Genomic DNA, 72,089 nt, shown 5'->3' with positions numbered 1-72,089 from the left:
GAAGGAATCGTTTCCGACCCTATAAAGTATATATATTCTTGATCAGCATCAATAGCCGAGTCGATTGAGCCCTGTCCGTCTGTCCGTCTGTCCGTCCGTCCGTCTGTCCGTCTGTCGGTCCCCTTCAGCGCCTAGTGCTCAAAGACTATAAGAGCTAGAGCAACGATGTTTTGGATCCAGACTTCTGTGATATGTCACTGCTACAAAAATATTTCAAAACTTTGCCCCGCCCACTTCCGCTCCCACAAAGGGCGAAAATCTGTGGCATCCACATTTTTAAAGATACGATAAAACCAAAAACGCAGAATCGTAGAGAATGACCATATCTTTTAGACTGCAGAATCTGAATTGGATCGTATTATTATTATAGCCAGCATCAAGAAAACAATTTCATTTTTTCTCGCCCTGTCTCTCTCTAACACACACGTAGCATAGGCGGCTTTGCTTAGAGTAAAACATTAGCGCCTAGATCTCAGAGACTCTAAAAGCTAGAGCAACCAAATTTGGTATCTACACTCCTAATATATCGGACCGAGACGAGTTTGTCTCAAAATTTCACCCCACCCCCTTCCGCCCACACAAAGGACGAAAATCTTTTGCATCAACAATATTGCAGATTCGAGAAAACTAAAAACGCGGAATCATAGAGAACGACCATATCTATCAGGTTGCTGAATTTGGATCAGATCAGGTCATTTTTATAGCCAAAAGGAACATACCAATTTGCACTGGCTACGCAGCGCCCGACGTCACGCTCAAACTGATTTTCTGTCTCTCTCGCACACACTCTTTGTCGTGTCGTTTAATATTAGCGCCATCTGCCGGAGGAGAACCATACTGACTTAGTATCGGGTATAACTGTAGAGTTGCGGTGTCCGCAACGTTCCCCCTCGTTTACAATTGTATTCACTGCCCTTCGGGCAAGACATTCCCCTCAGTCTGCGCACAGCCGCACCAGAAGGGCAATAAAAACTTCGCTTATCAGCTACGGTATAATGAATGCGAATAGTTCATCTGACTCTCGGCTTAGAAATAAGCGGACTGATCATGAGAGAATGCTTCTAATATCAGGCAAATTACCTTCTGAGATTCGTTCTGAGTACCGTTCAGAGGTTGAACGCTCTACATGCACAGAAACCACAACAACAGTAACATAGTGCCACCAACAACACCACCTACACCATGGCAACTGCTACAATAAGCAGTATCTGCCCTGCACTAAGCTTTGATAGCCAAGAAAACTCCATATCCACATGCCCCGACGACACTGAGGCAAAAACACTTCGCACTGCTGCCGAACGATTTCTGGATGCTCAAAAACGGAGAACGGGCAAAAGAAAAAACGATCAGACTTTGTCATCCTATCCTAAATCTAAACGAGGGAGCGGCGGCCGGGACCTGGGCGTGCCCCCCACTACAAGCCAACAGGCAAACACCAACAACAGATTTGCCATTCTTGACACGAACATCCCAAGTGATAAAAATAATGAGGAAGTTCGGATGAATGTAGATGCAGACGCTGGAAATGACCAAATGGATGAACACCTTTATGAAGCAGTTAATACAGACCAGTGTCTTCAAGGAGAATAGACGAGCTCTGGTAATCAGCTTAAAGGCCCTCCAAAACCACCGCAAATAGTTGTCAATATTAGCAACTTAAATGACTTATTTGATGTCATAAAGGACGTTGCAAATTTGAAGAACGTTGTCGTCAAAGCTAACCAGGGGGTCAGAATCCTCCCCAAAGACAGTGATACCTATAGAGCAATTGTGGATTGTTTCGATGCCATTGGAATAGAATTCCACACATACCAATTGCAGACTGAAAAGCCTCATAGAATTGTTGTAAGAGACCTACATCATAGCACCCTAAACAATGATATTACCGCCGGATTTAAAATGTTGGGCTTCGAGGTCCTTCACATCCATAATCCAAGCTCAAGGACTAACACGGACGAAAAACTTTATATTTTTTTCATTAATATTAAGCCTTGTGCAAAAATTAACGAAATTTACCAAGTCAAGACCCTTTGCCGCCAAAAAATAAGGATTGAAAGGATGCGAAAATCCACAGAGATTGCTCAATGTCGTCGATGCCAGGATTTCGGCCACACAGCCAAATATCCGCAGACATCCCAACTGTGCCAGATGCGGTGAAAATCACCAAACCTCACAATGCACACGCCCCCTAGATGCACAGCCAACCTGCATTCACTGCTCTGGAAGCCATATGGCCAGTTATAAAGGATGCCAATGGTATCAGGAGTTTCTACGCCGATCAATGGGCTCCGCAAAGAAGGCAATTAATACGCACAGGACGGGTCATGTCCCCTTAAATAATCAAGTGGCATATGCTTACTCTACCACACTTCCTGGAGACCAGCAACAGTTTCCTACCTTGCAGTCTAGTCACAAAAAGGGGGCTAATAGACCAATAATACAGCAGCACCAGCGAAATATTGTTCAGCACCAACCTTTGGTAGGCACTAGAAGTAATACAGGAGCCTCCTATGCTGCCGTAGCAAATGGTAATTCAAATGCAATACCTGCTACACCTGCTCAGCGTCGTTTTCATAGTCTACAAGCGCATCAGCCACAAGGATTGAATAACCAGCAACAGAATTCATATGAAGTTCAGGCACTGCTACAACACCAGCAGACACAATTTCAACAATGGCAACAACAGCTCCAACAGCAGCAGCAGCAGCAGTTTCTTATGTGGCTACAGCAACAGCAGCAAGAACAGCAGCAGCATAATAGTCAAGCCAATCAACGCCTTGAAAAACTCGAAAAAATGGTTTTTGAATTGGCCAACACGATTAAGCAATGGGCTGGATCTAATCTTCAGCTCCAGAACAACGTTTCAGCATCTCAACGAACCCACTAAAGGTTCTCATCTGGAATGCTAACGGCATTTCACGGAAAGCAAAAGAGGTTGAGCTCTTCGCGCACAAGAATAGCGTTGACATTCTTCTTTTGACGGAGATCAGAATTAAAAGAGGGGCAGCTGTTAAAATACATGGATATGCCTTCTATCCAGCCTTCAAGCCATCGCGGAATAATAATAGCGTTGGTGGAGTTGCGGTTTTAGTTAAGACTTCGCTTCGTCATTTTCCACAAAGGGTCATTGAGACACGCAGCATGCAAATGTCAGCAGTAAAAGTAGCCACAGGACTGGGCGATGTGGAGTTCAGCGCCATTTACTGCCCTCCCAGAGTCAGGATTGAGGAAAGACATTACATCGATGCACTCCGTGCTTGCGGGCAAAGGTATTTGGTTGGTGGTGACTGGAATGCCCGACACTGGCTGTGGGGAGACACTTACAATTCCCCTAGGGGGCGAGAGCTAGCGGAAGCCATCTCTGCTACTGGCGCTAAGATCCTTGCAACTGGATCACCAACCAGGTACCCATATGTACTCAATCACACGCCGTCCTGCATAGACTTCGCAGTACATCATGGTATTCCGGATTCTCGAGCAACAATAAGTCATCAGCATTAAAACAGATGGCATTATAGAAAATCCAAGCCCTCATCTAGTCACCAAGCACACTGATCTGCTCGCATTTAGGCAACATTTGGAGAGGTCGATTCAACTGAACGTCTCGCTAAACTCTGAGGAAGATATCGAGATGGCTGTAGATAACATCACAGAGAGGATACACATGGCTGCTGCTGCCTCAACGCCCTCGCATCCTCCGACAAGCGCCGCCTATGGAATAGTTCTTACAAGAGAGGCCAGAGAGCTTTTGTCACAAAAAAGGAGACTTCGAAGACGCGCAATCCGATCTCAAGACCCATGGGACCGAATTCTATGGAACCGGGCTGCCAAGCAACTTCGAAACACCCTGAGAGAACTTCGAAGCAACTTCTTTGAACAAAAGCTTGCTTCCATGGATTACACCGTGGATGCTGGATATTCACTTTGGAAGACCACTAAGTCTCTTAAGAGACAACCGTTCAGACAGATTCCCATCCGGTGTCCCAACGGTGAACTTGCTAGAAACGAAGAAGAGCAGGCCAATTCGTTTGCACATCATTTAGGGGACAGGTTCACCCATTACCAACTCGCCACGGAGGCGCAGTAGAAAGAGACAAAAGATAGTCTGCAAACACCTCTACAAATGGCCTTACCCATTAAACCAGCCAGGGCTGAGGAGATTGTTGAAGTCATCAAGTCCCTACCGAGGAAGAAGGCTCCTGGCATTGACAGAGTGTGCAATTCCACACTGAAAGCATTGCCTACTCGGGCGATACTCTACATAGTGCTCATTTTTAACGCCATGTTAAGGATGCAGTTTTTCCCTAAGCAGTGGAAGATAGCAACAATCCTGATGATCCATAAGCCTGGAAAACTGGAGGACGACCCTGAGTCGTATCGGCCAATAAGTCTCTTGTCTTCCTTATCGAAGGTCTGGGAAAGGCTTCTTGCCAATCGTCTTGGTGGCATCATCAAGGAATGCGGTATCTTGCCGGATCACCAGTTTGGCTTTCGGGAGGGACACGGCACAGTGGAGCAAGTCCACAGATTGGCAGGACACATCCTACAGGCCTATGATGATCTAGAATACTGCAATGCAGTCTTTATTGATATGCAGCAAGCCTTCGAAAGAGTTTGGCATATCGGCCTACTGAGCAAAATTAAAAAACTGTTCCCAGCACCATACTACGGTGTCCTACGATCATACTTGGAAGGACGTCAGTTTATGGTCAGGTTCAGGAACACACATTGAACACCTTGCCAAATGAGAGCTGGAGTTCCACAGGGCAGCGTCCTTGGCCCGCTGCTTTACTCTATCTATACTGCAGATCTACCCTCCCCAAGCGAGCAACATATGGAGGCCCCCCGTAAGGCTCTGCTTGCTACCTATGCGGACGATATAGCACTGCTCTACAGCTCCAAGTGCCGCCTTGAGGCAGCAGATGGTCTCCAAGAGTACCTCTACTCCTTGGCAGCTTGGTGCAAAAGATGGAATTTAAAAGTCAACCCACTGAAGACCACCAATCCATGCTTCACCCTGAAAGCGCTCATAGACCACACCCCACCCATAAAGCTTGAAGGCGTAACTTTGGACCAACCAAAGCAAGCAAAGTATCTCGGTATCACCCTTGATAAGCGTCTTACTTTTGGTCCACACTTGAAAGCTACGGCTCGTAAATGTGGGCAAAGAATGCAGCAATTGCGGTGGCTGATTAACAGAAGAAGCACCATGTCACTGAGAGCCAAAAGAGCAGTTTATGTACACTGTGTAGCCCCGATCTGGCTCTACGGTGTGCATATTTGGGGTATAGCTGCCAAATCGAACTATAAACGGATACAGGTCTTGCAGAATCGCGCCATGAGGCAAATAACGAACTGCCCTTGGTACGTGCGCGGCTCCACCCTACATCGGGATTTGAATCTGCATACAGTAGAGGAGCAGATTGGAAGGCACACCAGCAGATACAGTGACAGGCTAATTAGACACCATAGTATGCTCGCCAGACGATTACTACCTGCCAGGCCTTTGAGGCGGTTGAAGAGATTGGGTTTTGCCAAAACTATTGGCCAACTCTAAGTTTCCCTCCCAATATTATAATATTACTTTTTTTTTATACCCGATACTCAAAATGATTATTGGGGTATATTAGATTTGTGGTAAAAGTGTATGTGTGTAACGTCCAGAAGGAATCGTTTCCGACCCCATAAAGTATATATATTCTTGATCAGCATCAATAGCCGAGTCGATTGAGCCATGTCTGTCTGTCCGTCCGTCCGTCTGTCCGTCTGTCCGTCCCCTTCAGCGCCTAATGCTCAAAGACTATAAGAGCTAGAGCAACGATGTTTTGGATCCAGACTTCTGTGATATGTCACTGCTCCAAAAATATTTCAAAACTTCGCCCCGTCCACTTCTGCCCCACAAAGAACGAAAATCTGTGGCATCCACATTTTTAAAGATACGATAAAACCAAAAACGCAGAATCGTAGAAGATGGTTATATGTTCTAGAATGTAAAATCTCAACCAAATCGTATAATTATTACAGCCAGAATCACGAAAACAATTTCACTCTTTCTCGCTCTGTCTCACTCTAACACACAGGTTTCATGGTCGGTTTTGCCAATTGCAAAATATGAGTTCAAGGATTTTAGAACCCATAAGAGCTAGAGCAACCAAATTTGGTATCCACACTCCTGTGATATCGGACCTTGACCGTTTTGTGTCAAAATTTCGCCACACCCCCTTCCGCCCCCGCAAAGGACGAAAATCTGAGGCAACCACAAATCTCAGAGACTATTAAGGCTAGAGTAACCAAATTTGGTACACACACTCCTTTAAGATGTCACTATAAAACGTATATCTCAGAATTTCGCCCCACCCCCATCCGCCCCCACAAAGGACGAAAATCTGTTGCATCCACAATATTGCAGATTCGAGAAAACTAAATAGAATCATAGAGAATGACTATATCTATCCGGTTGCTGAATTTAGATCAGATCAGATAGATTTTTGTAGCCAAAAGGAACAAATCAATTTGCATTGGCTATGCAGCGCCCGACGTCACGCTCAGACTGATTTTCTGTCTCTCTCGCACGCATTCTTTGTCGTGTCGTTTAATATTAGCGGCGTCTGCCGGAGGAGAGCCATACTGACTTAGTATCGGGTATAACTGTAGAGTTGCGGTGTCCGCAGCAACTCACAACGTTCCCCCTCGTTTTATCTACTCTTTTTAAGTAGGGCAGACCTACTTCGGAGGCTGATCTAAAAAATGGTCCTCCTCAATGTTATTTATCCGCATTGCTTTATTAGCCGGTTGTTCCGACATTTCGTTTGGCTTTCGTTTCTGCGCCTGATTTTCGTTAGACTGATTATTCGTTACTACGTTTGCCCTAAAATGCTGAGCTTGGTTATAATTGTTATTATTTCTCCTATAATAACCGTTAGTATTCTCCCGATAATTTCTATTATTATTATTTCCCCTGAATTGATTGCTGTTCTGTCGGTTCTGGATTTGTATCGATTCGTCTACATCCATTGGTTCTGCGGCCTGATTTTGTTGTCTATTACCCAAGGAGTAGGGTTGTCCCCATGACATGTTATTCCTCTGAAGATCCCTTTTTTGGTCGAATGGTGAACTATTAGTCCTTGGTTGTCTTTGGTTGAATCTTAATGTATTGTAGTTATTATTCCCTGAATTTCTGGGGCCACTGAATTGGTAGGCAAATTGGGCCCGAATGTTATTTGATTGCAATTCCTGTACCTTTGCCAAGGCATTCGGTAAATCTGGGGGATTCAATGAAAATAGGATTTCTGCAATGCCGCCGTTTAGGCCAGTGACAAAAATGCGTAAGGCATTGTCTCTAATTTTTTTATTTGATTCTTTGTTGATTTCACTGTCCTTTCCGTGAGTGATTATTGTCTTATTTATTAGCAAGGTCATTTTCTTGTTAACCTCGTTATAGAAATCTATTATTGAAAGGTTCCCTTGTCGGAGAACGCTTAACTCCTGTTCTATTATGTAAATTGGTCTCTTGTCACTGTAAACAAAGTCAAGTCGTGAAAGTATGGCATCAAAATTTAAAACTGTCCCGTGGTTGGTCAGTGCGTCATGTGCTGGTCCTGTTATTTTGTTTCTCAAAATTGTTAAGGCAATATAATATTGCTTACTTCCTTTCTTATATAACTTCACTGCAGTTTCTGCAGCTTCCCTCCATCCTCCGTATTGGTTTAATCCACCATTGAAAATTGGTAGGGATTCTATTACCTTTAATGTGGTGTGATCTTTTATTGTCTCGTCTATTGTTTCTGCCTGATAATCTGATACCTGATCGGATTTAGTTTCTATTTGTTGTTTTAAATTTACAATTGGCTCCTGTACTTGTGAAATTTGAAGTGCTATCAATTGTTTGACCAGATCTGCAGTGAGATCGGTCCTTGTTTGTGAGGTAATCATTTTTAGTTTTTCAAAATCTAAAGTTAGTTGATCCACCTTAAATTTTTCGTATATGTTTGTTTTTATAATCTAATATAACCTAATTGAACTTATATATTTATTACTACAACTTTTGCTCACGAACTATCCGGTAGGGGTCGTCCTTCTTAGTTTGGCTGACAGATCTTCGAACGGGTCTTCCTAATTGATTTGGCTGACAGGTCTTCGAACGGGTCTTCCTTCTTAAATTTCTTTGTTGTTGAACTGGGTCTTCTGGAGTCTTCCTTCTTTGATTTAGCTGATAGTTTCACTTTCTTTGTGTTTTGTTTTGGTTGGTTTTGTTTAAAAACTTTGGTTTTTTTTTGGTTTTTTTGTAATTTTGAAATGTCTTGATTAGCTTTTATTGCATTTATTTTTGCACACCCTAAGCTCCGGTTTGTTTCCTTTTTATCTCACTTTTTCTTATCTAATATCTCACAGTCACTCCGCGTTTTTATATCTGAAGGATTTATTCCATTAATTAATTGTCCTTCGGGTTTCGGCACGACGCAACACCTATATTATTCGGTGCTTTTTATACAACGTGGCCCCACGTTGGGCGCCAATTAAATAACTGCGGTAGCGGATTGCGTTTTTAAAAAGTTTTATTTTACTTCTAACTTCACAGATATAGATTTAAGTAGAGGGTCACAAAGGATTCCGGACAAAGGGTTTGCGCGATCTTAATTTTTAGCTCGACTTTGCGGTGTCGCTTCTGGATCAAGACTGACTTGAACTTTCTGATCTTTGCATCGTTGATCCCTTTCGGGAATAGTTTTTCTATAAACATTTCAATTGATTTCGCCATCCCGAGTATTGGATTTCGTCATCCAAAGAGAGAACTGTAAAATGCCTAAAGTGCAGGATCTGCAGAAAGCCGGAAGTGAGATTGTTTATGAGAAGCCGGGTGTGGGCAAACATTGGTTTTCCATTTAGGCGAGTGTCAAAGTTTGGGATTGCGGCGGGAGCACTTGAGATTGTACATCTTAGAAATCAATTAGGCGGAGGCCCAAGATTGAAATTGTTTTCGTTTTGGAAAGCCAAAGATTGTTTACAACTCGTATAAGAGCTCAATAGAATTGGGTACGTTAACTTGCACGTCTAGAGACTCGCTTACCCCTGAACTCCCACGCTTATATTCGTCGAAAGCCTCCTCTTCCCCGTGGGTGCGGCGTAGATGCAGGATCTCCTCTGTGTCACTGATCGCGTTGGCGTGGATCTGGTCCGCCACGTGTCTTACTTTTCGTACGCCACTCGAATTTTGTCCGCAAACACGTGCGACTCCTACGGTTGCTTCACAACGACCTTTTCTTTAATCCACGTTCTCCTTCTCCCAGCTCAGAGCCGGCGTTCTGCTGGCTCTGCCGATCCAGCGTCAGCGTGGGCGGCCAGCGTCGTCGTTCTCGCCGCGGCAGAGGGCTGGCGCCGTCGTTCGGCGTCTACGCTGCACCGGTGCCTTTCGTCTCTCTGTCTCGCTGCTGGTGCGTCCTTACTTCGCTTTAGTTTTCCGCGTCTCTCTTCTGCCGTTGATGCCGTGGGCTTACTGTTCCAGCGCTTCGTTGCTGCGTTGACGCTGGCGGCTTATCTTTTCGGCGCTTCTCTTCTTCGGCCGTCGCTGAATTGATGCTGTTGGCTACCGTTTCGGCTCTTGGTGTATTTCTCTCTCTCTTTGGCTTCCGCTGCGTTGTTGTTGTCGGGTTTAGTTTTCTCGGTGTATTCACGCCGTTGCTGCGTTGATGCCGTTGGTTTTCGGTCCTCGATGTATTCCTCTTTCGTTTTGGCTGCTGCTGCATCGTTGTTGTTGCGTTTTGTTTTCTCGGTCCTCGGTGTATTCCTCTCTCGTTTTGGCTGCTGCTGTGTCGTTGTTGTTGGGTTTCGGTTCTGAAAAACCAGTGGCGTCCGCCGTGATCGCGAAAGCAAGTGCCGTCATGGACCTCCAGTCGCCGGACTCCCAGTCGGTAGGCGTGATCGCGTAAGAATACGGCGATGTTGGATATGAGGTCCCGGGGCAATTGTCGACCTGGCGCGTTGGTCCGCCATTCGGGAGGAGCCTCTGCCCATTCCGGTCGTCCCGCACCACGTTTTATACCCGATACTCAAAATGAGTATTGGGGTATATTATATTTGTGGTAAAAGTGGATGTGTGTAACGTCCAGAAGGAATCGTTTCCGACCCTATAAAGTATATATATTCTTGATCAGCATCAATAGCCGAGTCAATTGAGCCATGTCTGTCTGTCCGTCTGTTCGTCCGTCCGTCTGTCCGTCTGTCCGTCCCCTTCAGCGCCTAATGCTCAAAGACTATAAGAGCTAGAGCAACGATGTTTTGGATCCAGACTTCTGTGATATGTCACTGCTACAAAAATATTTCAAAACTTTGCCCCGCCCACCCCCACCCCCACACAAAGGACGAAAATCTGTTGCATCGACAATATTGCAGATTGGAGAAAACTAAAAACGCAGAATCATAGATAATGACCATATCTATCAGATTGCTGAATCTGGATCAGATCAGATCATTTTTATAGCCATAAGGAACAAATCAATTTGCAGTGGATACGCAGCGCCCGACGTCACGCTCAGACTGATTTTCTGTCTCTCTCGCACGCACTCTTTGTCGTGTCGTTTAATATTAGCGGCGTCTGCCGGAGGAGAGTCATACTGACTTAGTATCGGGTATAACTGTAGAGTTGCGGTGTCCGCAGCAACTCACAACGTTCCCCCTCGTTTTTATACCCGATACTCAAAATGAGTATTGGGGTATATTAGATTTGTGGTAAAAGTGGATGTGTGTAACGTCCAGAAGGAATCGTTTCCGACCCCATAAAGTATATATATTCTTGATCAGCATCAATAGCCGAGTCGATTGAGCCATGTCTGTCTGTCCGTCTGTCCGTCCGTCCGTCTGTCCGTCTGTCCGTCCGTCCGTCTGTCCGTCCCCTTCAGCGCATAGTGCTCAAAGACTATAAGAGCTAGAGCAACGATGTTTTGGATCCAGACTTCTGTGATATGTCACTGCTACAAAAATATTTCAAAACTTTGCCCCGCCCACTTCCGCCCCCACAAAGTCCGAAAATCTGTGGCATCCACAATTTCGACGATACGAGAAAACAAAAAACGCAGAATCGTAGAAGCTGACTATATCTTTTAGATTGCAGAATCTGAATTGGATCGTATTATTGTTATAGCCTGCATCACGAAAACAATTTAATTTTTTCTCGCCCTGTCTCTCTCTAACACACACGTAGCATAGGCGGCTTTGCTTAGAGTAAAACATTAGCGCCTAGATCACAGAGACTATAAAAGCTAGAGCAACCAAATTTGGTATCCACACTCCTAATATATCGGACCGAGACGAGTTTGTTTCAAAATTTCGCCACACCCCCTTCCGCCCCCGCAAAGGATGCAAATCTGGGGATATTCACAAATCTCAGAGACTATTAAAGCTAGAGTAACCAAATTTAGTGTCCGTACTCCTGTTAGATCTCACTATAAAACGTATATCTCAAAATTTCGCCCCACCCCCTTCCGCCCACACAAAGGACGAAAATCTTTTGCATCAACAATATTGCAGATTCGAGAAAACTAAAAACGCAGAATCATAGAGAATTACCATATCTATCAGATTGCTGAATCTGGATCAGATCAGATCATTTTTATAGCCAAAAGGAACAAATCAATTTGCAGTGGCTACGCAGCGCCCGACGTCACGCTCAGACTGATTTTCTGTCTCTCTCGCACGCACTCTTTGTCGTGTCGTTTAATATTAGCGGCGTCTGCCGGAGGAGAGCCATACTGACTTAGTATCGGGTATAACTGTAGAGTTGCGGTGTCCTCAGCAACTCACAACGTTCCCCCTCGTTTTGTGTGTTATCGGCGCGGTATTTTACTAATTGCGGTATTTTCCTAATTGGCGTGGTATATTTTGGGTCATTAATAGCGTTGCCACTTGTCAGGTATTGGGGAATGGGTGATAGTTGGGAAAGAAGAAGAAAGAAAGGTAAATATGCTAAAATAAATAACTAAAAGTAATTAAATTACATTACAGCTAAGGACAATCTATCTACAATTACTACAAATAAGGACTACAAAACTACAGAGATATATACAAGGTAAAACAAACAATAATTACAATACATTTTCACAAGAATAAACATACTTAAATATCATTTATTTTTAACAGAAGGACATATACAACGAAGCACCGGCCGGCATGGCCAACGCAATGCAGAACATTGCGCCGCATACCGGCCGGCTCCTTTGTCCCCCTGTGCAGGATTAGTGACACCACCTGAAATCTTTAGTGTAAATGGCTGGACTTGGAGATGGCGCGCATTGTGGGCATAGGTGTTCATTGACGAGCGGCTCTGGTCCGGCCGCCCACGCTGCATCTGTCGTTGGTTGGTGTTGGCTGCTGCACTCGAGTGGCACTGGTCAGGCCACCCAACTGCATTGTCGTTGTGTTGGCATTGGCATCGTGTGAATGATGCCAACGAATCATGTCATTGGCCGCATCCGAGTGGCTGCTGGTCCGGCCACCAGGATGCGTTGTCGATTTTGTTGATTGGCCGCATCCAAGTGGCTCTGGTCCGGCCACCAGGATACGTTGTCGATTTAATTGTTGGCCGCATCCGAGTGGCTGCTGGTCCGGCCACCCAGGATGCGTTGTCAGGTGTATTGGCCTGGCCTCCTCGGCCACGTTCGTCGTCGGTTTTAATTGCGATTTTTGAGTGGCTGCTGGTCCGGCCACCCAGATGAGGAGGTGTTCATCTTGGCGTGTGATTTAATTTGTGTTTATTTGCAGGTACTTGTCGGCGTTTGGATGTTATTTGTGGCGACCCTTGTCTGATTTGTGTTGGCGTAAAACAGCTGGTGAGTATTTTGTGTGTTTTTATCGGCAGCCTCTCTCCTGGTTCTTCTTCCTTTGCAGGATTTGCTGGCGTCCGGCGGCTCAACAACGGGCCATCCCGCCCTCACATAATGGCATGAGAGACGGGTGTGACCCACTGTGCTCAGTTTCAGTGGCTGCCTCTGGACCTGTGCGATGGAATAGCAATAGTGTCAGCGGAGGAAACCTCCATGTTTCATCCATCAGGCAGCAAATGGTCGTTGCTTATGACGAGTCGGCATCTGGAAGTGCAGCTCTGTCTATTAATTGGTTATTTGGTTTGTTATTTGGTCGTTTTCTTGTTTTTGTACATTGCCGTTAGATTGTATTATTAATTTGCATTTATTTCAGATGGCTGTGGCATGGATTCATCGTCAGATATTGTGATTATACTTGGGCAATAATCAGGTATGACCAGCCTTTGTACTGGCCTCTCAATTGTTTTATAGCGCTATCTTTTGTTAGTTCGCCTTTTGCATATCGTCTTTTCAGCATATTTATTACAGTTTCGCAGTATCTGCTGACTGGTTTCATTGCCCTTTCTTGTTGTTGTTGTAGAGTTGCGGTGTCCGCAGCAACTCACAACGTTCCCCCTCGTTTTAAATTTGGTTGTTGCGGGGAGGCGGAATCTCTTCACAAGCTCTCACCATTTTGCTGCTACTTGTCATGAGAATTGGAAAAAACATTGAAACAAAGAAAGGATCTGCCACCACTCATGGTAATAATTGCACCCCGGCTATCATCTTTTCACGCAATGATCAGAATTATAGAACAAATTGTCTACATCCATGTTTAGCTAAACTTTTGTTTTCTCGGTTTTTTTCTTACTCACTCATATTAAATTTAATCCATCAAAAGTCAATAAGTAAAACGATTACCAGGGAAAGATTATAAATAAATGATCTTGTGACTACTTAGAATTTAGACGGATTGCTCCTTATCGGTGATGTTCGACTGAGTTAAGCATTTTGGCTGATATACTCGACTCGAGAGCTGACACACTGATAATGTTATCGCCAGATTTCCCTCAAAACATTTATATAAAATCACAGTCAAAAGGTGCAATGCCTTCAATCGAAAAAGTATTACCATAGTGAACGTTTTAAGCAGTCTACTTGTCTGCGGACTGGTACTTGTCAGTGCCGCACAACTGAAAGACGGAGATGTCCTGCAAGATTACCAGCGTTTAAAAAGGCTCCGCCCACTAGAAGTCAAGTTTGCCGAATACTTCCGTAACGCATCGCTCCCGGACTTGGATCTATTCCACCCCCGAATACCCAGTCAGGAGGATCTGTTGTGTTTCGCGGACATAGCGCAGTTCATGCAGGCGCTCACTGCTGGAAAATTATGGGCCCTTAAGAGTAAGTATATAATGAAAATTATATTCAAGTGAATGAAAACTGAAGTTGACGAATTTTGTGAGCAGTGATCGATGCTTGGGGCTCCATTCCCTCAGGAGTGCTGTCCGGCAATGCCTACCATCTGGGTAACTTCGATGAGTGTGTCGAGATCAGCGAGGAGATCACCAGTAGTCACAGCATACATGGAAAGTACGGTTTTCTAATCGTGCCCGTCGTATCCATTTCGATCAAGATCGCATCTTGCTTTCCGTCTTCCTGCTCTGCGGCACATATGGATACGTTTCTGGAGCAGTTAATGCAGAATTTGTTGAACTCAAGCAGAACAAATATAAAATTCAGCGAGGCCAGCTGTCAGACAAGTGAATCGAAACCTTGGGATGGAATGACCATTTTCACAGTGTAAGTTAGACCGTATGATAATCAAGTTCTGTGACTCATACTATGGATTGCAGTGTCCTTCTTGGCTTGATGGGTACTATCGTGGGTCCATGCACGCTCTACGACTACTTTCTGTGCCAGGATCAGAGTGAGTAACGGAGAGAACGGAATGATTTACAAAATGATTTAACTCGTATTTTGCCTACCAGGTAGTATCCCTGTGACTGTGAAGATTTGCTTGGCACGGTCAAGTTCCCGTGCCATCTTCCGTATTGTCGACAGCAAATCGAATCCGAACGTGATCAGTTGTCTTGATGGAATCCGCTGCATGTCCCTGTTCTGTGTGGTTCTTGGACATGGAGTCGAATATTCTGCAGGCAATCCGAATATAAATAACCTACGCACAGTGTTGGTCAGTCCACTAGTCATTTTATTATTTATCATTTTTTATGGCGTTTGTAATTTTCTAGTGGCTTGAAGAGCCATTTTCCAACTTTATACTGTACGCATATTTCTCGGTGGATTCATTTTTTTTCATTGGTGGTCTGCTAGTTGCAATGGTTGTCCTTCGATCAATGGAGAAGTAAGTATTCGAACTATTTTAAGTCCACCAACACTCATAGCCAACATTCTAACAGATCCAAGGGAAAGCTGAATGTGCCAATGATGTATCTTCACCGCTTCATACGTATTACCCCTATCTTGGCAGTGGCCATTCTTGTCTACGTGAATCTGATTACTGGCTGAAAAAGGGCTGTACGAACAGCAGCGTCCAGAACCAGCCCTCTGCTGTTGTTGGTGCTGGTCCAGCCCCAGGTGTTGTGGCTGTTTATCATTTGTCCTTTCCAGTACCAGTCTTTTCTGGAAGCGAATGAGATGCGCCTCCGCCGGATTTGGGTGCTTTTTACCATTCAGCCTTATTTGCGGCGGGTAGTGAGGTAGCGGCGGTCGCTGCTGCTGTCCCTGGATCTGGGGTTCCCCGTTTTGTTCCTGGCTACGCTGGAACAGCTGTTGCTGTTCCTGTTTCTGATGCTGCTGCTGCCATTTGTGTTGTCGCTGCTGTTGGGGATGCCGTTGGGGCTTCTCCCAATAGTTGTGCCCCCCTAGCCTCTGCTGCTGTTGTTGTTGCTGCCGTATCGGTCGTTGCTGTGGCTGCTGTCGAGTGACTGGTCGTTGCTGTGGTGGTTGCCTCCATTGACTTGGCTGCTTTTGTGTCTGCTGCTGCTTCTGGCGTGTCCGCCTCGACTCTTGCATTGCGGCTCGATGCTCCAGGAGCCTACCCCTTGCCACCTTGTAGGCTTGGCAGCCCTTGTATGCACTTATGTGGGAGCCTTGGCAGTTTGCACACCTTGCAGGTGTATTTTTTGGCTTTGGTGATGCCGTAGAGGGGTGACTTCCCGCGCACCTCATACAAACAAAGGCTCGTCTGCAGCAGGCGCGCGTATGGCCAAATGCCTGGCATCGGTGGCACTGGACCGGGAGCTTCGTCTTGGCCAGCCTCTCCACCGACACCAGGTGGCTGCCCAGCCGCTTAAGGGCCAGCACCCCCAGCTCCCCTCGATCTGCTTGAGGGGCAATCTCCGCCTCAAACAGATTATAGTTTTGCTGTTTCTCGTATCTGCTGGGCAGGACTCTACTGAAGGTCACAGTGAATCCCGCCTCAAGCATAGCTTTGTTCAGCCAGGCCGTCGGGGTAGTGCAGTGGAGACCCCGGACGACGATGCGGAGCCCTCTATAGTCCTTACTCTGATGAGTATAGAGGCCCTCCTCCTCATCTCCCAGGATCTCCACTATTCCATCCCGGGTGGCCCTATCCCGTGCCTGTATTTTTAGGCCCTCCCTGCCTACCACCCTTGTGCTGAACCATCCCACCCTTGGATCTTTTTGCAGGACCGGCATGATCGCCGGAATCGCTGGTAGCACTACCGGTGGAATGTGTGCAGTACGCTGGGGGGCAGCACCATTGGCTGTAGACAGGGAGGGGGCACCTTGTGCATGTGGGGGGGTGACTGAGGCTGGCGGTTGTATTGGCGTAGTTGCTGCAGGGGTCGTTGCTGTTGTTGTACCTGTTTAACTGTCTGGCTTGTGTGCTCTTGCAGTTGCTGCTGGCTTCTTTTTATACCCGATACTTAAAATGAGTATTGGGGTATATTAGATTTGTGGTAAAACTGGATGTGTGTAACGTCCAGAAGGAATCGTTTCCGAACCCATAAAGTATATATATTCTTGATCAGCATCAATAGCCGAGTCGATTGAACCATGTCTGTCTGTCCGTCCGTCCGTCTGTCCGTCTATCCGTCCGTCCACACTCCTAAGATATCGGACCGAGACGAGTTTGTTTCAAAATTTCGCCACACTCCATTCCGCCCCCGCAAAAGACAAAAATCTGGGGATATTCACAAATCTCAAAGACTATTAACGCTAGAGTAACCAAATTTGGTATCCGTACTCCTGTTAGATCTCGCTACCAAACGTATATCTCAAAATTTCACCCCACCCCCTTCCGCCCCCACAAAGGACGAAAATCAGTTGCATCCACAATATTGCAGATTTGAGAAAACTAAAAACGCATAATCATAGATAATGAGCATATCTATCAGATTGCTGAATCTCAGAAAGGATCTGCCACCACTAATGGTAATAATTGCACCCCGGCTATCATCTTTTCACGCAATGATCAGAATTATAGAACAAATTGTCTACATCCATGTTTAGCTAAACTTTTGTTTTCTCGGTTTATTTCTTACTCACTCATATTAAATCCAAATTTAATCCATCAAAAGTCAATAAGTAAAACGATTACCTGGGAAAGATTATAAATAAATGATCTTATGACTACTTAGAATTTAGACGGATTGCTCCTTATCGGTGATGTTTGACTGAATTAAGCATTTTGGCTGATATACTCGACTCGAGAGCTGACACACTGATAATGTTATCGCCAGATTTCCCTCAAAACATTCCTATAAAATCACAGTGAAAAGGTGCAATGCCTTCAATCGAAGAAGTATTAGCATGGTGAACGTTTTAAGCAGTCTACTTGTCTGCGGACTGGTACTTGTCAGTGCCGCACAACTGAAAGACGGAGATGTCCTGCAAGATTACCAGCGTTTAAAAAGGCTCCGCCCGCTGGGAGTCGAGTTTGCCGAACACTTCCGTAATAGTCGTGTTTTGTCTTTCCCTTATTTAGATCCAGTATGGTTTTCTTGTATTCAATGACTTTTCGCCGACCAGACATGTTTAAGTTTGCTATTAAGTTAAGACTTTGAAACTACTTGAGATGATTAGCTCTTACAAATAACTATTCGACAAGCGCTTTACTCACAAATTCAACTAATAAAAAATTGTACTCTTCCAAGTAATCTATTCCATTGTCTATGCTTATTGTATTCTTCGTTCTCGTACTATAATTATCATGTCAGCAGTTTCTCCAGGACCTGCATGATCGCCGGAATCGCTGGTAGCACTACCGGTGGAATGTGCGCAGTACGCTGGGGGGCAGCACCATTGGCTGTAGACAGGGAGGGGGCACCTTGTGCATGTGGGCATGTGGGGGGGTGACTGAGGCTGGCGGTTGTATTGGCGTAGTTGCTGCAGGGGTCGTTGCTGTTGTTGTACCTGTTTAACTGTCTGGCTTGTGTGCTCTTGCAGTTGCTGCTGGCTTCTTTTTATACCCGATACTCAAAATGAGTATTGGGGTATATTAGATTTGTGGTAAAACTGGATGTCTGTAACGTCAAGAAGGAATCGTTTCCGACCCCATAAAGTATATATATTCTTGATCAGCATCAATAGCCGAGTCGATTGAGCCATGTCTGTCTGTCCGTCCGTCCGTCTGTCCGTCCGTCCGTCCACACTCCTAAGATATCGGACCGAGACGAGTTTCTTTCAAAATTTCGCCACACTCCCTTCCGCCCCCGCAAAGGACGAAAATCTGGGGATATTCACAAATCTCAGAGACTATTAACGCTAGAGTAACCAAATTTGGTATCCGCACTTCTGTTAGATCTCACTATAAAACGTATATCTCAAAATTTCGCCTCACCCCCTTCCGCCCCCACAAAGGACGAAAATCTGTGGCATCCACAATTTTAAAGATACGAGAAAACCAAAAACGCAGAATCGTAGAGAATGACCTTATCTTTTAGAATGCAGAATCTGGATCAGATCAGATAATTTTTGTAGCCATAAGGAACAAATCAATTTGCAGTGGCTACGCAGCGCCCGACGTCACGCTCAGATTGATTTTCTGTCTCTTTCGCACGCACTCTTTGTCGTGTCGTTTAATATTAGCGCCGTCTGCCGGAGGAGAGCCATACTGACATAGTATCGGGTATAACTGTATAGTTGCAGTGTCCGCAGCAACTCACAACGTTCCCCCTCGTTTTGAGTATCGGGTATAATAAAACAAACACCGTAAGAATCGGAGTACGGGCTTTGCTGCTTGCATCGTTCTCTCTCTCCACACTATTCTTCGTTTACACGTCGCTCAAGCGCACACTCTATCTTGCAAAGAAGGGTATGTCGCTTCGACGATCGTGCTGTGTTTCAATTGATTTTACATAGTTCTTTTATTTAATTTTTCCTCTTTCTTGGTTTTGTTTGTTGAGACTCACCCAGATACTCGACGAAGGCCTTCTCGAAAATCGGTTGTAGTTAGATGTTTTTGGGTTTAAATTTGGTGTTTTCCTCAATAGATTCTTTGTGTCGTGTTACATTGTTGTTTTGGTTGTTTCACAAGTCATTTCGGATCTTCTTGCACACAGTTTGCATGTTACAGTTAATTTTCACTTGTTCTTTTTTTGGTCCGGTTGTGAATGTGTTTGTGATCTTGAATTTGTTTTTGGTTTTCGATATTTTAACTTTAACAGATTTTAACGTTTCGTTAAACCCAAACTGCACTACACTTCCGAGATCGAACTGAAGTAGCAAAATTCTGCCGGCATGCCCTCGCCTGTGCTTTGCTTTCTTTCTTTTTTGCCTCCAGAGTTTCTTTCTCCCGACGTTCTGCTCCGGTCGTTGACCCCGCTCACCCGCTCCTGACAATCAAACAGACCCAGACTGCGCAAAATTCGCGTTGCTGCGGCTGCTGGTCTGCCAAAGAATGTTGCGTCGGGGAGCCTAGCCACTTTTCTAGGGTTTTCCTGCCCTTGAGGAAAAGTGATCTGATTGTTTTAAGGAAAGGTTATGTCATAATTTGTTTTTTTTTTCTTTGCAGAGAGAGAAATTCCTGGTTTCTCACCTTTTCTATAGAACCGTAATTTTTCCGTCTCCTTGTGTTGCTCGTTTTGAACAAAAACACTGGTTGGAAACGCCCTGGCCATCCGAAAACTGGTTCAGGATAATCACTTACGATACGATTAATAGCTTTGACTCCCACGCAAAAAGATCTTTCGTTGTGTGTTGGATGAGATGATTTGATGGGTGGAGGAGAATGATGATGTGTGTGATTGTGATGATTATCTGCATAGATGATGAGATGAATGCGTAGCAACCAAAATCAAAAACTGTAAAAATAATCGGTATTAATACACTACTCATTTGTTCAAAGTCGACTTAGCCCATGGACAGGAATTCACTTTTTGTTTATGCCGGATTTAATTGGCTGTTGCAAATTTTTGCCGTATCAAAAGAACGTAGTTAAACAGAAAGCGGATAAAAAAAACAGGGTTTCGCATACCGAACCGCTATTTTTCCAACGGCCCTCTTGAAAAGGCCTCTTTGAGTGCGGATGACGACTACCCTGATGGTTCCATCTTTTCCTGGGATGACGCTCTCAATGCGGCCAAGCGGCCACCTTAATGGTGGCAGCGTTTCCTCTTTCATCATGACTAGCGCTCCTAGCTTGATGTTTGGAGACGATGACCGCCACTTGCTCCGCTCCTGAAGAATCGAAAGATACGCCGTGCTCCATTTTCTCCAAAACGCCTGCTTCATTTGACACAGCCGCTGCCATCGACTAAGTAGGTTGACCCGGAGATGCGACACATCTGGCTCGTCGAATGCAGCTTTCGGGCCTCCATTGAGAAAGTGGTTTGGCGTGAGCACATCTATGTCATCGGGACTTTCTGTAATTGCATAAAGCGGACGGGAATTTAACAAAGCAGAGATTTCACAAGCCAAGGTCTGAATTTCATCAAGAGTAAAAATGTAGGTCCCGACGATGCGATGAAAATGATATTTAGCTGCTTTAACAGCCGCCTCCCACAAACCCCCAAAATGTGGTGAGCGAGGGGGGATGAATTTCCAATCGATTCCACTAGAAACGCAGAGATGTGACACAGCCGACGTATGAGGATCGCTGAGGAACATTTGACGAAGCTCCAAAAGCTAATTTTTTGCTCCTACAAAATTTGTTGCGTTGTCTGACCAAATGATTCGAGGTTTGGGACGTAGACTTATAAAACGCCTTAATGCTGCCAGAATGGATTCTGTAGATAGATCCCGAACGACTTCCAAATGAGTTGCTTTGGTGCTAAAGCATACGAAAACAGCGATGTAACATTTGATAGGAGGCCTGCTTCTGACTTCCGACTTGTGATAAAAGGGTCCGCAAAAATCAACGCCCGTTGTGTGGAATGCTGGATTAGTCCTTACGCGATCCGCAGGCAAGTTTCCCATGATATGTTCCCTCAGCACTGGCTTCAAACGAAAACATCTAACACATTTGCGAATGATTCCCGCAACATATTTGCGTCCACCAATAGGCCAGAATTTTTGCCGAAGCAGTCCGAGCAATCCTTGAGCTCCTGCGTGGAGAAACCTTTCGTGAAAGAAGATAATAATAGAGACAGTGACAGGATGTCCCTTAGGAAGCAGGATCGGGTGCTTCGCGTCGTAGTCCAATTCGGCATTTTGGAGGCGGCCTCCAACCCGCAGCAATCCAAAGCTATCCAGAAATGGATTCAGTGAGGCCATCGTGCTTTTTGACGGTAGGGCCTGTTTGCTGGTGAGGGCCCTTATCTCTTCCGAAAATTGTTGCTGCTGTATTGCCCTTATGAGCAAATGCGTACCATTTTTGATGTCGATTACGGTAAGTTGACCATTCGACCGCGCTATGCCTTTGTCCTTGAGAATGTAGAATCGATATATGTAAGCAAAGACGCGCTGCATGGATCCGAATGAGTTTTGAAATTTGCAATCGTACGATACATCCCTTTCATTTGAAACAACCAATGCTGCATGACGACGTTCTGGTACATCGGTTGGCAATTGCAAGCCTGCAGGCCACTCCGAGCTCGCAAGACGTAAGAATGGTGGTCCAGAGATCCAAAGGCTGCTATCCATTAGTTCAGCGGGCGTGGATCCACGTGATATGATTTCGGCAGGATTCAAATTTGTGGGCACGTGATGCCAAGTCATTCCAGCGGTGAGCTCCTGAATCCGCTGAACTCGATTAGAAACAAATATATTAAAATTCAATGGTGATTCTCGAATCCAGGCAAGGGCTATGGACGAATCCGACCAGCAATGTATTTGGCATGGAGCTGATAATCCCTTAACTATGGTGGACACTAGTTCGGCAAATACGAGGGCAGCGGATAGCTCAAGCTTGGGGATAGTCATACTTTTCAAGGGCGCGACTCTGGATTTAGAGCATAAGAGATGACTTTGCACAATGCCAAGAGCTTCCGAACGCATGTATACACAGGCGCCATATGCTGCTTGGCTCGCATCACAAAACGCGTGCATTTCTAATTTGGCTTGCTGCCGAAGCACGTAACGTGGAAACTTAAAGTTTTCAACCATCGACAACTGCGAAGTCAGCTCAATCCAAGTCGTATGTAGATCCTGGGGCAGGCTTTCGTCCCAATTCAACTTTAGGCTTTCGTTCCATAGCGACTGCATAAATATTTTAGCTTTTGTGATGATGGGAGAGATGAGCCCTAGAGGATCGTAGAACCTAGCTAGTGTAGACAGGACCGAACGCTTCGATATTGGGCCTGCAGCGGTTCCGACGTGAGCGAAGCTAAACAGAAGATTGTCCGTGGTGGGATCCCAAACTAGACCAAGCGCCTTGGTTACTTCAGTTCCGTCATGAAAGGTAAGGAACTTTTCGCGATCCGCCTCCGATACGCCTTCCAAAGCAGCGGGTTCATTGGAACACCATTTACGTATGGGAAAACATCCTTTCGAAAGTAGCTCCTTTACCTGCTGACGAATCTTGATGACAGAATCAATGCTGTCCCCTCCAGATATGAGATCATCGACATAGAAATCTCTTCGAACAACATCAGCGCCAAGCGGAAAACGCAATTCTTCATCATTTGCCAATTGATGCATAGCACGAATTGCTAAGAAAGCGGCAGGTTTGGTTCCGTAAGTAACAGTCTCCAACTTGAACACCTGAATCTCCTCCTTCGGGTCATTGCGCCATAGGATGCACTGCACGTGCGTATCGGGATGGGAAACGCGTACACAGCGGTACATTTTGCAGATATCGCCACACAAGGCGACTTTAAAAAAGCGGAAACGAAGCAGAGTTATCAAAATTGTAGGTTGGATGGTGGGTCCAGCCATTAGCGCATCATTCAGTGATACTCCAGACGCTGTTTTGGCAGATCCATCGAACACTACGCGTAATTTGGTGGTTGTACTATCCTGCTTGTGGACGCAATGGTGAGGCAAGAAGTACTGCGGGAGGTCTGACTGCCGCGAAGCTGGCGACATGTGTCCTAAATCACGATACTCCTGGAGAAACTCCATATATTTTTCCTTAAGCTGTGAATTTTTTGCTAGCTTCCTCTCCAAATTGAGAAATCTACGTAGCGCCTGCTGATACGATTCTCCTAATTCCTCTAGACTGAATTTGGTTGGCAAACGCACGGAGTAAGCTCCGGAATCTAGGCGAATGCAGTTTGTGACGAAATGCTGTTCGCAATGAACATCTTCCTCCGAAATTGATGAGGGCGAATAATCTCCATCGACTTCCCAAAAACGCCTTACAATATCGCACAAATTAGTCTCGCAAGCGGAGATGACAGGGGGATCTTCAACGGCTGCTATCGCCGCACGGGCTTTCTCAGAGTTTTTAATACTTCCTGACACAATCCAGCCAAGTTTCGTCTTCTGCAATGTTGGCAATTGGTCTGACAGTCGAATCTGTCCAACGCACATTAATTCGAAGAACAGACCAGCACCTATCAACAGATCGACACGCTGGGGCTTGGCGAAATTAGGATCAGCCAGTTTTAGATTATTTGGCATTGGCCAATCCTTTGCGTCTAGGCCGAAGTTAGGCTGCATTCCTGTGATTGAGGCAGTGATAATTGCAGAGAGGAAACCGTGATAGCTTTTGTCTTGAGATTGCAGGACGATGTCTACAGCCTTGCTGGATGGTAGAATTGACTCTCCAATACCGGCGATTTGAACGTGAGACGGGTGAGGATCTAACTGCAGCTGATTGGCGAGTCTCGATGTTATAAAGTTAACCTGAGAAGCGGAATCTAAAATGGCACGACATGGAATAAGCGATCCAAAACGGCCCCTGACATATACGATTGCGGTAGCTAGCAGCACGTTTTGGCTGGGCAGAGATTTCTGACTCGAGGGGGGAGGGCTGGTATATTTGCTTGCAACTAGGGCACTTGCAGGATCATGCTGGGTCGGTTCCGTGCTCGGCGACGGCAACTCAGCGTCAGCGCCCGACGGCATGTGGAGCAGAGTGTGATGCTTGGCTTGGCAATTTCTACATGCCCCTGAATTGCAGCGTTGCAATGAATGGCCTTTGTTGAGGCAGTTTAGACACAAATGGCGCTTCTTCACCTCCTTGTATCGAGAAAAGACAGGGAGATCTAGAAATGCCTGGCATCGGGATATGTAGTGATCGGAAGATTTGCAATACTTGCATGTTGAGCTAGTATGATCGTTAATGGAGGTGATTAGGGTGCTAGGTTTACTTTCTCCCACCTGCTGGCTAGGAATTGTTACCATAGCCGATCCCAAATTTTCCAGCATCCGACATCTTGCTTCCAAGAATGAGGCCATGCTTGACCACCTGGGCAATCCTGACGTCGGCAAGCTCTCCTCCCATTTCTCCTTGGTCTTGTGGTCCAATTTCGTGCCTATGATGAAGATCAGCAACCCATCGGAAATCACGTCGGGGTCACCAAATTTTATGTGGAGATAATGTTTTTTATCCCCAATCGGCCGACTAATTATTCCAATTAAATAAAACTCGGTGCAGAAATAAAATTGCGATATGTTCTTTAATGCGTGACATCCAAATTGCAAGTGTGGCTTGCCTGCCCTTTACATTGCCGCTCCGATCGCTAAGCGCAGCTTCGCTCGGCCGACGTCGGTAGGCAGTCGCAAAGCGGAGATAGCGAAGAGCGAGCTGGCAGAGAGCGTTTAGCAGGGCAAGCAAGCGCAAAGCTTTAACAAACAAATGAGTGACATAGACATAAGTAACAAACAAAATAAGCGGCTGAGGGCCAAGAATTAGGTGCTATTTGGTAAGCAGCTAATCGGCTGCGTTCTGCTCCGAACATCTAATTTCGAAAGAAATGTAGAAAATATAACTAAATCCGAGGCGGGGTCGATGCTTCCCGGCTGGAGACCGAGTTCCTACTCGAGGTCTAAAGGAGGCACACGATTGTACCGGGCGCAGGTAATGCGGAAGGAACAGAACATTTTTCAACGGGTCGCTGTAGCTGGGTGGATAATTACCTCAACTGAATTGCACCACTGTTTCGAAAAATTGTAGTAAACTGAGGGCGCTCGTTTTCCCCAATGGTCGAACGGCTGCCCCAGCCTTGGCAATATATAACTGGCGCGTCCACTCAAATTAAATGATCACTTTGAGCCGCACTTGGCACTTGCACTAGGCTTTGACTTTGGCTTGACCTTGGTTTATAGAACTGGGTCAGCTCTACAAGACTTCTTTTTCCACTGCCGGTCACTCTGACGGTCACGAGGAGAAAAAGAAAGAGGCTGGGCCGACTAAGTACAGCAACCCACGTTTTTTCCACACTTTCTATGGTCTTCTTCTGCATTCTATTCTATAGCAGGATCAGTTTGAAAATGAGTATTGGGGTATATTAGATTTGTGGTAAAAGTGGATGTGTGTAACTTCCAGAAGGAATCGTTTCCGACGCCATAAAGTATATATATTCTTGATCAGCATCAATAGCCGAGTCGATTGAGCCCTGTCTGTCTGTCCGTCTGTCCGTCTGTCCATCCGTCCGTCCGTCCGTCTGTCCGTCCCCTTCACCGCCTAGTGCTCAAAGACTATAAGAGCTGCTGTGGCGCTACAGACTGTAATCACAAATGGGAATAGCCAAAGCCGGGCGAAAGGGCTGCACACGAGTATGTCCACTTCTGGGCTGAGTCTTATGCAATCGGTTCGGTAATCGGATCCCAAGAAGAGCCGGCGCCTCTCTTGGCCCCCTTCGCACAGGTAGTCTTGACCCTGTTTACATATCGGGGCTAGCTCGGATTGCCCGTGTGGCAAGGGATTGAAATCGGAGGCGTACCCCAACCAGCGCCCAAGAGAGCCCTGAAAATGGATGCTTCTACGGATTCTGGATCAGGGATCATGGGTCGTGGATCGTGGATGATGACGCTTTTGTTGTGTTGTTTTGATCACTGATCACTGAATCAACACGAGTACAGTGAATATTTAATGATTCATTTGCTGCCGCTTCTGGTGGATTCCGTGCCTCCGAAGTGCGTATGCGGGGGCCTGCAATTGGGGCAACAAAGGCCCCACGGCTGCCATAATCGCTGCTGCAGCGGAAATGTTTTTCTGCTGCTGCATGCTCTCCTCCTCCGTTTATCATTGAATAAATTGCAGAACAAATATGCAGCGAAATAAAAAAAATAATAATCATGGAATCACGGGGATGAGAGATGAGCAAGTGGCCTCCCGTCCAAACGGAACGGATCGTAATATGGATAAACGATATATCTGATCGACTGTTAACTCTTGTGTTTGAATTTGACTTTGAATTTCGAATATTTCGGCATATATTTTCATTGCGGCCAAAAACGGAGATACGATTCCGTGCATTGCGATTCTGGCATCAACGAAAATAGATGCCCAAATGGAAGTGCAAACATCTCTGAGGGGAGGGGTGGAGTGTCGGGCGTGTGGACGTTTGTCTTCTGTCAGTGTGTGATTGGATACTGCTTGCTGCTTTCTGCTCGATGGCTTCCCCCTAGAGCACGAGGTGCAGGCGTATCTGGAACACCAGCTCCTTGACGGTCCTCTTCAGGAGCACCGCCAGGGACAGGATTAATCCCAGGAGGCTGAGGGAGAACAGCCAGGGCGTGGTCATGAGCACGGCAAAGAAGACGAGCGTCTCGTCGCCCCGGGAATTGGCCATGCGCCACAGCAACTGGCGCTGGATGGTGCGCAGCTTGAACTTGCTGTTCCACAATCGGAGGCGCGTCGAGCCGACGGTTTCGTTGACCCCCACGGTCTTCTCGACCAGCCAGAACACCGCGCAGCACAGCATCTGTAGCACCAGCAGCACGACCTTGACCACAGCGGTCTCCAAGACGAGGTGGTACAAGGCCACCATGCGCTGACGGTCCTCCGGCTGCATTGCGGAGAGCACGACTGCGCCGAGGGACTCCAGCGGGGAGACCCTGGGTGAAGGGCCGTCGGAGAGCTCCTCCCACTCCGAGTCCGACTTGGACGTTGACATGCAATGACTGCATCTTTCAAGAGGCGATGCAGTTACTGCACCGTCAAGTGGCCCCTGTGACACCAGCAGAAGGCTGTTACGCGCGGATCCCAGGCAAAACGAACCAATCGCGAACATGCAAGAAAGATAGATATTAGACTAACATTCGAGGAAAATTAGCTCTAAACTTACTAAGAAACTAAGCATGCAATCAAAATACAAATACCACTACAGTTACTAATTAATAGAAAGGTGTGTAAGGATTAATAATTTAATAAGAGGAAGAGAATTAGTGTTGGATATAATATGGCAGAGGGAATTATAATCCGAGCATAAGACCCTAAACGGTTCATGCAAGGAATAATTCGATCTACAACGTGGAAGGAACAACGGTATAAAATTTCTAGTCAGTCTAATAGGAATCGTGAAGTTTATGCGGCTCAACAGATCAGGGCTGTCTATGTCACCCCTGATCAAGTTGTGCATAAATATCACAGCAAGCATTTTTCTACGGTTAACTAAGGATGGGAGGTTTACTAATAGTAGTCTACTAGAGTAAGATGGGAGTCTTACACCCGCATCCCAGCTAAGGCCCCGCAGAGCAAAGAGTAAAAAGTTTTTCTGTACTGATTCTATACGGTCGTGGTGTACTTTGTACTGAGGGCACCATACACAGGAGCCGTATTCTAAGATCGGACGAACAAGCGAGGTATAAAGAGTCTTTGTTATATAGGCGTCGTCAAATTCCTTTGACCACCTCTTTATAAACCCAAGCACGCCCATGGCCTTATTTATCATGGTAGAAATGTGTTCGGAAAACTTTAACTTGGGGTCTAACATAACACCCTCAATGGACAGGGTGAATAGTTTAAGCAATGGTCCACACAGAGCCTCGGCGCAGTACCTGAGTACAAAACCTGGAACCCCGTCTGGACCCGGTGAAAACACCGGCTTAACTAGTCGAAGATCATGAAGTAGGGAATATTCATTTAACAAGGGACTGAAAATGCCGTTCGACCTCGGTAATCCGTATGGGTACGGTTGACCAGAGTAGCGTTCCTCAGAATAGGTGGTTTGGAAAAACTGGGCAAAAAGATCGGCAATTGCCTGATCATTATTTGCCGACGTATTACAAAATGATAGCGAGGATGGGTGTGCGGACGTTCTACGCTTACTGTTTACGAAGCAGTAAAACTGTGAGCTATTACATAACGAGAGTGAGAAGTAGGAGAGCCCACTTCTTGAAATTTTTTATAAAGTCTTGATTTTAAGTTTTTTAGACTGGATAACTCTTTGGTAAACCTAGGGGGTTTTCCAGATCTAATCGGACAAGAAAGCGGGACACATGAATCAAAAAATGTGCCAAGAGCATTGTAAAAAATGTTTGTGCCTTTTGTGACATCAGTGCAGAAGTACAAAGCGGACCAATCAAAATCCCTAATTAGGTTATTAAGCTTCGCAAACTCGGCTTTACGAAAGCAGTGGACACGTTCAGGTAGTCTACTCGACCGATCCAATACTGTTGGTCCTATATCTAGCGACACCTCGAAAGTAGGGTGGTAGGCGTCTTCAGGTATAGTGAGCGGAAGGGCTCGGGTTAACAACACTATGGTCGGATCCGATACAAAGCATAGATCAAGCAATCGACCCAAGGAATTTTTCACATGATTGACTTGAGACAGGGACAGGTCAAGCAAGCCGTCAACAAAGTCATGTCGTGACATGGGCACTAGGATACTAGACTCGTTTACCGAAGACCAAACAGTTCCTGGCAAGTTGAAATCACCAAGAACTATCATACGATAGCGGTTAACAGCGGTTAAAGCGGACAAGTGCTGCTCATAAATTGAAATATCCGAAGAAGGTGGGATATACGAGCAAGTTATGAATATAGCGAAAGCGGGAAGAATCAGTTTTACACACAGGAATTCCAGTTCCTGTTGAACTTGGACTGTGAAGTGTTCTGACGTGAAGTAAGAGTCCACTGCAATTAGAACCCCTCCTGCACGTCTAAAAGTTGAGTACCGACCTGCCAAAACCTCGGAACTAAGAATGTCCGGCTTTAACCAGGTTTCAGTAAACATAAGAACGTAGGAAGCAAATGCAACACTATCCCGGAAAAGAATGCTGAGCTTACTATGCAAGCCTCTTACATTCTGATAGGTTACTAAAAGAGAAGTTAGTTTTTTGGAAAGGTGGAAGCAAGACGGGAAGTTGAGGAAGAGGAAGTTGAGGTTGAGGGTGGCACACTGGAAAGATTTGGAAGGGATATGGGGGCCTATTCTTCTTCTTAGCCTTAAACTCCTTCACCACCAAATGCTCCGGCCAAAATTTGGCGGAGCAAATGGTGTCAAATTGAGTTGGGGAGATGCTTATCTTAAACGAGGCTATCTCCCTGGCATAAGAGAAGTTAAATTTCTCCACCTTTAAACCCACGGCTTTTATTTTGCTTTGAATAAAAGCAATTACATCATTAGATGTGAGGTCAGGGGCCAGCCGTGAAAAAAAAACTTGTCGTTTTGGTGGGACTCCCACCAGTGGTTTAGTCACCACAGGTCTAGTACCTGTGGTGGTAATATCCGGAGGTCGGGAACGTCTATTTACTGGTGGGATCGGGATGGCGAACTTGCGGACACCACGGACACGGACGCTGCAGACGTACTTGGCTGCACATTCTCCGAGGCGATGAATTCGGCTACCGAATCTGCATCGCCAGCAGCTGTCGTTGCCTTTGGAGTGGCAAACGAGATCAACTGCTGTACAGTTGGAGTGGTCGGAGTCAGTTTTTCGGCGGCGCACGGCTGAGTGACGGTTGGCACCAGTGACCTTTTTGCGCCTCGGAGACTCATTCAGCAGTTTTAAGCCGCTAAACTGAGCCTCCATGGCTAGGAGCCGATCGTATTGGTTTTTGAAACCAACGGTCAGCTCCTTAAAGCCACTCCGCGTCTGCCTCATGAAAGATACCATGTCTTTCTCCACCGCACGGCATGCTTCGCAACTGTAATGCAAGCCATTACGTTTGGCTATAGCATCACTCACGAGGCCAGAAAATCCAGCGCATTTTGCGTGCACTACGCTGTCGCAGAGCCAGCAGGGGACATTCGGCTGATCGTGGGTGATCTGCTTCTTACATGTTTTTTTGGCACAGACCACAGCGTATTCCATTTTATTATTATTTATTTACAATTACTTGCAAAACAAACTGGTATCAGTCCAATGACACAATTACAATTTACAATTATTTGCAAAACAAATTGGTATCAGTCCAATGTGCCAGACAACGCTCAAAGCGGAATTGGTAAAAAAGAGAGCAGAGTGGAGAAAGAACAGTTATTGAAGTTGAGGTGATAGCGAGAGAGTGATAAAACAACAAAAGCTACCAGACGAGAGCGGACAATGCAATACTCACTCACTGCAACAACACAAACACAAGCCGACGCCGAAAAATAAAAAGTTAAATAATGTTTTCACACAAATCAAAAGACATGCACTCGCGTAATAGAATAGGTTTCCAGATTGTTGTCTGGTTAGGAAGTATAATTAGAATTTAGTTAGGAAAACACCGGCAGTTTATTCAAAACAAAAGGAAACGAGGGGGAACGTTGTGAGTTGATGCGGACACCGCAACTCTACAGTTATACCCGATACTAAGTCTGTATGGCTCTCCTCCGGCAGACGCCGCTAATATTAAACGACACGACAAAGAGTGCGTGCGAGAGAGACAGAAAATCAGTCTGAGCGTGACGTCGGGCGCTGCGTAGCGTCTGAAAATTGTTTTTTTTCTTTTCGGCTATAAAAATTATCCGATCTGATATAAATTCTGCAACTGGATAGATATGGTCATTCTCTACGATTCTGCGTTTTTGGTTTTCTCGTATCTTTAAAATTGTGGATGCCACAGATTTTCGCCCTTTGTGGGGGCGGAAGTGGGCGGGGCAAAGTTTTGAAATATTTTTGTAGCAGTGACATATCACAGAAGTCTGGATCCAAAACATCGTTGCTCTAGCTCTTATAGTCTTTGAGCACTAGGCGCTGAAGGGGACGCACAGACGGACGGACGGACAGACGGACAGACAGACATGGCTCAATAGACTCGGCTATTGATTCTAATCAAGAATATATATACTTTATGGGGTCGGAAACGATTCCTTCTGGACGTTACACACATCCACTTTTACCACAAATCTAATATACCCCAATACTCATTTTGAGTATCGGGTATAAAAATGCGGAGCGCAAAACAAAAACACGTCTGATCACTACGAAAGAGAACGACTTGGTGCGCTCTATCGAGCTGAACTCGCTCTGGCTCTGACAGGTCTGGCTCTGACAGGTCTGGCTCTGACAGGTCTGGCTCTGACAGGAGCACGACTCCACCTCTTGGTCCTCCTCGGTGGGCATCGAGTAGTCGCCCTCGTAGTCGCCATCGTAGCGGCCGTCGGAGTACTCTTCGTGCGGGCCGTCGTAGCATCTTCCGCATTGTCGACAGTAAATCGAATCCGAACGTGATCAGTTGTCTTGATGGAATCCGCTGCATGTCCCTGTTCTGGGTGGTTCTTGGACATGGAGTCGGATATTCTGCAGGCAATCCGAATATAAATACCCTACGGACAGTGTTGGTCAGTCCACTAGTCATTTTATTATTCATCATTTTTTATGGCGTTTGTAATTTTCTAGTGGCTTGAAGAACCATTTTCTAACTTTATTCTGTACGCATATTTCTCGGTGGTTCTAAATAAATAAATAAGTATTCGAACTATTTTAAGTCCACCAACACTCATAGCCAACATTCTAACAGATCCAAGGGAAAGCTGAATGTGCCAATGATGTATCTTCACCGCTTCATACGAATTACCCCTATCTTGGCAGTGGCCATTCTTGTCTACGTGAATCTGATTACTGTTGTGGCCGACGGACCGCTCGGCTATATAGAGTACCGCGACAAAGAAGCCTGTGAAAAGGGCTGTACGAACAGCAGCGTCCAGAACCAGCCCTCTGCTGTTGTTGGTGCTGGTCCAGCCCCAGGTGTTGTGGCTGTTTATCATTTGTCCTTTCTAGTACCAGTCTTTTCTGGAAGCGAATGAGATGCGCCTCCGCTGGATTTGGGTGCTTTTTACCATTCAGCCTTATTTGCGGCGGGTAGTGAGGCAGCGGCGGTCGCTGCTGCTGTCCCTGGATCTGGGGTTCCCCGTTTTGTTCCTGGCTACGCTGGAGCTGTTGCTGTTCCTGTTTCTGATGCTGCTGCTGCCATTTGTGTTGTCGCTGCTGTTGAGGATGCCGTTGGGGCTTCTCCCAATAGTTGTGCCCGTTGCTGTGCCCGTCGGTCGTTGCTGTGGCTGCTGTCGAGTGACTGGTCGTTGCTGTGGTGGTTGCCTCCATTGACTTGGCTGCTTTTGTGTCTGCTGCTGCTTCTGGCGTGTCCGCCTCGACTCTTGCATTGCGGCTCGATGCTCCAGGAGCCTACCCCTTGCCACCTTGTAGGCTTGCTACACCTTGCAGGTGTATTTTTTGGCTTTGGGGATGCCGTAGAGGGGTGACTTCCCGCGCACCTCATACAAACAAAGGCTCGTCTGCAGTAGGCGCGCGTGTGGCCAAATGCCTGGCATCGGTGGCACTGGACCGGGACCTTCGTCTTGGCCAGCCTCTCCACCGACACCAGGTGGCTGCCCAGCCGCTTAAGGGCCAGCACCCCCAACTCCCCTCGATCTGCTTGAGGGGTAATCTCCGCCTCAAACAGATTATAGTTTGGCTGTTTCTCGTATCTGCTGGGCAGGACTCTACTGAAGGTCACAGTGAATCCCGCCTCAAGCATAGCTTTGTTCAGCCAGGCCGTCGGGGTAGTGCAGTGGAGACCCCGGACGGCAATGCGGAGCCCTCTATCGTCCTTACTCTGATGAGTATAGAGGCCCTCCTCCTCATCTCCCAGGATCTCCACTATTGCATCCCGGGTGGCCCTATCCCGTGCCTGTATTTTGGACCTTTGGACCCCTTGGATCTTTTTGCAGTTTCTCCAGGACCGGCATGATCGCCGGAATCGCTGGTAGCACTACCGGTGGAATGTGTGCAGTACGCTGGGGGGCAGCACCATTGGCTGTAGACAGGGAGCGGCACGGGGAGGGGCATGTGGGGGGGTGACTGAGGCTGGCGGTTGTATTGGCGTAGTTGCTGCAGGGGTCGTTGCTGTTGTTGTACCCGTTTAACTGTCTGGCTTGTGTGCTCTTGCAGTTGCTGCTGGCTTCTTTTTATACCCGATACTCAAAATGAATATTGGGGTATATTAGATTTGTGGTAAAAGTGGATGTGTGTAACGTTCAGAAGGAATCGTTTCCGACCCCATAAAGTATATATATTCTTGATCAGCATCAATAGCCGAGTCGATTGAGCCATGTCTGTCTGTCCGTCCGTCCGTCTGTCCGTCCACACTCCTAAGATATCGGACCGAGACGAGTTTGTTTCAAAATTTCGCCGCACTCCCCTCCGCCCCCGCAAAGGGCGAAAATCCTGGGATATTCAGAAATATCAGAGACTATTAACGCTAGAGTAACCAAATTTGGTATCCGCACTCCTGTTAGATCTCACTATAAAACGTATATCTCAAAATTTCGCCTCACCCCCTTCCGCCCCCACAAAGGACGAAAATCTGTGGCATCCACAATTTTAAAGATACGAGAAAACCAAAAACGCAAAATCGTAGAGAATGACCATATCTTTTAGACTGCAGAATCTGAATTGGATCGTATTATTATTATAGCCAGCATCAAGAAAACAAATTCATTTTTTCTCGCCCTGTCTCTCTCTAACACACACGTAGCATAGGCGGCTTTGCTTAGAGTAAAACATTAGCGCCTAGATCTCAGAGACTATAAAAGCTAGAGCAACCAAATTTGGTATCCACACTCCTAATATATCGGACCGAGACGAGTTTATTTAAAAATTTCGCCACACCCCCTTCCGACCCCGCAAAGGATGAAAATCTGGGGATATTCACAAATCTCAGAGACTATTAAGGCTAGAGTAACCAAATTTAGTATCCGCACTCCTGTTAGATCTCACTATAAAACGTATATCTCAAAATTTCGCCTCACCCCCTTCCGCCCCCACAAAGGACGAAAATCTGTGGCATCCACAATTTTAAAGATACGAGAAAACCACAAACGCAAAATCGTAGAGAATGACCATATCTTTTAGACTGCAGAATCTGAATTGGATCGTATTATTATTATAGCCAGCATCAAGAAAACAATTTCATTTTCACACGTAGCATATGCGGCTTTGCTTAGAGTAAAACATTAGGGCCTAGATCTCAGAGACTATAAAAGCTAGTGCAACCAAATTTGGTATCCACACTCCTAATATATCGGACCGAGACGAGTTTGTTTCAAAATTTCGCCACACCCCCTTCCGCCCCCGCAAAGGACGCAAATCTGGGGATATTCACAAATCTCAGAGTCTATTAAAGCTAGAGTAACCAAATTTGGTATCCGCACTTCTGTTAGATCTCACTATAAAACCTTTATCTCAAAATTTCGCCCCACCCCCTTCCGCCCACACAAAGGACGAAAATCTGTTGCATCCACAATATTGCAGATTTGAGAAAACTAAAAACGCAGGATCATAGAGAATTACCATATCTATCAGGTTGCTAAATCTGGATCAGATCAGATCATTTTTATAGCCAAAGGAAACAAATCAATTTGCAGTGGATACGTAGCGCCCGACGTCACGCTCAGACTGATTTTCTGTCTCTCTCGCACGCACTCTTTGTTGTGTCGTTTAATATTAGCGGCGTCTGCCGGAGGAGAGCCATACTGACTTAGTATCGGGTATAACTGTAGAGTTGCGGTGTCCGCAGCAACTCACAACGTTCCCCCTCGTTTTTTTTGTAAACAAGTATACTGCTACCTTTCGTGGCAACTTAATATAGTTTTACATTTAAGGGGAAAAACAATTGATCACAAGAGATACATACATAGACTTAATGTTACATATATGGAGTAGGTACATACATAATTTACAATATTTACAAAAAGTTAATGAGATATTATAGGAGGGACCTAGTAGGGAGATCCAGTGGGTGACACCTTTTGAGTCTTCTTTTCCTTGGCGGGTTAATTAGACGTCTGGCTAGCGCATTAGGGTGACCACCAAGTCGTTGCAAGTACCTTGCTGCATGTAATTGTATCACATCGCCCACTTTGGGAACCTTTAGGTCCCTCTCGATGTCACTGTTTCGCATGTACCATGGAGCATTGCATATTCGTCGTTGAATTTTTGACTGAGCAACTCTGATTTTATTTAAGTTGGTTTTTGCCGCGATGCCGTATACTTGAAGTGCGTATTTCCATATGGGGCTGAGGATGGACTTGTATATCGTGACTTTGCTGTACAGCGACAGCTTATTTCTTGGTGCAAGTAGCCACGCCATCTTTCCCGCTTCTCCATCACCGACTGTCGAACCATGGTAGTAAAGGTTTTGAAATTTAGTGACCTGTCGAGTACAACACCTAGGTATTTGTACGAGCTCTTGTGCGTAAGTGTGGAGCCCAGCATATTAATGCCTCCGCAAGAAAGTGTTCTCGTAGCAAAAGTAACATTAGCACATTTGCTGCTGTTGATGCCTATGTTCCATTTCTGAGCCCAGACCTCAAAGCTGCTCACATATTGTTGCAGAGCTTCCGTAGCTAGATTTATGCTTGGACTTCTGGTCAGCACTGCAGTGTCATCCGCGTAGGTTGCTATCAACACATCGTCCTCGTCCAACCCAGTTATTACCGTTGAGGAAGGCATATCGGCTGTATATAGGGTATATAACGTTGGTCCAAGAACACTGCCTTGTGGGACGCCTGCACAGATTGGGCGCTTCGATGATTTTGCTCCATTTACAACAACACTAAAACTTCTGTCCATTAGAAAGCTACTCACCAGCTGGAATAGCTGCGGGGGCAATATGTTTCTCAGCTTAAAGAGGAGGCCATCATGCCACACCCTGTCAAACGCTTGTTGAATGTCCATAAACACAGCTACCGAATACATTTTTTGCTCCATTGCATCAAGCGCGAAGTTGACCACACGATGAAGTTGTTCTGGCGTGCCGTGACCTTTTCTAAATCCAAACTGCCACTTTGGAATTCTTTGCTTTACAGGTTCAAGCTGCATGATGCGGTTCAGTATCATTCTTTCCGTCATCTTCCCTAGCGCTGAGAGCAGGCTAATTGGTCTGTAGCCATCGACTTCTGTATGTTGTTTTTCTGGCTTAGGTACCATGGAGATTAGCGCCGTCTTCCAGCAGGTAGGAAAGTGTCCTATCCTAAGAATGCTGTTGAGGAGCAGCACTATAAACTTTGGCCTTCAGCTTCTTAATTTGCTGCACCACCTCTTGAAATGTGACTGGGCTTGCTGGCAAGGACATTTGAAATGGCATTTCCAATTGTAGCTCGACGGCCCTTCGTGTAACAGCAGACGTAAGATTAAATGGTTTAAATCATTGCTCTAAACTGTCTGCGAAGATATCAGCCTTTTGCTGACTGGAGTAGCACCAACCGCCTGCTGGATTTTTAATTGGCGATTTAGGCATGACTACTCTTTTAAATCGGCTTGTAAGCTTCCAGAGAGTATAGTTGAAAGATGCATCGGGGCCAGCTTTTTCTAGAATGTTATCAATGCTCGTCTGCTTGACTTTTGCAAGAACCTTTTGCAGTCGGTTTGGTAGATTTGATGAACTCGAGTATCACCCGTTCTCGCATACTCTCTTCTTACTCTTCTTTTCAGGCGCAGGAGTGCAACGGCACTCGGGGGAAGAGTATCTTGTCGTCGTTGGCTTGGTGAACATTGGTTTACAGGCGCAGCAGAAGATGCAGCCAATATTACGTTTCTCATAAATATCGAGATTGCATCTTCTATATCATCGGGACTTTTTATTTCCGTGTTGAGGTTGATTCTGCTATCTAGTTCGGCTTGAAATACTTCAACGCAAGAGCCTCGAGGGAGAATTTGTTGCTTCATAGTTTTGATTTGTGGAGAATGATGCACTGATGCTACAATTGGTGATCCGAGGAGAGTTCATATTTAATTTCGACTGACAGCTTATTTTGCGCAATCCCATTGACAATGAAAAAGTCGAGAGCAGAAGGTGTAAGGCGAGTGTTGTATGAGAAGAAAGTTGCCTCGCCAGTGGCAAGGATTTCGCATGTGCTACTGACGATGGCCTCTTGCAATCGCTTCCCTCGACAGCATGATCTGACGTTACCCCACCATGGGTGCTTTGCGTTAAAGTCACCGCCTGCGATGAATCTGTTCCCCAGGATAAGAAAAAGTTGTTCAAAATCAGTTGTACTCCAAGGTTGGTTGGGTGGCAGGTATATTGAGGAGATCTTGATGCATCCAACATTGGTCGGCACACTCACGCTGGCAACTTGTATGTTTATCCTGGACGTAGGTTCTTTCTGAGCATGGGCAATGGACGATCGTATGAACAGAGCAGAGCCACTTTTCGATGTTCCACTGGGATGATCAGCGTAATATTGGTCGTATCCTGGTACGAATGCTCTCAGACCAGGGCGCATATGTGTCTCTGTTATCAACATTACATCGAATTTATTAGCATTAAGGAAAAGTCTAAGTTCTTTAATGCTCTTGACTAGCCCTCGTGCATTTCATAATCCGATTTTTAATTGAAGCTTGTTCATTTTGAAATAAGCTTCTGTACCAGGTCGCGGAAGGCTTTGTTTGCCTCCATCGTATCTTGTATTAGTTTGAACATTTGATCCATTCTACTATTAAGGTCGTTTATAGCTTTTTCTAATATTTTGAATTTGCTACTAAAATGTTGATCTTCAGCACCATTAAACAACCGGGAGCTGTCATGTAATGTGTTTACGTTAATATTTTTCTCTGCACGCGGTCTTGCTATGTCTGCATAGGAGAACCCACTCCTCACATTGGCATTTGAGATGACTTGCGATCTGACTGGGTGATTTTTATTTTTGCTACTGGCAGGCATTCCATCTTCTGGTAGTCTGGCTGTCGGCTTAAGCTTCTTGCTCAGTTCAATTCTGACTGAACAACTTTTATAGCTAGATAGGTGATCTTCGCCGCATTTTGCACAAATGGATTTGTTGCTAAGACTTAGTTCGCACGATTTTGATCCAGTATAGTGGTCGCCAGAGCATTTTTCACAGACTGGCTTTTTAAGGCAGTAGTTTCGCGTATGTCCAAAATCTTGGCATCTAAAGCACTGCACCAATTCTTTACTGTGCTTTGCCTTAATTACTGTTACTCTGTGCCTTCCAATTTGAGTAATCTTTAGTGCCTCTGCAATATTTGGTGTTTTCTTTAGGTTCACGTAGAACATACTCTGTCTTGTTTTTAAGTTATTTATTTCATGATCATCCTCTTCATTTATTTCAATATTACGCCAGTTTGGCTTCCTGGGGCAGTAGATGTTCATGACTGTGAAGCCCTTGTCGGTGAACGTGCGCTCAATTAAGTGTTTGGATGGATATCTCGAATAATCAATCTGTACGGCGTATCCTCTCTCAACTGATGGTGCCAGAATTCACAGTTTTGCTTCGTCAGCATACAGTATGTCTATTAATTGTTTGCAAAATCTAAAAAGGCACATAAGTTTGACTTCAACATTGAAAATATGAGTAAAGGCATAAGTTGGGGGAATTTTTTTTATTAACTGTTATCAAAATGTGTTTAAGCTGTAGGTATGACGAAAAAAAAGGGCAAAATTCCAAGGTAAAGAAATTAAAAAAAAACAAAAAAGCGGCATGTATGCCTCTGTCTATTAATTCTTTGCAATATGTAAACACTGATTGAAAGAAGACGAAGGAAAAACAAACGGGACATCAAAATCAAAAACGACCAGACGCGTGCTTTTCTTAAGTCTTCTTTGCAGTCATTCGTTTACAAATTTTCTTGAATTCAGTTCAGTTACTTGTGTTATTTGAAGTTTTAGCAATGCCCGGTAAGCGAACTGAAGATAATCTGATACAATTGGTTTATTTTAATTATGGCAAAGGAAAGACAGCTAAAGAGTTGGCCAATATGTTCAATATTAAGTTGAGAACAGTCTATAATATTATTAAACGTGCAGAAAAAGAAAATAGGCTGGAATTGCAGAGCTCTACCGGCAGACCAAAAAAGCTTTCTCGCCGACTCGAGACTCGAGACTCTCGAGACTGTGCGAAAAGTTTTAAATGTCCACAGATATTCCTCACACGTGGCAAGGAAGAAGCCGTTGCTGTCCACAGCTAATATTGAAAAACGTTTAAACTTTGCGATATTTAATGTTGACAAGCCTCCTGAGTACTGGAACGACGTGATTTTTTGTGACGAAACCAAGATCATGCTGTATTATAATGATGGGCCTGGAAAAGTTTGGCGTAAGCCGAATACAGCCCTCCAGTCGAAGAACATTGTGCCCACTGTGAAATTTGGCAAGCTTTCAGTGTTGGAGAGCTGCGCATTTTCAATGACATTATGACAAAGGAATTTTATTTGGACATTTTAAGGAATGAATTGACAAAAAGTGCGCAGAATTTTGGCTTCGTTGATCCACAGAACACCAGCAAACTTAAATACAAGCTGTACCAGGACAATGATCCAAAGCACAAATCATTCCTTTGCCGCACTTGGCTCCTTTACAATTGCAACAAAGTCATTGACACGCCCCCCCAGAGTCCGGATCTTAATCCTATTGAGAATTTGTGGGCCTTGTTAAAGAAAAGGGTGGCCAAACGACGCCCCACCTCAAAAAGTAATTTGATTCAGTGTATAAACGAGGAGTGGCTAAAAATACCCGAATATTACGACATAAATGTCCTAATATCATCGATGTCGCGACGTCTCAGAGGAGTATTGGATGCTAATGGAGGACACACAAAATATTAGCCAAATAGAGCTGCATCCTTTAAAGATATACATTTTTGAAAATTACTGTTTGCATTTTGCAAAGATTTAATAGACACACGATATTTGCTGTTTTTTTTTTGTTTTTATGAATTGTTTATGTTTTTGTTTCTTTTTCATTTTCTTTTGTTACCTATTTTGTTAAGAATACACTAAAGAAAACCGTTGTATATGACTGAACATGAAAACAAGTGCCTTTTCTAATAAATAATTATGTTTAAGTTGAACTTGCGTGACTTTTTTCATTTTGCAAACAATTAATAGACATACTGTATCAATAACTGTTCGAAAAGCTTGGGAATTTTTTGCATATATACGCGAAACTCCAAATCTGGATGTGCGAATGTCATACTCATCAGCTGGAATTACAGAGTTGAGGGCGTCTTCGAGTTTGTCCATTTTATTCACTTGCGGCACGCAAATAGCTGGAGGCTTAATCACTATGCTTGGCTGCTGCTCATTGCTAGCTTCGTTTGCTACTAGACCATGTTGCTCTTCTTCGTCCAGTTCCATGACAGATTCAGCTTCTTCAGATAGCGCTGCATAGCGATTATTTAGAAGTGCTACTGAAGGAGTAGTAACACGTGTAAAATTTTGGCGGCCCTTGAATGGGTGATTTTTTGGAATAGCTGGGTGTGTAGTCTTTTGAATTGTTTTTGAGACTTTATCAGCTCTTTTTTGCTTTTTACTAATAGAGACCATTGGCATCTGAAAGTTACAATCTTTTCCTTGGTGCTACGGCAGAAACCGCAGCGGCAGTTCTAAATATCACTGCGCCTAACAGTCCTGAATATCACTGCGCCTAACAGCCCTGAACATCACTGCGTTAACAGCACAAACATTAACAGCGCTGAGCAAAGGGTTAATTAGGGCGAACGGCAGATAAAGGCAGGAAGAAGGAAGAACGAAAACAAAAGGCAGCGGAAAAAGCACTGAAGCGGTACAAGTTTTTTAGCGCTAGCTCTCGTAGTTTAACACCCGCCCGACATTGTAAATGAATAAATAAGTGAAACAAACAAATGAATAAAACCGATTTAAAGAACAAAACCACGGGAGGCGTATTGAACACGGGAGGCTTATCAAACGTACGGCCCCAGATTTGGAGGCGTTGCCCGGTGCGGCAATATTCTAAAAAACTTTTCCTGCGCAACGGAGAGCAAATCGAATAATTACGACCGACAGAAAGAAGATCGGCGTGCGACGCAGTCAGCTGCGTCACGAGGGATTCGACTTTGCAGGTGAGATATCCTCATACAGTTGGACAGAAAGGCTAATCTCTTACATTCGAGCGACACGTGGTTCGTGTATAACCTCAAACCAGGACTGTACAAAAAAGACACCGGAGTAAAATGGACGGCGTCAAAGGTCAGCAGTCGGAATCTGACGGTGAGACCCCGTGTGGATTAGGAGAAATAAATGTGCCGGAAAAGATGCTTGGTGCGTGTTCTGAGACTGAGGGAGGTGCAAGGGAAACTCATCGCGTTGGGGATACATATATAGATGTGATCTCGGCGGCAACAACGGCCACACCTAACGTGTCCACCACAGCCCCAACGAGCCATCAAGCACCAGAGCATACCAACCAAGGAGGAGGGGTGGATCAAGCCTTTTCACCAAGAACGAGCCTTTTAGATAGCTGGGAAACGTTCGCTCAGCAGAGAGCGGATGCATTAGGAAGGCCGACGTACGCCACGGCCTTCGAGGGAATGCGCTCCATCCCGACGCATTCCAGACTGCCTCAAGCAGGAGGCCTCATGAGCTCCACGGTAATCAACGGAGGCTGGGACAGAGCAGTTCCCAACTGGACCGGAGTCCACATGTCAGGACCCACGGAAGCCACGCGGACTGGAATGCCTACTGGGCTGAATCCGAACGAGACAATGCCAGTCGGCGCCATGTGGCATCCAATGGCCGCACCGGCGCTGGGTACCAACCTGCATGGGCAAAACCCCTTCATTCGCGCCCCGACTGCACAGTATTACCCAAGTACGAGTCGAAATATTTCGGACCCGTACGCGTACGGGAGTAATCAAGCGGTCGCGCCAGCGGGGGCGGAGAGATGCTTGACAGCATCCCAGATAGCCGCAAGACAAGTCATCAACAAGGATCTACCATGCTTTTATGGAAACCCCGAGGAATGGCCCATGTTCATAGTAAACTTCGAGCAATCTACAGAACGCTGCGGACTCAGCGATCAAGAGAATCTCATGAGGCTGCAAAGGTGCCTGAAAGGTGCTGCTTTGGAAGCAGTACGAGGAAAATTAATGATGCCCGCAACAGTCCGACTAGCCATCGAGACTCTTCGAATGCTATACGGCCGACCAGAGGCCATATATCACACCCTGCAGACGAAGCTAAGAATGGAGCCGTCCGTGAAATCGAGCAGCATCGAAAGCTTAGTGCGCCTGGCGCTGTCGGTGCAAAATTATCGCGCTACTGTTGACGCGATAGGACTGTCCGCCTATCTGAACGACCCAATGTTACTTCGCGACCTTGTGGAGAAACTCCCATTCGACTTGAAACTGGATTGGGCCAGACAAAGCGCTGGACTTCCGAGGGTAAATATCGCTGTTTTCGACGATTGGCTATTCCGAGTCGCATCGTGCGCAAGCACCGTGATGCCAGTATCACCCGAGAAAGAAGTCTGCACGAAGGAGAAGAACCCAAGAATCCGGCTTATGGTGCTCAATGATAGCAGCGCACAACCGCCCTGCCGTAGGTGCAATGGGGCCCACAAATTGGAGGACTGTAAGCAGTTCCTGGAGCTAGAAGGGCCAGGTAGATGGAACTTCGTCAGAGAAAATAAGCTATGCTGGAGGTGCCTTGGCAAACACTTTATAAGGCACTGTAAGTCAACAAGAGTATGTTCCGTCGACGGATGCTCGAGAAAGCACCATTTCCTCCTCCACAACAGTAACCAGCAAAGCTCTACGGTAGAGAATAGGCCGAAGGAAAGCACTACGGTACTGCACACGATGCAGAACGAAGCTGCGTTGTTTAGATACGTCCCCTTAACATTGTATGGACCGAACGGCCAAATGCAAGTGTTCGCACTGATAGACGAAGGATCCGCCTGTACCCTAATCGAGACTGAGATAACGGAAAAACTAGGTATCGATGGCCCCTCGGACGAGCTATGCCTACGCTGGACTGGAGACATCACGCAGAGAGAATCTCAATCCAAATGGATAAGCCTAGCGATCTCTCCAAGGGACAATGTGGCTCGCAGATTCACGCTTCAAAACGTGAGAACAGTAAAAAACCTGGATCTGCCGAAGCAGACGCTGGACGACTCAATCCTAAAATCCCATTCGCACCTGGAAAAGCTACCGATACTCAGCTACAAGGACGTGAGAGCGTCATTGATCATCGGATTGGACAACGTGAAACTTGGAGTGCCACTGACCGTCAAAGAACGCGAGAATTCCGAATTTATCGCCGCCAAGTCCAGGTTGGGGTGGTCTGTTTATGGCCGCAGAAAGGGCGACGGGCCAGCGAGTCCGCGGGTAATGCACGTATGCGAATGTAATAAACACCCACAGCTGGACACTCTTGTAAAAGAGAGTTTCTCATTAGACGCGGTTGGCATAAACATGGCGAAGAGCACACTCAGGTCCAAAGAGGACGAAAGAGCAAAAACAATACTGGAAAATTGCACGAGGTTTAGCAGCGAAATGAAGAGATGGGAGACAGGACTCCTCTGGCGGTACGACAACGTGGAACTTCCTTCCTCCAGAGAGATGGCAATGCGACGACTTCGGTGCCTAGAATCTCGTATGACACGCGATAAGGTGCTACGAGAGTTCGTAAACGAACAGATTAAGAGGTACGAAGACATCGGCTACGTCCGAAAACTGGAAAAAGATGAAATGGTCGAAGGCAAACGCTCCTGTTATCTGCCCGTATTCGTGACTAAGAACCCGAACAAAGGCAAATTAAGACTCGTATGGGATGCAGCAGCCAAAGTGGAAGGCATCGCTCTTAATTCAATGCTACTAAAGGGCCCCGACCAATTGCCATCGCTGGTAGGAGTAATATCGCGCTTTCGAGAGAAGTCTATTGGCATCTGCGGAGATATTAGAGAAATGTTTCACCAGGTTAGGGTACGTTCGGAGGATCAAAGCTTACAGCAGTTTCTCTGGAGATATGGTGACACCAGTCGAGAACCGGATAGGTACGTAATGAGCGTAATGACCTTTGGTGCTTCGTGTTCCCCAGCAGCAGCGACCTACGTGAGAGATAGGAACGCAGAAAGGTTCATACTTCGCAACACCTTTGTAGATGACTGGCTCCAAAGCTGTGATTCAGAAGACGAAATGGTCAGTCTAGCGCTGGCAGTGAGGAACATACACAAAGAAGGAGGCTTCGAGATGAGAGGATGGATATCTAACTCGAGCACTGTGATGAGAGCGCTCTCAGGAGATGGAGATCCTCAAGAACGGCCCATCGAGATGACGGACTCAACAAGACGAGAACGAGTGCTTGGCATGTGGTGGCATCCAAGGAATGATTACTTCACCTTCGTCAATAAGTTTCCGAATGACATATACGACGAAGCGAAAACTGTGACGAAGCGGTCAATTCTACGTACAGTCATGACCATCTTCGATCCCTTAGGACTACTGGGGTTCTATATTATACAGGCAAAGATAATACTGCAGGACGTGTGGAGGTCGGCCGTAGGCTGGGATGAACAGGTCGAAGAAAGCGAACGTCAACGTTGGATGATATGGGCACGGCAACTACAAAACATCGAAGAATTAAGGGTTCCACGATATCTCGGTCTAACGAAAGAAACATCTAATATCCAATTACACATCTTTACAGACGCGAGCATAAACGCCTTTGCAGCCGTCGCCTACATAAGGATCGAACAAAGAGGAGAAGTCAGATGCACACTACTCGCATCCAAGACAAGAGTGGCACCATTGAAACCAATTTCGATTCCCAGGATGGAGCTTATGGCAGCGATCCTCGGCCTACGACTAGCTAAACTCATAACACAGGAGCTCTCCGTCGAGGTCAAGCGACGTGTTTTTTGGACCGACTCCAAGAACGTGTTGTATTGGATATGTTCAGACGCCCGAAAGTACCATCAGTTCGTTGCGCTCCGAATTGGAGAGATCTTGGAAACCTCGGACATATCAGAATGGAAATGGGTTCCATCCGCTCTGAACGTAGCAGACGATGGAACGAAGTGGACCAAAGAGTCGAGTTTCCAACCGGAAGCGAGATGGTTCTCCGGTCCGCCGTTCCTATTTGACGAGGAAGAACACTGGCCAACTACACAGCTCAACTCGAGTAATCTGGAACGGATACACGTACACGAATGGACGGATACGCCGAAACCGCCATCAAAGCTGAGTAGCATAATCCCAAATGTATGTCGCTTTAGCAAATGGGAAAAGTTCACGGGAGCCCTGAGATGCGTGATGAGATTTCTGGACAAAATACGCAAAAGAGATTTCGCATCAGAGGAGGCAAATTTAGCCGCACACTTTCGCAACATGGAAGATGTCAACATCGTTATATACCGGATGGTCCAAGAAGAGGCTTACTCTGAAGAAATGGCTCTTCTACGACAAGGAAGAATCGTGAGTAAGAAAAGTTCGATCTACAAATTATCGCCGTACCTCGATGAAACAGGCGTACTGAGAATACGCGGCCGCATAGATAAGTCGATCGGCATAACGAGGAACCTGAAACGGCCAGTAATTCTACCCGGAGGACATAACGTCACTAATCTTCTCATTGATTATTTCCATCGGAGGTTTCAGCATCAGCTTACTGAGATCGTCGTCAACAAGATGCGACAATTGTACCACATACCAGGACTGCGAGCAAGAGTTCGCGCCGTAGCGAAAACCTGCCAAAGATGTCGCAATAAAAGAGCGCTTCCAGAGGCACCGGAGATGGGAAGCCTACCACCAGAGAGGCTAGCAATCAACGAATTGGCATTCACAAACACAGGTATCGACTACTTCGGACCACTGGAGGTAAACGTAGGAAGACGACGCGAGAAACGATGGGGAGTACTATTCACGTGCCTCACCGTGCGAGCAGTACACATCGAGCTGGCAAACTCCCTGTCAACAGACGCCTTCATGCTAACATTGGAAATGTTCGTAGCCCGTCGAGGAGTCCCCAAGAGAATCGTGTCGGACAACGGGAAGAACTTCCGAGGAGCCAGCCGCTTACTACGAGAAGAAATTGAAAGAATTCTACCGAACGAACTGGAAACCAAGTACCCGCAAATAGAATGGTCCTTCATACCCCCAGGAGCACCCCACATGGGAGGTGCGTGGGAAAGAATGATCATATCGGTGAAATCCATACTAGCCGAAATATTAGAGGAGACGCACGTACAAGAACCAGTGCTGAGAACAGCACTAGCAAAGATAGAAAATATGCTAAATTCCCGACCCCTGACTAACGTGCCGTTGGAGTGTCCGGAAGCCGACGTACTTACACCGAATCACTTTCTGAGAGCAGAGACCAGCTCGATGGCAGCAAAGAGCGACGGCAGCGCAATAGGAGCTATGCTTGGTAAGAGTTTTCGCATTGCAGGGCAGATCGTGGACAGCTTCAGAAAACGATGGCTGAAGGAGTACCTACCGTGCCTGACGACACGAACCAAATGGCATGGACCCCCAACCAACCCTATCCAACTCGGAGACGTCGTGGTTCTAGCGGACGAAACAAGCCCCAAGGTGCAGTGGAGGAAAGGCGTCATCATGGACCTTCGAGTAGCCAAGGACGGCATCGCCCGAAGCGCGGTGATCCGCACTGCTTCTGGACTGCTAACTCGGCCAATAGTTAAACTGGCCAAGTTAGACGTGAGGACAACGAACCCACTAATGGATCAAGGCTTAACCAGAAGTTTGGCAAACATCACGACAAGCGACGAAGTTTGCGAAGGGGGGAATGTTACGGCAGAAACCGCAGCGGCAGCTCTAAATATCACTGCGCCTAACAGTCCTGAATATCACTGCGCCTAACAGCCCTGAATATCACTGCGTTAACAGCACAAACATTAACAGCGCTGAGCAAAGGGTTAATTAGGGCGAACGGCAGATAAAGGCAGGAAGAAGGAAGAACAAAAACAAAAGGCAGCGGAAAAAGCACTGAAGCGGTACAAGTTTTTTAGCGCTAGCTCTCGTAGTTTAACACCCGCCCGACATTGTAAATGAATAAATAAGTGAAACAAACAAATGAATAAAACCGATTTAAAGAACAAAACCACGGGAGGCGTATTGAACACGGGAGGCTTATCAAACGTACGGCCCCAGATTTGGAGGCGTTGCCCGGTGCGGCAATAGTTATAAACAAACTAAATGAAGAAAAAGACAGGAATCAACAAATAGAAATTTTGATATTCAATCTACAACATTTCACAGAATATATCGAAGATATAGAACTAGGTATGCAATTAACTAGGCTCGGTATATTTAATCCAAAATTATTAAAACAAGACTACCTGGAACAAATAAATTCTGAGAAAATACTAAATATAAAATCCTCCACATGGCTAAAATCCGATACCAACGAAATTCTTATAATTTCCAACATTCCCAAAGACATTACAAAAGTACCAATCTATAAAATCGTTCCGTATCCAGACGAATTAAATAACATGTTAACAGATATGACATACGACAAGTACTACATAAAAAATGAAGAAGTATTTGTTAAAGAAACTAGATTGAAAACCAATGACAATTGTATAAAAGGAATTTTAATGCAAATTCCCACTAAATGTCCATATTCCAAAACTTTTCAAAACTTTTAAATAAACTTTATTGAACCCAATATACTAATCACATGGAATCTTTTAAAAAACCGCTAAACCAGAATTCTGTAAACCAAGAAATCATAGCGGAAGGAAATACCATTATAAAAATCTACAACTGTTCAATCCAATTAAATGAATTTACAATATCAAACACAATGTTAGATTTTGCCCAGAATGTTTAGGTCAACATAACTAAAATAAAACCACTGTCGTATGTCCAAACTAATGAAATAATTATGCAATACACCAAATATAATAACCTATTACAAATAAGTCTACTAATTTCATTTGTCATAATTATATTAGTACTACTAAGTTATGTAGCTGTTAAATTTAAGAAAACTCCTAAAAGAGTCACGGTTTAATGTATTAACCCTATAATAGAAGCAGAAGAGGAACCAACCTCAGCCACCGCACTTGACACCCCGTCACTATACCCGAGGGTAATCGCCTAGGGACAGGCTAATAACAAACGTTGGGGGAGTGACATATCCATAATTCCCCACATCCCATACACATTATGTTTATGTACAATTCATCCACCCCATCCACACAAGTAACAGGACCCCACTCAAGAATCAATAACTGTTTCTTCCCATACTCCAAGCTAGGGCCCCCATAATATAAACAATGGACCCCATTGCTTCATCAACATTAGGTTTAGAAGCCATACAATGCAAATTGCCCCTTATTTATCATTGCAGTCCAGCACGGATACGACCTTAGAGGCGTTCAGGCATAATCCAACGGACGTAGCGTCATACCACTGTTCGCTCGAACAAGTATTGTGCCATTGCTCCGTACCTGCGGTTCCTCTCGTACTACGCAGGAATGCTGTCGCAACAACGTTTTGTCATTAGTAGGGTAAAACTAACCTGTCTCACGACGGTCTAAACCCAGCTCACTTTCCCTTGCGTGGGTGAACAATCCAACGCTTGGTGAATTTTGCTTCACAATGATAGGAAGAGCCGACATCGAAGGATCAAAAAGCGACGTCGCTATGAACGCTTGGCCGCCACAAGCCAGTTATCCCTATGGTAACTTTTCTGACACCTCTTGTTAAAAACTCTTTAAACCAAAAGAATCGATAGGCCGAGCTTTTGCTGTCCCTGTGTGTACTGAACACCGAGATCAAGTCAGCATGTGCCCTTTTGCTCTATGTGTGGTTTCTGTCCGCACTGAGCTGGCCTTGGGACACCTCCGCCTCCCCAGTCAAACTCCCTACCTGGCAATGTCCTTGAATTGGATCATACCTGAGTAATTGGAGTTATACCAAATTTTCAAACTGAAAATACATAAAAGCATTTTCTCATTAAAGAATTTGTTTGCGATTATATAACAAACTCGTGATACTTTGATCAAGAAGCTTGCATCAAAACCCAATACCATAAGATATAATAAATATATCCGTATAATGGCTAGGAAATGATACACGTTCCATTTAATCAAGTAAGTAAGGAAACAATAAGAGTAGTGGTATTTCATTGTCGATACCAAACCGAAATCTAATATCTCCCACTTATGCTACACCTCTTATGTCTCCTTACACTGCCAGATTAGAGTCAAGCTCAAAAGGGTCTTCTTTCCCCGCTAATTATTCCACGCCCGTTCCCTTGGCTGTGGTTTCGCTAGATAGAATGAATCTGATCTCTCAGCTTTATTTTACGTGGCGGTTCCTCAGGGAGGGATTTCAACCACGGCGTCTAATGTTTATTTGCAGCTTAGCCTCGATTAGTGCGATATATATACATATATCACGCCATCACGCACCACCGCTACATACGCAGGAACCTGGTACAATGCGCCAGTTAGCGCCCCTAAAAAGAAGCTATAGCTATGTACATAGCGACTCTTCTGGTACCAATTGAAAGTATCCTGGTCGGGCATACAATCCCCCTTGGTGAGGGGCGAGGTGTATCTAACACGTCTTCCGATCTATGTGTCTCGGCACCCGGTTGAGAGCGCAACTCCACGAGGAGCCTAGCGGCTCTCCCCGCGTAACGTTTGGGTATCAACCACAGCCACCACGATACTCCCACTAGGGGGCCGACCTCAATGTGCAGCCTTGGAACTGCACAACCCGTGGTACCGATCTTAAGGACTCAGCTCGATCCTCCCTTTTAGCCCCGACCGGCCTGGTTAGGGAATCCACCCAGCCCGTGCGCCGCTTGCACATTCGGCAGCTGCTGTCGCCTGGAGAACGCCAGTCCGGCGAACCTGTCGAGAGTCCGCATTCACTCCTGAGAAGCCATCGGAGAAGGTCCAATCGCCATCCGTGTACTGCACTCCAAGTCCATCGAGGTCTCGCAAGTCTGAATAGAGGGGACAAGCACATAGGAAGTGCTGCCAATCCTCGCGTTCTGCGCCGCATAGACATGCTGGCGTGTCGCTAAGGTTTCTTCCATTCAGAAATGCATTGAGCGATCCGTGGCCCGTCAGCAGGAACCCAGCGCGCAGCGTGAAGCCAAACCTTCGTTCGCTGTAGACGAAGCCTGCGTTCGGGATGAAGCGGTGCGTCACCCGACCTGGGGAGTCACCATCTTCCCATCTGCGTTGCCACTCGCACAACAGGTCTTCGTCTAGTCGCGCCATCTTCTGCTTCCAGCTAAGATTTGCCAAATCTTCGCCGTACAGCCAATCGCTCTCCTCCAGCGGGTAGTCACGCTTTAGTTCAAACGGGGGGGCTCCAGCTAGTACTTGCAGCGCCATGGTGGACACTGTTCGGCATACCGGTAGGCATCCAATCAGGACGATCCTTTGGCACGCAAGCAGATGCCTCCTGGCAACCACTTGCGTCGTCGTCACGACAGACCAAACCGAGGCACCAAATCGTGCACAGGGCACCATGAGTCCGGCATATATTGTCCGCTTTGCGGGGGGACTGAGTCCCCAGTCGACCGTCGACCCCAGTACGCGCGACAATGCCCCTACGACTCCGGTCAGCTTATCACGCAAGCCCGTGATGTGCGGGAGAAAACTAAACCGCTCGCCGACCGTGATGCCTAGGTACCGATACTTGCGCTTATATGGCAGGCTTGCTCCAGCAAACTGTACCACTGGCGGCCGTCTAAGTATGCCTTTGAGCAGTATGATCGCCGTCTTGCTAGTTGAAACGGCAACGCCGACTTCAACTCCCCAAGCGCCTACGATGGACATTAACTCACCTCCTTTTTGTTCGAGCTCTGATCGGGCATTCCCTTCAATGAGGAGGAGCAAGTCGTCAGCATACGCGCTGAGCGCACCAAGGGACTCTAAGCGCTGGAGCAATACGTCCATTAAGATGTCCCATATAAATGGACCACTTATGGACCCCTGCGGTCAACCTCTTGTCACCGGAACAGTGGCTACTCCATGCCTAGGAGGAGCAAGTCGTCAGCATACGCGCTGAGCGCACCAAGGGACTCTAAGCGCTGGAGCAATACGTCCATTAAGATGTCCCATATAAATGGACCACTTATGGACCCCTGCGGTCAACCTCTTGTCACCGGAACAGTGGCTACTCCATGCCTACTGACGATGCTCGCACTCCGGCCGGAGAAGAAACTTCGCCACAAGCTTGCTTCTCGGCATCCCAGCTCAAGGAGGCGGCGTAGTGCAGCATTCCACTCAACGTTGTCGAAGGCTCCCTTGAAATCCACGAAGACTCCGAGCACGCATTTCGACCGGCTGGCCGAAACAGTACTCACGACGTGTTTCCAAGCATCCTCCACACAACGTCCTTGGCGAAAGCCAAATTGCCATCTGCAGCCATCCGGAATGGTGTCCTTCAGACGATTCACCATGATGCCCTCAAGCACTTTGCCCAGCACTGGCAACAGACAGATACCCCGATATGAGGTAGGATCGGTCCGGTCCTTATCGGGTCCCTTCAGGAGTGGATGCTTCCATTCCGTTGGGAAATACCCTGTCTCCAGGCAGCGGGAATACATCGCTGTCATGTGCTGAGGGATGGCACGCCACAATGCCTTGCACCTGCTTGGCACCTGTGATGCCGTCCATGCCGGGAGAGCGTCTGCTCTTCAACCTGGCGACGCATGCATCAACCTCGAAAGCTTCGAGGGCCGGTGGAGCCTCGATCGGGATGGCAATGTGTGCATTCGTCTCCGCAACAGGAAAGAAGTTGCGAAGGAGCACACCCGCACAGTCGCGCCATTTTGCGACCAGCCTACCATCCGTTCGAAGGCATCCAATCTCCGTGCTCTTTTTACGGCCTCGGCAAATCCTGTAGACGTGCCCCCATGGATCATCTCTGTTCTCTCCCACGAAGCGTCGCCAGTTGTCTTCCTTCGATCTCAGGATGAGCTTCTTGTACTGCGCTGAGGAAATCCTCGACGCGAGCACAATTTCCTCTGCTGCGTCGGTCTCGTGCCGACGAGCGTCCTGGAGCCATCGCCTCAGTCTCCTGACCTCTCGGCGTTTGGAGTGTAGTTCGGCAGTCCACCAAACTACTTTTCTCGCGGCTCTCGGTGTGCTGCGTCCCAGCACTCTGTCGCACACACTGTGCACTACAGAGCGCAGTGCAGACACTTGGTTGTCCAACGGCGATTCGGCGATGTCTTCCGGTAATTCGGCAATCTCCCTTACCACTTCGCGAACCTCGTGGACGCGGACTCCAAGCTCCTTGCTGGTCTCCTCCGGGTTCTTGCTCTTTATTAGAGCAGACCAGGTATCCCTAGGCTTTGGGATCGGTGCAGCGACGGCGCTCGGTGTGGGCAGGCCTGGGAAGGCTGTCGCACCTTTTCCCCAGACAGGGCCATGACCAACTCGTCGTACCGGCCTCTGGCGGCATCAGCCCCTTCAGGACAGCCTCGTTCACCGCCATCCTTATCGCAGACATTTCCGCGATGATGGCCTAGTAGCCTGCCGCGACAATGCCAGTTGCCGGGTATGTGGCAGCGGCAGCGGTGGTGGCAGCGGCTGCGGCAGCGGCAGAGGTGCATGGAGCCTGCTCAAAGGGGAGCGATGTTGGCGGCGATCTCTTGGCTGGGATCGGCCGCTGTCCAGCTAGCCCAATCCCAAGCCCGATCTTCTTGGCTCCCTGTTTGGCGGCTGAGGACTTCGGCCGACCCCGCCAGCGGGCGGGAACGCTCGTCGACGAGCTCGCCGCTACACTAGCCAGGCTAGTGTCGCTGGCGTCGGCCTCCGTCTCTCTTTGCATTGCCCGGCGAGTTGTGGCTCCCTCTATTGGCGTGACTCAACACTAATCGGCACTTAGTGGAGACTCGAACCAAAGTCTCAGCGGAGACACGAACCGAAACGCTCCGACCTCGAGCCAAAGCTTCGAACCAAAGCTTCGAACTCGAACGTGCTGACGAACTATTCCGACTTGTTGTCGAACTATTCGCACTTGTTGACGAACTAAGGTTCCGCACGTGGCTGTTTTTAGCGTTTATTTTGCAAATATTAATTTGCAAATAGCTGCTCTGTTCTTGCACCAAATTAACACGCGATTTCACTGGCGAACAGCGCATGATCTCGCGGCAATTTTGATATATTTTCCACTTGGAAAAATCACTATTTACTTTACTCGAACGACGGTATAGCGGACCGCTTGAAAAACACGTCTGCTTCGAGTGGCAGTCAGGAGTAGATAGGGACAGAATGAATCTGATCTCTCAGCTTTATTTTACGTGGCGGTTCCTCAGGGAGGGATTTCAACCACGGCGTCTAATGTTTATTTGCAGCTTAGCCTCGATTAGTGCGATATATATACATATATCACGCCATCACGCACCACCGCTACTTACGCAGGAACCTGGTACAATGCGCCAGTTAGCGCCCCTAAAAAGAAGCTATAGCTATAGCGACTCTTCTGGTACCAATTGAAAGTATCCTGGTCGGGCATACAATCCCCCTTTGTGAGGGGCGAGGTGTATCTAACACGTCTTCCGATCTATGGGTCTCGGCACCCGGTTGAGAGCGCAACTCCACGAGGAGCCTAGCGGCTCTCCCCGCGTAACGTTTGGGTATCAACCACAGCCACCACGATACTCCCACTAGGGGGCCAACCTCAATGTGCAGCCTTGGAACTGAACAACCCGTGGTACCGATCTTAAGGACTCAGCTCGATCCTCCCTTTTAGCCCCGACCGGCCTGGATAGGGAATCCACCCAGCCCGTGCGCCGCTTGTGCATTCAGCAGCTGCTGTCGCCTGGAGAACGCCAGTCCGGCGAACCTGTCGAGAGTCCGCATTCTCTCCTGAGAAGCCGTCACATCGGAGAAGGTCCAGTCGCCATCCGTGTACTGCACTCCAAGTCCATCGAGGTCTCGCAAGTCTCGACAGACCAAACCGAGGCACCATGAGTCCGGCATATATTGTCCGCTTTGCGCGGGGACTGAGTCCCCAGTCGACCCGCAGTACGCGCGACAATGCCCCTACGACTCCGGTCAGCTTATCACGCAAGCCCGTGATGTGCGGGAGAAAACTCAACCGCTCGCCGACCGTGATGCCTAGGTACCGATACTTGCGCTTATATGGCAGGCTTGCTCCAGCAAACCGTACCACTGGCGGCCGTCTAAGTATGCCTTTGAGCAGCATGATCGCCGTCTTGCTAGTTGAAACGGCAACGCCGACTTCAACTCCCCAAGCGCCTACGATGGACATTAACTCACCTCCTTTTTGTTCGAGCTCTGATCGGGCATTCCCTTCGATGAGGAGGAGCAAGTCGTCAGCATACGCGCTGAGCGCACCAAGGGGCTCTAAACGCTGGAGCAATACGTCCTTTAAGATGTTCCATATAAATGGACCAATTATGGACCCCTGCGGGCAACCTCTTGTCACCGGAACAGTGGCTACTCCATGCCTACTGACGATGCTCGCACTCCGGCCGGAGAAGAAACTTCGCCACAAGCTTGCTTCTCGGCATCCCAGCTCAAGGAGGCGGCGTAGTGCAGCATTCCACTCAACGTTGTCGAAGGCTCCCTTGAAATCCACGAAGACTCCGAGCACGTATTTCGACCGGCTGGCCGAAACAGTACTTACGACGTGTTACCAAGCATCCTCCACACAACGTCCTTGGCGAAAGCCAAATTGCCATCTGCAGCCATCCGGAATGGTGTCCTTCAGACGATTCACCATGATGCCCTCAAGCACTTTGCCCAGCACTGGCAACAGACAGATACCCCGATATGAGGTAGGATCGGTCCGGTCCTTATCGGGTCCCTTCAGGAGTGGATGCTTCCATTCCGTTGGGAAATACCCTGTCTCCAGGCAGCGGGAATACATCGCTGTCATGTGCTGAGGGATGGCACGCCACAATGCCTGGTCGGGCATACAATCCCCCTTGGTGAGGGGCGAGGTGTATCTAACACGTCTTCCGATCTATGGGTCTCGGCACCCGGTTGAGAGCGCAACTCCACGAGGAGCCTAGCGGCTCTCCCCGCGTAACGTTTGGGTATCAACCACAGCCACCACGATACTCCCACTAGGGGGCCGACCTCAATGTGCAGCCTTGGAACTGAACAACCCGTGGTACCGATCTTAAGGACTCAGCTCGATCCTCCCTTTTAGCCCCGACCGGCCTGGATAGGGAATCCACCCAGCCCGTACGCCGCTTGTGCATTCAGCAGCTGCTGTCGCCTGGAGAACGCCAGTCCGGCGAACCTGTCGAGAGTCCGCATTCTCTCCTGAGAAGCCGTCACATCGGAGAAGGTCCAGTCGCCATCCGTGTACTGCACTCCAAGTCCATCGAGGTCTCGCAAGTCTGTTTAGAGGGGAGAAGCACATATGAAGTGCTGCCAATCCTCGCGTTCTGCGCCGCATAGACATGCTGGCGTGTCGCTAAGGTTTCTTCCATGCAGAAATGCATTGAGCGATCCGTGGCCCGTCAGCAGGAATACAGCGCGCAGCGTGAAGCCAAACATTCGTTCGCTGTAGACGAAGCCTGCGTTCGGGATGAAGCGGTGCGTCACCCGACCTGGGGAGTCACCATCTTCCCATCTGCGTTGCCACTCGCACAACAGGCCTTCGTCTAGTCGCGTCATCTTCTGCTTCCAGCTAAGATTTGCCAAATCTTCGCCGTACAGCCAATCGCTCTCCTCCAGCGGGTAGTCACGCTTTAGTTTGAAGCTGATTGCCAGGCGTCTGGCAACCAGATCAAACGGGGGGGCTCCAGCTAGTACTTGCAGCGCCATGGTGGACACTGTTCGGCATACCGGTAGGCATCCAATCAGGACGATCCTTTGGCACGCAAGCAGATGCCTCCTGGCAACCACTTGCGTCGTCGTCACGACAGACCAAACCGAGGCACCATGAGTCCGGCATATATTGTCCGCTTTGCGCGGGGACTGAGTCCCCAGTCGACCCGCAGTACGCGCGACAATGCCCCTACGACTCCGGTCAGCTTATCACGCAAGCCCGTGATGTACGGGAGAAAACTAAGCCGCTCGCCGACCGTGATGCCTAGGTACCGATACTTGCGCTTATATGGCAGGCTTGCTCCAGCAAACCGTACCACTGGCGGCCGTCTAAGTATGCCTTTGAGCAGCATGATCGCCGTCTTGCTAGTTGAAACGGCAACGCCGACTTCAACTCCCCAAGCGCCTACGATGGACATTAACTCACCTCCTTTTTGTTCGAGCTCTGATCGGGCATTCCCTTCGATGAGGAGGAGCAAGTCGTCAGCATACGCGCTGAGCGCACCAAGGGGCTCTAAACGCTGGAGCAATACGTCCTTTAAGATGTTCCATATAAATGGACCAATTATGGACCCCTGCGGGCAACCTCTTGTCACCGGAACAGTGGCTACTCCATGCCTACTGACGATGCTCGCACTCCGGCCGGAGAAGAAACTTCGCCAAAAGCTCCATTGGTCTCCATTGGCATGCAGATGGCGTCCGGCTCGTCGACGATGATAGCAGCTTTTCCTCGGCGGTCCTGGAAAACTCGCATTCCAGAAGGAAGGCCGGTTCCGCCCTGTTCCATCGACGTACGGCTCCTGGACCAGTGCGAACTGACGGCCAGAGCTGCGCATGATGGCTCCGAGTTCCATCACAGCCGCTCGGCCACGGCCACAATAAGCTTGGATGAAGCTAAACATTAATGTCTAGCTTGCACCCTCGCCAGTACCGCTCCGTAGATCGGGCACGCCGCTGACAGCATGGAATGTTGGCAGCGATGGTGGCAGCGGCGGCAGAAGTACTGGCAGCGGTGGTGGCAGCGGCAGCGGCAGAGGTGCATGGAGCCTGCTCAAAGGGGAGCGATGTTGGCGGCGATCTCTCGGCTGGGATCGGCCGCTCTCCAGCTAGCCCAATCCCAAGTCCGATCTTCTTGGCTCCCTGTTTGGCGGCTGAGGCCAACCCCGCCTGCGGTCGGGAACGCTCGACGACGAGCTCGCCCCTACACTAGCCAGGCTAGTGTCGCTGGCGTCGGCCTCCGTCTCTATTTCCATTGCCCGGCGAGTTGTGGCTCCCTCTATTGGCGTGACTCAACACTAATCGGCACTTAGTGGAGACTCGAACCAAAGTCTCAGCGGAGACACGAACCGAAACGCTGCGACCTCGAGCCAAAGCTTCGAACCAAAGCTTCGAACTCGAACGTGCTGACGAACTATTCCGACTTGTCGTCGAACTATTCGCACTTGTTGACGAACTAAGGTTCCGCACGTGGCTGTTTTTAGCGTTTATTTTGCAAATATTAATTTACAAATAGCTGCTCTGTTTTGGCACCAAATTAACACGCGATTTCACTGGCGAACAGCGCGTGATCTCGCGGCAATTTTGTTATATTTTCCACTTGGAAAAATCACTTTTTACTTTACTCGAACGACGGTATAGCGGACCGCTTGAAAAACACGTCTGCTTCGAGTGGCAGTCAGTAGATCTGATCTCTCAGCTTTATTTTACGTGGCGGTTCCTCAGGGAGGGATTTCAAACACGGCGTCTAATGTTTATTTGCAGCTTAGCCTCGATTAGTGCGATATATATACAGATATCACGCCATCACGCACCACCGCTACATACGCAGGAACCTGGTATATCTATAGCTATAGCGACTCTTCTGGTACCAATTGAAAGTATCCTGGTCGGGCATACAATCCCCCTTGGTGAGGGGCGAGGTGTATCTAACACGTCTTCCGATCTATGGGTCTCGGCACCCGGTTGAGAGCGCAACTCCACGAGGAGCCTAGCGGCTCTCCCCGCGTAACGTTTGGGTATCAACCACAGCCACCACGATACTCCCACTAGGGGGCCGACCTCAATGTGCAGCATTGGAACTGCACAACCCGTGGTACCGATCTTAAGGACTCAGCTCGATCCTCCCTTTTAGCCCCGACCGGCCTGGTTAGGGAATCCACCCAGCCCGTGCGCCGCTTGCACATTCGGCAGCTGCTGTCGCCTGGAGAACGCCAGTCCGGCGAACCTGTCGAGAGTCCGCATTCACTCTTGAGAAGCCATCGGAGAAGGTCCAGTCGCCATCCGTGTACTGCACTCCAAGTCCATCGAGGTCTCGCAAGTCTGTATAGAGGGGACAAGCACATAGGAAGTGCTGCCAATCCTCGCGTTCTGCGCCGCATAGACATGCTGGCGTGTCGCTAAGGTTTCTTCCATTCAGAAATGCATTGAGCGATCCGTGGCCCGTCAGCAGGAACCCAGCGCGCAGCGTGAAGCCAAACCTTCGTTCGCTGTAGACGAAGCCTGCGTTCGGGATGAAGCGGTGCGTCACCCGACCTGGGGAGTCACCATCTTCCCATCTGCGTTGCCACTCGCACAACAGGTCTTCGTCTAGTCGCGCCATCTTCTGCTTCCAGCTAAGATTTGCCAAATCTTCGCCGTACAGCCAATCGCTCTCCTCCAGCGGGTAGTCACGCTTTAGTTCAAACGGGGGGGCTCCAGCTAGTACTTGCAGCGCCATGGTGGACACTGTTCGGCATACCGGTAGGCATCCAATCAGGACGATCCTTTGGCACGCAAGCAGATGCCTCCTGGCAACCACTTGCGTCGTCGTCACGACAGACCAAACCGAGGCACCAAATCGTGCACAGGGCACCATGAGTCCGGCATATATTGTCCGCTTTGCGGGGGGACTGAGTCCCCAGTCGACCCGCAGTACGCGCGACAATGCCCCTACGACTCCGGTCAGCTTATCACGCAAGCCCGTGATGTGCGGGAGAAAACTCAACCGCTCGCCGACCGTGATGCCTAGGTACCGATACTTGCGCTTATATGGCAGGCTTGCTCCAGCAAACTGTACCACTGCCTTTGAGCAGCATGATCGCCGTCTTGCTAGTTGAAACGGCAACGCCGACTTCAACTCCCCAAGCGCCTACGATGGACATTAACTCACCTCCTTTTTGTTCGAGCTCTGATCGGGCATTCCCTTCAATGAGGAGGAGCAAGTCGTCAGCATACGCGCTGAGCGCACCAAGGGACTCTAAGCGCTGGAGCAATACGTCCATTAAGATGTCCCATATAAATAGACCACTTATGGACCCCTGCGGGCAACCTCTTGTCACCGGAACAGTGGCTACTCCATGCCTACTGACGATGCTCGCACTCCGGCCGGAGAAGAAACTTCGCCACAAGCTTGCTTCTCGGCATCCCAGCTCAAGGAGGCGGCGTAGTGCAGCATTCCACTCAACGTTGTCGAAGGCTCCCTTGAAATCCACGAAGACTCCGAGCACGCATTTCGACCGGCTGGCCGAAACAGTACTCACGACGTGTTTCCAAGCATCCTCCACACAACGTCCTTGGCGAAAGCCAAATTGCCATCTGCAGCCATCCGGAATGGTGTCCTTCAGACGATTCACCATGATGCCCTCAAGCACTTTGCCCAGCACTGGCAACAGACAGATACCCCGATATGAGGTAGGATCGGTCCGGTCCTTATCGGGTCCCTTCAGGAGTGGATGCTTCCATTCCGTTGGGAAATACCCTGTCTCCAGGCAGCGGGAATACATCGCTGTCATGTGCTGAGGGATGGCACGCCACAATGCCTTGCACCTGCTTGGCACCTGTGATGCCGTCCATGCCGGGAGAGCGTCTGCTCTTCAACCTGGCGACGCATGCATCAACCTCGAAAGCTTCGAGGGCCGGTGGAGCCTCGATCGGGATGGCAATGTGTGCATTCGTCTCCGCAACAGGAAAGAAGTTGCGAAGGAGCACACCCGCACAGTCGCGCCATTTTGCGACCAGCCTACCATCCGTTCGAAGGCATCCAATCTCCGTGCTCTTTTTACGGCCTCGGCAAATCCTGTAGACGTGCCCCCATGGATCATCTCTGTTCTCTCCCACGAAGCGTCGCCAGTTGTCTTCCTTCGATCTCAGGATGAGCTTCTTGTACTGCGCTGAGGAGATCCTCAACGCGAGCACAAGTTCCTCTGCTGCGTCGGTCTCATGCCGACGAGCGTCCTGGAGCCATCGCCTCAGTCTCCTGACCTCTCGGCGTTTGGAGTGTAGTTCGGCAGTCCACCAAACTACTTTTCTCGCGGCTCTCGGTGTGCTGCGTCCCAGCACTCTGTCGCACACACTGTGCACTACAGAGCGCAGTGCAGACACTTGGTTGTCCAACGGCGATTCGGCGATGTCTTCCGGTAATTCGGCAATCTCACTTACCACTTCAACTGTGCTCAACTGTGTCGTTCGGGTCAGTCGTCACCACAACATGGATCATGTTGTGATCGCTGGTGTCCCATTCCTTCACTTCCCAATCGTATGTGGCCCACATAGTCGCAGCTTGGTTGACGATTGTCACATCAATATCGCTTTGGTTATCGAATGTAAACACCCGACTGGCTTCATTGAGCACGCCGGCTCTGATCTCGGTTATCCACTCAGACAACAGCTCACCCCGTGCATAGTTAGCTTGCCCCCGATTATGTCCGGAGAGCTTGCTAAACCACGCTGGGGATACTGCGTTCGCGTCGAGCCCAAAGATGACAGGAGTGCGGCTGCCCAGCATCAGCACCGCATCTAAGTACCTGAGGTACGGCGCCAAGTCGGTGTCGAATTGGCAGTACACGGAGCATACTCCAAAATCCGTGGTAAGGGTCTCCATTGGCATGCAGATGGCGTCCGGTTCGTCGACGATGATAGCAGCTTTTCCTCGGCGGTCCTGGAAAACTCGCATTCCAGAAGGAAGGCCGGTTCCGCCCTGTTCCATCGACGTACGGCTCCTGGACCAGTGCGAACTGACGGCCAGAGCTGCGCATGATGGCTCCGAGTTCCATCACAGCCGCTCGGCCACGGCCACAATAAGCTTGGATGAAGCTAAACATTAATGTCTAGCTTGCACCCTCGCCAGTACCGCTCCGTAGATCGGGCACGCCGCTGACAGCATGGAATGTTGGCAGCGATGGTGGCAGCGGCGGCAGAAGTACTGGCAGCGGTGGTGGCAGCGGCAGCGGTAGAGGTGCATGGAGCCTGTTCAAAGGGGAGCGATGTTGGCGGCGATCTCTCGGCTGGGATCGGCCGCTCTCCAGCTAGCCCAATCCCAAGTCCGATCTTGTTGTCGAATTATTCGCACTTGTTGACGAACTAAGGTTCCGCACGTGGCTGTTTTTAGCGTTTATTTTGCAAATATTAATTTGCAAATAGCTGCTCTGTTCTTGCACCAAATTAACACGCGATTTCACTGGCGAACAGCGCATGATCTCGCGGCAATTTTGATATATTTTCCACTTGGAAAAATCACTATTTACTTTACTCGAACGACGGTATAGCGGACCGCTTGAAAAACACGTCTGCTTCGAGTGGCAGTCAGGAGTAGATAGGGACAGAATGAATCTGATCTCTCAGCTTTATTTTACGTGGCGGTTCCTCAGGGAGGGATTTCAACCACGGCGTCTAATGTTTATTTGCTGCTTAGCCTCGATTAGTGCGATATATATACATATATCACGCCATCACGCACCACCGCTACTTACGCGCCAGTTAGCGCCCCTAAAAAGAAGCTATAGCTATAGCGACTCTTCTGGTACCAATTGAAAGTATCCTGGTCGGGCATACAATCCCCCTTGGTGAGGGGCGAGGTGTATCTAACACGTCTTCCGATCTATGGGTCTCGGCACCCGGTTGAGAGCGCAACTCCACGAGGAGCCTAGCGGCTCTCCCCGCGTAACGTTTGGGTATCAACCACAGCCACCACGATACTCCCACTAGGGGGCCGACCTCAATGTGCAGCCTTGGAACTGAACAACCCGTGGTACCGATCTTAAGGACTCAGCTCGATCCTCCCTTTTAGCCCCGACCGGCCTGGATAGGGAATCCACCCAGCCCGTGCGCCGCTTGTGCATTCAGCAGCTGCTGTCGCCTGGAGAACGCCAGTCCGGCGAACCTGTCGAGAGTCCGCATTCTCTCCTGAGAAGCCGTCACATCGGAGAAGGTCCAGTCGCCATCCGTGTACTGCACTCCAAGTCCATCGAGGTCTCGCAAGTCTGTTTAGAGGGGAGAAGCACATATGAAGTGCTGCCAATCCTCGCGTTCTGCGCCGCATAGACATGCTGGCGTGTCGCTAAGGTTTCTTCCATGCAGAAATGCATTGAGCGATCCGTGGCCCGTCAGCAGGAATACAGCGCGCAGCGTGAAGCCAAACATTCGTTCGCTGTAGACGAAGCCTGCGTTCGGGATGAAGCGGTGCGTCACCCGACCTGGGGAGTCACCATCTTCCCATCTGCGTTGCCACTCGCACAACAGGCCTTCGTCTAGTCGCGTCATCTTCTGCTTCCAGCTAAGATTTGCCAAATCTTCGCCGTACAGCCAATCGCTCTCCTCCAGCGGGTAGTCACGCTTTAGTTTGAAGCTGATTGCCAGGCGTCTGGCAAGCTCTGATCGGGCATTCCCTTCGATGAGGAGGAGCAAGTCGTCAGCATACGCGCTAAGCGCACCAAGGGGCTCTAAACGCTGGAGCAATACGTCCTTTAAGATGTTCCATATAAATGGACCAATTATGGACCCCTGCGGGCAACCTCTTGTCACCGGAACAGTGGCTACTCCATGCCTACTGACGATGCTCGCACTCCGGCCGGAGAAGAAACTTCGCCACAAGCTTGCTTCTCGGCATCCCAGCTCAAGGAGGCGGCGTAGTGCAGCATTCCACTCAACGTTGTCGAAGGCTCCCTTGAAATCCACGAAGACTCCGAGCACGTATTTCGACCGGCTGGCCGAAACAGTACTTACGACGTGTTTCCAAGCATCCTCCACACAACGTCCTTGGCGAAAGCCAAATTGCCATCTGCAGCCATCCGGAATGGTGTCCTTCAGACGATTCACCATGATGCCCTCAAGCACTTTGCCCAGCACTGGCAACAGACAGATACCCCGATATGAGGTAGGATCGGTCCGGTCCTTATCGGGTCCCTTCAGGAGTGGATGCTTTTCCATTCCGTTGGGAAATACCTGTCTCCAGGCAGCGGGAATACATCGCTGTCATGTGCTGAGGGATGGCACGCCACAATGCCTTGCACCTGCTTGGCACCTGTGATGCCGTCCATGCCGGGAGAGCGTCTGCTCTTCAACCTGGCGACGCATGCATCAACCTCGAAAGCTTCGAGGGCCGGCGGAGCCTCGATCGGGATGGCAATGTGTGCATGCGTCTCCGCAACAGGAAAGAAGTTGCGAAGGAGCACACACGCACAGTCGCGCCATTTTGCGACCAGCCTACCATCCGTTCGAAGGCATCCAATCTCCGTGCTCTTTTTGCGGCCTCGGCAAATCCTGTAAACGTGCCCACATGGATCATCTCTGTTCTCTCCCACGAAGCGTCGCCAGTTGTCTTCCTTCGATCTCAGGATGAGCTTCTTGTACTGCGCTGAGGAGATCCTCGACGCGAGCACAATTTCCTCTGCTGCGTCGGTCTCGTGCCGACGAGCGTCCTTCGCCTCAGTCTCCTGACCTCTCGGCGTTTGGAGTGTAGTTCGGCAGTCCACCAAACTACTTTTCTCGCGGCTCTCGGTGTGCTGCGTCCCAGTACTCTCCAGACACTTGGTTGTCCAACGGCGATTCGGCGATGTCTTCCGGTAATTCGGCAATCTCCCTTACCACTTCCTCCTCGAACAATCGCCAGCGCGCATTGAAAAGCTTCCATGACGGCACAGGAGCAATGGGCTCAACTGTGTCGTTCGGGTCAGTCGTCACCACAACATGGATCATGTTGTGATCGCTGGTGTCCCATTCCTTCAATTCCCAATCGTATGTGGCCCACATAGTCGCAGCTTGGTTGACGATTGTCACATCGATATCGCTTTGGCCTCTACGGTTATCGAATGTAAACACCCGACTGGCTTCATTGAGCACGCCGGCTCTCATCTCGGTTATCCACTCAGACAGCAGCTCACCCCGTGCATAGTTAGCTTGCCCCCGATTATGTCCGGAGAGCTTGCTAAACCACGCTTGGGATACTGCGTTCGCGTCGAGCCCAAAGATGACAGGAGTGCGGCTGCCCAGCATCAGCACCTCATCTAAGTACCTGAGGTACGGCGCCAAGTCGGTGTCGAATTGGCAGTACACGGAGCATACTCCAAAATCCGTGGTAAGGGTCTCCATTGGCATGCAGATGGCGTCCGGTTCGTCGACGATGATAGCAGCTTTTCCTCGGCGGTCCTGGAAAACTCGCATTCCAGAAGGAAGGCCGGTTCCGCCCTGTTCCATCGACGTACGGCTCCTGGACCAGTGCGAACTGACGGCCAGAGCTGCGCATGATGGCTCCGAGTTCCATCACAGCCGCTCGGCCACGGCCACAATAAGCTTGGATGAAGCTAAACATTAATGTCTAGCTTGCACCCTCGCCAGTACCGCTCCGTAGATCGGGCACGCCGCTGACAGCATGGAATGTTGGCAGCGATGGTGGCAGCGGCGGCAGAAGTACTGGCAGCGGTGGTGGCAGCGGCAGCGGTAGAGGTGCATGGAGCCTGTTCAAAGGGGAGCGATGTTGGCGGCGATCTCTCGGCTGGGATCGGCCGCTCTCCAGCTAGCCCAATCCCAAGTCCGATCTTGTTGTCGAATTATTCGCACTTGTTGACGAACTAAGGTTCCGCACGTGGCTGTTTTTAGCGTTTATTTTGCAAATATTAATTTGCAAATAGCTGCTCTGTTCTTGCACCAAATTAACACGCGATTTCACTGGCGAACAGCGCATGATCTCGCGGCAATTTTGATATATTTTCCACTTGGAAAAATCACTATTTACTTTACTCGAACGACGGTATAGCGGACCGCTTGAAAAACACGTCTGCTTCGAGTGGCAGTCAGGAGTAGATAGGGACAGAATGAATCTGATCTCTCAGCTTTATTTTACGTGGCGGTTCCTCAGGGAGGGATTTCAACCACGGCGTCTAATGTTTATTTGCTGCTTAGCCTCGATTAGTGCGATATATATACATATATCACGCCATCACGCACCACCGCTACTTACGCGCCAGTTAGCGCCCCTAAAAAGAAGCTATAGCTATAGCGACTCTTCTGGTACCAATTGAAAGTATCCTGGTCGGGCATACAATCCCCCTTGGTGAGGGGCGAGGTGTATCTAACACGTCTTCCGATCTATGGGTCTCGGCACCCGGTTGAGAGCGCAACTCCACGAGGAGCCTAGCGGCTCTCCCCGCGTAACGTTTGGGTATCAACCACAGCCACCACGATACTCCCACTAGGGGGCCGACCTCAATGTGCAGCCTTGGAACTGAACAACCCGTGGTACCGATCTTAAGGACTCAGCTCGATCCTCCCTTTTAGCCCCGACCGGCCTGGATAGGGAATCCACCCAGCCCGTGCGCCGCTTGTGCATTCAGCAGCTGCTGTCGCCTGGAGAACGCCAGTCCGGCGAACCTGTCGAGAGTCCGCATTCTCTCCTGAGAAGCCGTCACATCGGAGAAGGTCCAGTCGCCATCCGTGTACTGCACTCCAAGTCCATCGAGGTCTCGCAAGTCTGTTTAGAGGGGAGAAGCACATATGAAGTGCTGCCAATCCTCGCGTTCTGCGCCGCATAGACATGCTGGCGTGTCGCTAAGGTTTCTTCCATGCAGAAATGCATTGAGCGATCCGTGGCCCGTCAGCAGGAATACAGCGCGCAGCGTGAAGCCAAACATTCGTTCGCTGTAGACGAAGCCTGCGTTCGGGATGAAGCGGTGCGTCACCCGACCTGGGGAGTCACCATCTTCCCATCTGCGTTGCCACTCGCACAACAGGCCTTCGTCTAGTCGCGTCATCTTCTGCTTCCAGCTAAGATTTGCCAAATCTTCGCCGTACAGCCAATCGCTCTCCTCCAGCGGGTAGTCACGCTTTAGTTTGAAGCTGATTGCCAGGCGTCTGGCAAGCTCTGATCGGGCATTCCCTTCGATGAGGAGGAGCAAGTCGTCAGCATACGCGCTAAGCGCACCAAGGGGCTCTAAACGCTGGAGCAATACGTCCTTTAAGATGTTCCATATAAATGGACCAATTATGGACCCCTGCGGGCAACCTCTTGTCACCGGAACAGTGGCTACTCCATGCCTACTGACGATGCTCGCACTCCGGCCGGAGAAGAAACTTCGCCACAAGCTTGCTTCTCGGCATCCCAGCTCAAGGAGGCGGCGTAGTGCAGCATTCCACTCAACGTTGTCGAAGGCTCCCTTGAAATCCACGAAGACTCCGAGCACGTATTTCGACCGGCTGGCCGAAACAGTACTTACGACGTGTTTCCAAGCATCCTCCACACAACGTCCTTGGCGAAAGCCAAATTGCCATCTGCAGCCATCCGGAATGGTGTCCTTCAGACGATTCACCATGATGCCCTCAAGCACTTTGCCCAGCACTGGCAACAGACAGATACCCCGATATGAGGTAGGATCGGTCCGGTCCTTATCGGGTCCCTTCAGGAGTGGATGCTTTTCCATTCCGTTGGGAAATACCTGTCTCCAGGCAGCGGGAATACATCGCTGTCATGTGCTGAGGGATGGCACGCCACAATGCCTTGCACCTGCTTGGCACCTGTGATGCCGTCCATGCCGGGAGAGCGTCTGCTCTTCAACCTGGCGACGCATGCATCAACCTCGAAAGCTTCGAGGGCCGGTGGAGCCTCGATCGGGATGGCAATGTGTGCATGCGTCTCCGCAACAGGAAAGAAGTTGCGAAGGAGCACACACGCACAGTCGCGCCATTTTGCGACCAGCCTACCATCCGTTCGAAGGCATCCAATCTCCGTGCTCTTTTTGCGGCCTCGGCAAATCCTGTAAACGTGCCCACATGGATCATCTCTGTTCTCTCCCACGAAGCGTCGCCAGTTGTCTTCCTTCGATCTCAGGATGAGCTTCTTGTACTGCGCTGAGGAGATCCTCGACGAGCGTCCTTCGCCTCAGTCTCCTGACCTCTCGGCGTTTGGAGTGTAGTTCGGCAGTCCACCAAACTACTTTTCTCGCGGCTCTCGGTGTGCTGCGTCCCAGTACTCTCCAGACACTTGGTTGTCCAACGGCGATTCGGCGATGTCTTCCGGTAATTCGGCAATCTCCCTTACCACTTCCTCCTCGAACAATCGCCAGCGCGCATTGAAAAGCTTCCATGACGGCACAGGAGCAATGGGCTCAACTGTGTCGTTCGGGTCAGTCGTCACCACAACATGGATCATGTTGTGATCGCTGGTGTCCCATTCCTTCAATTCCCAATCGTATGTGGCCCACATAGTCGCAGCTTGGTTGACGATTGTCACATCGATATCGCTTTGGCCTCTACGGTTATCGAATGTAAACACCCGACTGGCTTCATTGAGCACGCCGGCTCTCATCTCGGTTATCCACTCAGACAGCAGCTCACCCCGTGCATAGTTAGCTTGCCCCCGATTATGTCCGGAGAGCTTGCTAAACCACGCTGGGGATACTGCGTTCGCGTCGAGCCCAAAGATGACAGGAGTGCGGCTGCCCAGCATCAGCACCGCATCTAAGTACCTGAGGTACGGCGCCAAGTCGGTGTCGAATTGGCAGTACACGGAGCATACTCCAAAATCCGTGGTAAGGGTCTCCATTGGCATGCAGACGGCGTCCGGTTCGTCGACGATGATAGCAGCTTTTCCTCGGCGGTCCTGGAAAACTCGCATTCCAGAAGGAAGGCCGGTTCCGCCCTGTTCCATCGACGTACGGCTCCTGGACCAGTGCGAACTGACGGCCAGAGCTGCGCATGATGGCTCCGAGTTCCATCACAGCCGCTCGGCCACGGCCACAATAAGCTTGTCTAGCTTGCACCCTCGCCAGTACCGCTCCGTAGATCGGGCACGCCGCTGACAGCATGGAATGTTGGCAGCGATGGTGGCAGCGGCGGAAGAAGTACAGGCAGCGGTGGTGGCAGCGGCAGCGGCAGAGGTGCATGGAGCCTGCTCAAAGGGGAGCGATGTTGGCGGCGATCTCTCGGCTGGGATCGGCCGCTCTCCAGCTAGCCCAATCCCAAGTCCGATCTTCTTGGCTCCCTGTTTGGCGGCTGAGGCCAACCCCGCCTGCGGTCGGGAACGCTCGACGACGAGCTCGCCCCTACACTAGCCAGGCTAGTGTCGCTGGCGTCGGCCTCCGTCTCTATTTCCATTGCCCGGCGAGTTGTGGCTCCCTCTATTGGCGTGACTCAACACTAATCGGCACTTAGTGGAGACTCGAACCAAAGTCTCAGCGGAGACACGAACCGAAACGCTCCGACCTCGAGCCAAAGCTTCGAACCAAAGCTTCGAACTCGAACGTGCTGACGAACTATTCCGACTTGTTGTCGAACTATTCGCACTTGTTGTTCCGCACGTGGCTGTTTTTAGCGTTTATTTTGCAAATATTAATTTGCAAATAGCTGCTCTGTTCTTGCACCAAATTAACACGCGATTTCACTGGCGAACAGCGCATGATCTCGCGGCAATTTTGATATATTTTCCACTTGGAAAAATCACTATTTACTTTACTCGAACGACGGTATAGCGGACCGCTTGAAAAACACGTCTGCTTCGAGTGGCAGTCAGGAGTAGATAGGGACAGAATGAATCTGATCTCTCAGCTTTATTTTACGTGGGGTTCCTCAGGGAGGGATTTCAACCACGGCGTCTAATGTTTATTTGCTGCTTAGCCTCGATTAGTGCGATATATATACATATATCACGCCATCACGCACCACCGCTACTTACGCGCCAGTTAGCGCCCCTAAAAAGAAGCTATAGCTATAGCGACTCTTCTGGTACCAATTGAAAGTATCCTGGTCGGGCATACAATCCCCCTTGGTGAGGGGCGAGGTGTATCTAACACGTCTTCCGATCTATGGGTCTCGGCACCCGGTTGAGAGCGCAACTCCACGAGGAGCCTAGCGGCTCTCCCCGCCACGATACTCCCACTAGGGGGCCGACCTCAATGTGCAGCCTTGGAACTGAACAACCCGTGGTACCGATCTTAAGGACTCAGCTCGATCCTCCCTTTTAGCCCCGACCGGCCTGGATAGGGAATCCACCCAGCCCGTGCGCCGCTTGTGTATTCAGCAGCTGCTGTCGCCTGGAGAACGCCAGTCCGGCGAACCTGTCGAGAGTCCGCATTCTCTCCTGAGAAGCCGTCACATCGGAGAAGGTCCAGTCGCCATCCGTGTACTGCACTCCAAGTCCATCGAGGTCTCGCAAGTCTCGACAGACCAAACCGAGGCACCATGAGTCCGGCATATATTGTCCGCTTTGCGCGGGGACTGAGTCCCCAGTCGACCCGCAGTACGCGCGACAATGCCCCTACGACTCCGGTCAGCTTATCACGCAAGCCCGTGATGTGCGGGAGAAAACTAAACCGCTCGCCGACCGTGATGCCTAGGTACCGATACTTGCGCTTATATGGCAGGCTTGCTCCAGCAAACCGTACCACTGGCGGCCGTCTAAGTATGCCTTTGAGCAGCATGATCGCCGTCTTGCTAGTTGAAACGGCAACGCCGACTTCAACTCCCCAAGCGCCTACGATGGACATTAACTCACCTCCTTTTTGTTCGAGCTCTGATCGGGCATTCCCTTCGATGAGGAGGAGCAAGTCGTCAGCATACGCGCTGAGCGCACCAAGGGGCTCTAAACGCTGGAGCAATACGTCCTTTAAGATGTTCCATATAAATGGACCAATTATGGACCCCTGCGGGCAACGTCTTGTCACCGGAACAGTGGCTACTCCATGCCTACTGACGATGCTCGCACTCCGGCCGGAGAAGAAACTTCGCCACAAGCTTGCTTCTCGGTATCCCAGCTCAAGGAGGCGGCGTAGTGCAGCATTCCACTCAACGTTGTTGAAGGCTCCCTTGAAATCCACGAAGACTCCGAGCACGTATTTCGACCGCCTGGCCGAAACAGTACTTACGACGTGTTTCCAAGCATCCTCCACACAACGTCCTTGGCGAAAGCCAAATTGCCATCTGCAGCCATCCGGAATGGTGTCCTTCAGACGATTCACCATGATGCCCTCAAGCACTTTGCCCAGCACTGGCAACAGACAGATACCCCGATATGAGGTAGGATCGGTCCGGTCCTTATCGGGTCCCTTCAGGAGTGGATGCTTCCATTCCGTTGGGAAATACCCTGTCTCCAGGCAGCGGGAATACATCGCTGTCATGTGCTGAGGGATGGCACGCCACAATGCCTGGTCGGGCATACAATCCCCCTTGGTGAGGGGCGAGGTGTATCTAACACGTCTTCCGATCTATGGGTCTCGGCACCCGGTTGAGAGCGCAACTCCACGAGGAGCCTAGCGGCTCTCCCCGCGTAACGTTTGGGTATCAACCACAGCCACCACGATACTCCCACTAGGGGGCCGACCTCAATGTGCAGCCTTGGAACTGAACAACCCGTGGTACCGATCTTAAGGACTCAGTTCGATCCTCCCTTTTAGCCCCGACCGGCCTGGATAGGGAATCCACCCAGCCCGTGCGCCGCTTGTGCATTCAGCAGCTGCTGTCGCCTGGAGAACGCCAGTCCGGCGAACCTGTCGAGAGTCCGCATTCTCTCCTGAGAAGCCGTCACATCGGAGAAGGTCCAGTCGCCATCCGTGTACTGCACTCCAAGTCCATCGAGGTCTCGCAAGTCTGTATAGAGGGGAGAAGCACATATGAAGTGCTGCCAATCCTCGCGTTCTGCGCCGCATAGATATGCTGGCGTGTCGCTAAGGTTTCTTCCATGCAGAAATGCATTGAGCGATCCGTGGCCCGTCAGCAGGAATACAGCGCGCAGCGTGAAGCCAAACATTCGTTCGCTGTAGACGAAGCCTGCGTTCGGGATGAAGCGGTGCGTCACCCGACCTGGGGAGTCACCATCTTCCCATCTGCGTTGCCACTCGCACAACAGGCCTTCATCTAGTCGCGTCATCTTCTGCTTCCAGCTAAGATTTGCCAAATCTTCGCCGTACAGCCAATCGCTCTCCTCCAGCGGGTAGTCACGCTTTAGTTTGAAGCTGATTGCCAGGCGTCTGGCAAGCTCTGATCGGGCATTCCCTTCGATGAGGAGGAGCAAGTCGTCAGCATACGCGCTAAGCGCACCAAGGGGCTCTAAACGCTGGAGCAATACGTCCTTTAAGATGTTCCATATAAATGGACCAATTATGGACCCCTGCGGGCAACCTCTTGTCACCGGAACAGTGGCTACTCCATGCCTACTGACGATGCTCGCACTCCGGCCGGAGAAGAAACTTCGCCACAAGCTTGCTTCTCGGCATCCCAGCTCAAGGAGGCGGCGTAGTGCAGCATTCCACTCAACGTTGTCGAAGGCTCCCTTGAAATCCACGAAGACTCCGAGCACGTATTTCGACCGGCTGGCCGAAACAGTACTTACGACGTGTTTCCAAGCATCCTCCACACAACGTCCTTGGCGAAAGCCAAATTGCCATCTGCAGCCATCCGGAATGGTGTCCTTCAGACGATTCACCATGATGCCCTCAAGCACTTTGCCCAGCACTGGCAACAGACAGATACCCCGATATGAGGTAGGATCGGTCCGGTCCTTATCGGGTCCCTTCAGGAGTGGATGCTTCCATTCCGTTGGGAAATACCCTGTCTCCAGGCAGCGGGAATACATCGCTGTCATGTGCTGAGGGATGGCACGCCACAATGCCTTGCACCTGCTTGGCACCTGTGATGCCGTCCATGCCGGGAGAACGTCTGCTCTTCAACCTGGCGACGCATGCATCAACCTCGAAAGCTTCGAGGGCCGGTGGAGCCTCGATCGGGATGGCAATGTGTGCATGCGTCTCCGCAACAGGAAAGAAGTTGCGAAGGAGCACACACGCACAGTCGCGCCATTTTGCG

General features: G+C 48.7%; 1 protein-coding gene across 1 annotated transcript; it reads right to left on the bottom strand.

Moving 5' to 3' along the window:
• Positions 1-26,734: 26,734 nt before the first annotated feature.
• LOC113567136 lies at positions 26,735-27,226 on the bottom strand. Its single transcript, XM_026994302.1, has one exon. It carries the CDS (start codon positions 27,224-27,226, stop codon positions 26,735-26,737), a length of 492 nt encoding a protein of 163 aa, XP_026850103.1.
• Between the last annotated feature and the right edge of the window lie 44,863 nt (positions 27,227-72,089).

The sequence above is a fragment of the Drosophila persimilis genome, unplaced genomic scaffold (genome assembly GCF_003286085.1).
Source record: "Drosophila persimilis strain 14011-0111.01,24,50 unplaced genomic scaffold, DperRS2 tig00001922-arrow-arrow-pilon, whole genome shotgun sequence".
Taxonomy (NCBI): domain Eukaryota; kingdom Metazoa; phylum Arthropoda; class Insecta; order Diptera; family Drosophilidae; genus Drosophila; species Drosophila persimilis.
The sequence above is the reverse complement of the archived record's forward strand: the minus strand, read 5'-3'. Positions and strand labels throughout refer to the sequence as shown.

Coding starts and splice junctions, on each gene's coding strand:
- LOC113567136 (XM_026994302.1), bottom strand. CDS start 27,226: ATGTCAACGTCCAAGTCGGACTCGGAGTGGGAGGAGCTCTCCGACGGC.